The sequence below is a fragment of the Desmodus rotundus genome, chromosome 2 (assembly GCF_022682495.2).
Source record: "Desmodus rotundus isolate HL8 chromosome 2, HLdesRot8A.1, whole genome shotgun sequence".
Taxonomy (NCBI): domain Eukaryota; kingdom Metazoa; phylum Chordata; class Mammalia; order Chiroptera; family Phyllostomidae; genus Desmodus; species Desmodus rotundus.
The window spans coordinates 151,800,230-151,867,388 of NC_071388.1; the positions used below are offsets into that span (position 1 = coordinate 151,800,230).

Below are 67,159 nucleotides of genomic sequence, written 5' to 3' on the forward strand. Positions count from 1 at the left end.
ACATTGTATTCTGTGCTGCACCCAAAATTAATAATATGAGTATTACTTCATTCATTTTCAGCCCATTTACATATTTCCCCCCACTGATGAGCTATCAGAAACAGCAAGTCTAAATGAGAAACCCTGGTGAGTCTAGAGGCACGGAATTGTATGACTCAAATAGAAAGGTAGTGTGTGTGTGTGACACACTACCTTTGTTTATCCTAAGGAATATAGTTATAACAGTTTTGAGGAGGAGGAGTTATTGTGTCCTAAAACCATTGTTCTCCAACTATATCAACAGGTACAATTCTTTGGCACTTTGTAGAAAACAGTATGCACTAAAGTATATTGCAGGGCTAATGTTAAGTGGCAACACACTGTGCAACATGCTGAAACACAGAAACTATCTGCACTGGTGGGATTCCTAGTTCCAGTCCTGATAGTTCTGGAATACAGCCTGCAGCTTCCCTCTGTCCACCCAACATACACACACTCACAGTCCCACACCCCCAATTTCCACAATCTTTTAAAACCAAAGCTGTAGGTCAGGCTAGTTCAGTACCTGCAGCGAGAACTCCGAGTGACATTTAAGTCAACCCTGGAAATAGCCAGTCATCTCCTTGCTTAGAATGAATACTTAAGAATGTCAATTTCACTTATTTTTAAGTAACAGTGCAGGCACTGGAAAGAGAAAGGTTGACAATGTTTTGTTTTGTTTGCTGCTATTGATGTTTCTCTTTTGGAGATTTTTGTTTGGAGTTTTGGTTGTGTGGAGTTTTGGTTCCAAGCTAACATGGAAGTTAAATCTCTAGGACCTGATACTCTTTTTCTTAAAATCCTGCTGACCCCTGAGAGCCTAAAAAGCCCTACATTCTAAGAAGTCAGTTTCTTGAAGTGTCGAAGAAATTGGCCTTTTATTAATTCCTAATTAATTATTTCCACATGCTCGTCTTAGCTGCCCAAATAGTCAATTCTTTGAGGGTAGGGCAAAATCTTATTATTCTGTGTTCCTTTTCCATTTGACATAGATTTGAGCACATATTTACTCCATATATACTTATTGAGAATATAGTATTTTCTGTAAAGAACTAAGATAGTCACTATGGAAAGGGAAATGCATCAAATGAGATACCTACTCAAAAGGAGTTTTGTTAAAAAGAAGCTAATGATTACTGTACAATGTGATGCATCTGTAGCATATAGATAGAAGGCAACAGAGCTGTGCAAAGAAGGCTACCCCACAAGAGCTATGAGCCTGTATCAAGGAATGCAGTCAGCTCACACGGACTCCCTCCTCCACCTCGTGCCCCGCTGTGCTCGCCAAATGCCTGGACTCAACCAGAAGCTGGACAGCAAGGAAGCAGTTACGGTATTTCATGTAGGTCCCCCTTCCAGACAACAAAGCTGGGTGCTCAGGAGTGGTGAGTAGATTTTGAGGTAGAAGTGAAAGGTATCTAACACAGTTATAGACTTGAGGATGTAAGTTTAGATTTACACATAAGTGGCGTGTGTTTGTAGAATATTCAAATGGGGATAGAAATCCAGGGTCTGAAGTTCAGAAGGAATTTCTGTGCTAAACAATCCTATTTGATCTCTATTAAATGATGTGTACTTGAAACCATGAGGGTAGGTGAAATAATGCATGTGGGGTGAAAGAAAGGGCCAAAGAAAAATCCTGCATAACCCCAACATTTTAAGTGTGGTTAAGGAAAGAGAGCACATGAATAACATAAAAGGCAGCATTGACTAGGTACAAAGAGAACCAGAAGAAAAAGTTATCATGAAGTACTGGGGGGAAATGGTCAAAAGGGTTAAATGCAGTGGAGAGTTCAAAGAAAATAGGGACTGAGAAATGGTCCTTCAGTCGAGCAGTAAGGAGAGCACTGGTAGTCTCAGTGACAACAGCGTGAGTGCAGATGAAGGACATAAGCTTTGCAATGGAAGAAAACTAGTGTCTGGGTGACCCACAGGAAAGGAGCCTGAGCTAATGCTGCATGGGGAAGTGCAATCCCGAGGCAGTAACGTGAGGAAAAAGGACCAAGCAGGCCTGAAGACAAGCAAATACACACAGATACACTATGAGCCATCTATAGACTTTTGAGAAAATCCAGCCAGTTGCTTGGCATCTGGACAGGCAATACAGAACCACCCGCACCGTGGAGCAGTCCCACAGACAAAAAAAAGAGCAATGTATCTGCTGGATCTCCTTCTGCCCCACCCTCCATCTCCTGTCTCTCATTGGTTAAAGTTTACCTTATGGGGATTTAACTCCCCCTTACTCCCAAGTTCTTCCAGGCAGCCCTTCAAGGCAGTCATTACCTCACAGCTCTGCATCTGAATCCGTAAGTGGTGGGAGGAGCCCAAGGCTTTGGGGATCCGGTGAGCTCAGACCTTGGCACTGGAACAACTGTCTCTCTTGGAGGAAAGTGTGACTGAGGCCCCACCAAGGCACGGCCTTGTGCTCAGGGAGTCTGCAATAGAGAGTGGGTAAGGAGACAGCTGTGGATGTGGAAGTGCTCTGAGAACCACTCAAGCAGCCAAGGACCTGGGAGACAGCAGGGTCCAAACAGATCTGGAGAATAGTACACACTGGATCTAAAACAGGTAGGAAGAGAAATCTGATACAGCAGACACACCTTCATGAAAAGTGACTGAGAAAGGAAGGGAAGTAGAACAGCTCCAGGAGAGGAGCATGGCAAAGTAAAACACAGACTTCAGAGCCGGGTGGCTTGGATTCAAATGCCTCCTCAACCCTCCACTGTCTGTGTGATCTTGAACAATAATTCATTTATCCTTTCTGTGCCTCAGTGTCCTAATATCTAAAATATAGATATAATATTACCTACCTTATATGGTTGTTATTAGGTACTGTATATAAAACATTTAGAACTGTGTCCCGGAAATACTGGACATTAGTTTAATGTTTGATAAGGATCAAAGGAGGATTCTCTTGTTTCATAGACGCTTGAAATTCTTTTAATGCTTAGGAAAAAAAAGAGAATTTTAAGGGAAAGATTGAATATATAGGAGAGATAAAGAAATACTGATGGAGAAAACTATCAGAGGGGATAGGATATCTTAATCATATAAAGGGATTGTTGCAGAATAGCTACTTTATAATTGCACCCTTGTTGATTGATGAGAAATATATATTACATCAAATATGTGTGCAAATTGTTTACCCAATTTCTTGTAATGTTTACTAAACTAAATTTTAAAATGTTATAAAATAGTGAAATTTAATATACTTGTACACATAAAGGCCTAGAACAAATATTATTTAATACATGAAAAAAGGAAGGAATAATTGAATAAAAGAAAATATTTTCTGCTGTGCCCATTCGGTTGCTACTATTATCTGCACTACAAGATCTTATGTTTTGAACTTGTACATTAATCCAAAGTAGGGAGATAGAGTAGTCCTTGAGCTCAGATGTACCAGCCACTAGATTCTGGACTTAATTTTATGGTAGCTTATGAGCCTACACTGGGCACTCAGCACTCAGAACTCTTTTATCTATCCTCCTACATCCAGCCTTTTCCAGAGGCTGCTGTGTTCCCAACTTGTATGCCTAGGCTTCTGCCTTAAGTTTCCAGTTTAGCCCTCAAATTTTCCTTTAGAATTAGAGTTTGGCCCTACACTTCAGCCCATGTTTTTGAGTCTTTGGTTTCCTTCCTATCTTTTGTCAGAGTAGGAAAGGCTGGATTGTGTCCCTTGACCCTGTCCTATGTATGGCTCTGTTCCCTCTCCCAGTAACTGACAACCCCCGAACATAATGCTGCTCCCAGTTTGGCTGAGCATAGTCATAGCCTCGATTTCTTTCCATCTGGATAATGGATGACACCAGCCTGTATCATCTCGATGTCACCAGGGTCCTTTCCAAACAATAGTGGACTGTTGGCTTCTTCTCTCAAAGGTCAGCACTGAAATTAGATCATTTTTGACCAGCTCGTGTCTTTGCAGCTTCCTCTTCTAGCTTCCTTTTCTCCCCCATTGGCCTATTTTTGCCTTGGAGATTGCAACATCCCTGTTGATCAAGGCCATTGTAGCTAAAGTATGCCCACTCAAAACATGAGTTTGATAGAAAAATATTAATATCAACTCATTCTTCTATACTTTTTGTATAATGTAAGTATGAAGTGTTAATGATCCTAAAAGTAAATAAAGTAAAAAATATATTTAATCTTTAGAAGGCAACATTGCAATTCTTCCTTTAATTCTTCTTTTGAACCCACCAGGTTCTCAAGTTCTTGCTGTGAACCGCCTTCTGATTCCAGAGGCATTTTAATATGTTGGAATGAGCAAGGACTTCGGAGTCAAATAGCCATGGGTTCATATTCTGTGAAAACTACTTCGTGTTATTTAGGGCAAGTCTCTTAGTCTCCCCGAGTCTCAATGTGTTCAACTATAAAAATAGGGTTGATAATACCTGCCATACAGGGTTGTTTGAGGAATAAATGAGATCACAGATCAAAAGCACTCAGTCCAGTGCCTGGCACTCAGGGAAAGGCAATTCCTTCCCTTTTCTTTCCTTTCTTCTGGTAATATGAACTAAAGATCAAACAGACTTCAGAATCACTCACAATCAGCTCTATTCCTGAAGACATTCTACAATTTTTATAAGTCAATCCAATATCAGAAGCTTGACTATCAGAGCTTAATTGTCTGTGTTTTTCTCCACATGTAGACTACACAAATTTGAGCAATTTTGCAAATTGGAAGCATTTTAAGGCATTTTTGAACAGCTTATTTATTTATTTACTTATTTTGTAGCCCCTGGTCATTTTGAGTGTGCAATCAGCCTCATTGTTATGGCACAATTTCACAGCTGTGACTACTAGACATAAAGTGAGATTCCTTTAAAACGGAGAGGTTTTGTATTTGCTTTCCTCAAAATTGGGTTACATTCAACCAGTTTAATCCAAACCCTGAAACTGAATTTTTTTTTTCTCGGATGTATCGAAAGAGTCAGGAGCTTTTCCAGCTACCAGAAAAATCATTTGCATCTCTTTACGTGATCATTGAACAGGTGGATGTGTCCTGCAGCAAGAAAATTGCGCGTGAATTCATCCTCTTTGTGCTTCAAGACAAACTATAGATCATGGCTTTTCTCTTGACTGCTTCAGATATTTCTTTACTAAATCTTGTGTCATCATCCAGACTACCGTATTCATTACTCTGTCTCCAATACTTTGTATTTGCTTCTGCCCGTGTGGCAATGTGGTCCCAAAATTCTTTGACATGCCACTTATTGATAAATGCAGTCTACATTCCCTCCCTTGGGCTCTGTAATTATTTGAGCCATAGAGCACAGTGTAAATGACAGTGGCAGCTTCCACTTCTCAATTCTCTTGGGATTCTTGCTTTTGAAACCCAGACACCATGCTGTGACGAAGCAGAGAGGTCACTTGCAGATGAACCAATGACCACAATCAACTTGCCAGCCATGCACACAAACCATCTGAGAAGCAGATTTCTATCCTTATGTGAGCTGTGCCAGCTCTCCTGCTGAGCCCTGCCAAAATGTTAGATTCATGGGCACAGTAAATGATTGCTATTCTCTTAAGCCACTAAATTTTGGAGTGGTTTGTTATGCTGAAATAGATAACTGGAACAATCCCCCAGAGGTCTGACTTCCCACTGAGAGAAGTTTAAATAATATATGGACATAATTCATGGGCTATAATCATTTGTCTTTAGAAGGGAAAAGCCCCACATTTTCTATCTCCTCACTGCTCCCCTTTGCCATTACCTCTGATTTCCTCCACCAACTTTCTCTTTAATTCTATATTCTTGGTGTTTTGGTCTCCTTATCATTTCTCATATATACACAACATGCACCCAACTCAAGGACTTTACATTACTGTCCTCTGCTTAGAATCCTCTTCACTCAGGTACCCACTCAGATCCTCTCCTTCAAGTCTTTGCTCGAATGTGACTGTCACAGTGAGGACTATTAAATTTAAATGGCACCTTTACTGGAGAACTCATGATCTCTTTCACCTTGTCATAATTTTCTTCATAACAATCATTAACTTACCTGTTGTTTATTTCTCCATCAGTAGAGTGTAAGATCAGTTAAGAACAGAGATTTTTGTTTTTTTTTTCTTTTTGGTTCAAACAAAATAATATTTGGCATTCCATAAGTGTTTGATGACTGAATAGAAAATACATAGGGACCAGCTATCACTAAATGTATATGTAGAAGTATGGTATGCATTATTTTACTAAGTGAGAGTTGAAGTAATCAGAGCTCAATGGGGTGGGATGGGTAGAAAGACAGGAGAGTAGCAGATTCTAAGTTTCTGGAATGTATCTAGAGGCATGGAGCCCAGCAGGCAACCCCTGAAGTTCCCACAGAATAATTTCCTGCCTGCAGTAAAAGACCCAGAACTTCAGGACAGTAGGAGAAGGAGGAGACTATTTCTGAGTAGAAGTGAGTAATGAGGCTGAAGTGAAGTTAAGCCCCTGTTCTGGGAGACCACTTAATTTTGTCAGTTTTTGAACTTTATATAATTGGAATTAATAAGTATGCATTCTTTGATGTCTGGCTTCTCTTGCGCACTATTGTTTTCAGTGCTTTTTTCATGTTGTAGGTAGTTATAGTTCATTCACTTTTCACTGCTAAATTAACATTTCATCATATTACTACATCACAGTTTATTTATTCCTCCATCAATAAACATTTGTATTCTTTCAAGTTTTGCTCCGTTATAAGTGCTGCTGCTAGGAACATTTATATATATCCTGATGCACATAAGCATTTAGCACTTTAAGGAAGATGCCTGAAACAGAACAGCTGCATCATGGGAATGAATGTTGTGAAGTTCACTAGCCATGTCAACTTTTTCTAAAATATCTATACCAATTTACAGCCCCACCAACAGTGTATGAGATTTTTATTGCTCTATGTACTTATCAACTCTTGTTTTGAGTTGATTTTTAAAAATCATGTTCTTTCCCCTTCTTGCCCTTCCTCCCTCCCTCTCTCCTTTATTTTCAGTTTTTGAAAAGAAGTTTTTGATTTTATTATGGTCAAGTTTATAAATCTTTTCCCTCTTTTTTGGTCTTAACTTTTACCTACCCTAGGGTGAAAAAGATCTTATATGGTCTCCTAAAATCTTTTTTGTTTTACCTGTAACATTTAGTCCTATAATCCATACTAACTAATATCTGAGTATGAATTAGAGATCCAGTTTCATTTTTTTTGCCAAAGTGATACCCAAATATTCTAGCTGCATCTCACAGTCTACCCCCACCTTTATCAAGGGACCATATTAGGATTAGTCATTTCGGAATTCCATTCTACTCTTAGAATTTTGAACTGCAATTATTTATTTACTTAAAACCACACTGTCTTAAATCCATTGCTTTCAGTGGCTCTTCACACTTAATAGAATATGTACTCCCACCCAGGATCAGCTACATGGGGGTCACTGAAAAATAAATTGTGGAGCCTCTTATTCAAAAATTATGAAGAATGCCCTGATAACAGCAGGGTGTTAACGTAAGCATGAGGCCCTTCTAAGTGTAGGACCCTGAACAACCTCGCAGGTCATGTGCCCACCAAGCCAGTACTGCTCCCACTTTAAATGTCAGTGTTCGTGAGTGAAGTTTTATCGGAACCGAGCCATGATCATTCCTAAATGTATTATCTATAGCTGCCTTCATGCTACAATCGCCAAGTTGAGTAGTTGCAACAGGGTTTGTTTGGCCTACAAGTCTAAAATATTTAGTATGACCCTTTCAGAAAAGTTTGCCAACCCTTGGTTAAGGTTTCAAACATAGTTTTAGAGGAGTTGGAAAGAGTTTATGGAGAAAGAAGTTAAGTTGTGTCTTGAATGATAAGTTGGATTTGATATGTTAAGATTAAGGGGAAATAGCTCTTAACATGGAGAAATCATAAAAAATTTGTGCAGTCAAGAATAAATGTATTGAAATCAGGCCAGTGAGAAAAACCTACTAACGCAGAGTATGTACTTTGGGAAATAATGGAAGATAAGCTTGTAGAACTAGAAAGCATCCAGAAAACTCTGGAAAATTGGATCTAATTTTTAAAGAACTTTTTCTAAAGCTAGCGGACACATGAGACATTTATAAAAGTCATTATTTTTGTCTTGAAACATAAACTGGAAAATGGTAAAAGCTGAAGATGAAAATGAAATGTTGGTACTCCTGTTTCATATTACAAATCACCATTTTGTCTTAGATGATGCTTTCCCTTAGTGTTACCTGGCATCTAAAATAATCTCGTACATATACATACACACATGTCTATCCAACCTATCATACGACTTTTCTTATTCATATTCATTAATAACTATTTAATAAATAGTAACTACTTAATGTTTTCCTTACCTCAGATCATGTGCCCACCCTCAATTAAATAACTATCATCACCCATGAATCTTCTTGATGGCCCCTTTTGAAGGCCACAAGCTATCACTATTTACCTCTCAACTGTAGGCAGACAGAAGGACAGCGAGCACATCTCAAGTTTATTGAACATTTGCCTGTTCTAGAGGGTGTGAGACCCTCTGATACAAGCTAAGCCACTTGTTTTGTTTATCCACACAGCGGCTCAGTTGGGGTGCTGTTACTATTTTGCACCAAAGACCAAACCATGAAGTAGGAAAATCTGTATTTGGCCCCATCTCAGTATCCTCTATGCTTGTTTTCTCATAACAGATTAACTAGGCTTTTCCCAGCACCCAGAGTCTACATACTCTGCTTAGTAAAATAAATTTATTTTTTACCTCCTCCCCTCCTACCTTTGTTTTCTTAAAGATCTTAAAGAGTGATGGCAAATTAATATGATGGTACTTGGGAAATCCTAAATTGTAAAGGGATTTCTCAAATAGCAAACATTTAAAAACAAAAGCAATGAATTTTAGTAGGGAAATCTCATGCAATGCAGTTGGAATAATACTTACAAGCACAGTTCTTTCTAGCAGCCTTCAAAAACAAATCTGGCCATGTAGCAACTGTCGTCTCCTTTTACCTTTATGAGACTGCCCACCTAGCAGTCAATGTTCATTGTGTATCTAGAGGTATAGCTATTGCCCAAGGAACCCCTCCAGAGCTTAGGGGCTTTGAGGCTGAGTGGGCCCCTGAGACCAATCTGGAAGTCACACTACTTCGGCTATTAAGGTAACCCTCTACCTACTGGAACATATTGTTCACTCAACAAGGAGTACTTACAGGGTTTGCAGAAACCTCGAGGCTCTATAAAATAATAGATTTGCATGCAGTACGAACTTCAACTAAATTCTCTCACAGTTCATATGAGAAATTCCCTTGCTGAAAATCAGTTACTCAGCTTTAGAGTTTAATTATTCATTTGGTTCTGAGCTGCACAAAGAAAGTAGGAAAGGTTCAGCCAAGCAAGCCAGACACAGAGCAAGGGAAGAAGCCCACGCCAGTGTCTCTGAGTCTTTTCGCAGGACCAAATGCCAGCAAAGAACTTGCTTTAACTCATACTGGTTGGTGCAGTGGACTTGGGCAGGGAGGGAGACAGATGTGAAAGGCTTAATATTTTTCTAGTATTTTGTCATTAACAGCTGTTGTCCATGATTTGTTGAAATGGTGGGGAGGAGATAAGGAGGAATTTTAAATTTTTTTTAACTGTGCTTGGTGCTTTAGAAATTTTATGAAGTGCAGCTGTCATCATTTTAAAGATGAGGAGACTCTCAATCAGAGAAGGGAAGCCGCTGGACCAAAAACACATGATAACTTGGCCAAACATTTGGCCAAGTTTCCCAGCTTCTCTTTCCTCATTGAGGGACTGTGTTCATTTCTTTGGGCCTCTGGTTCAGCCTGCCAAATCGTACTGCTTCAGAATACTGTAGCTGAGTAGTAGTTGATGGGTATCATAGAATCAACTCAAAATTACAGAAGAGGGGAAATATCTGGTAATACGATGTTATTTATTCATTTAAGCATTCTATGATGAGACCTGCCATTGCTATAAATTGACCTCAGGACCTAACATGCACCTCTCATTTTTAAAGTTAATGGCTATTATTAAGGTAGTTATCAGGAGACTTCCAGCTGCCAGATGGTACATATCATATACTTGAATCTTTCCAACCACAAATTAGGTAACCCACTTTACAGATGAGGAAACTGGCCAAATTACCTGCCTAAGCTAGTAAATGGGAGAACAGGAATTTGAATCTATGTCTCTCTGTTTCCTCTGCCCAGTATTTGCCATTGCACCTAAGGAATACTGTTACAGCGTCTTTATTTCAAAGCCCATGGTAGTATAGAAGTTAATACTAGCAAAGATTTACCTTCTTCAGGGCGAGTCTAACATTTCTATGCACCCACTCAATGTCATTTTCAGTAGAAATGCACAAGAAAGTTGAACTTTTTCTGTATATGTAAGCAGGCAACCACACTTTGCCTAATCAAAGAAAGCCCACAACTTTAGCCTGAGTATACACCTACCGGCAGTCCAAAGGCCTGCTACCTAAGAATGATTCTGTTAGTTTACTGGAGTTATTAAAAACCAGCTCCCTAATATCTGCTCCTTCATCTTAACCCCTAAATCCTGAGTCCTATTCTGCACTCACCTTGGCTAGGAGCCATGAGGCTGAAAGGGGCATTTTCTTGGGGCTGTTCCATCCAGCGGGCCACACAACGGATGTTTTCTCTTCAACTGCCATCTATATGCTGATGACTTTTAAATGTGTACTTCAACTTCAACCCTCTCTCCTGAGTTCCAGGTTTATATTTTAACTGCTTCCATAATATTTTCACTTGAGCATGTACCAGGTACCTCAACATAATATAGCCAAAACAGAATTTGTGACAGAAGGCCTCCATGTAAATACAATCTCAAGCCCTTTCTAGTCGTTCTATAGCTTAGTAAATGGAGGGTGAGAAAGTACCACCCTCCACCCAGTTGCTCAGGTCAAAAATCTAGAAGCCATTCTTGATTTTTCTCTCTTGCTACCATCCCATACCCAACCCATTAAGATGTTCTACTGTACCTACCATTTATTACCAGCTCTGCTCCTAAAACTAAATTCCAGATCAAATCATCACTACAAACACAGATCTTAATGGGTCCCCTTAACTCCATGCTTGTCCCTTACAATTCATCCCCTACACAGCACTTTCTAAAATGTGAATTAAATGATGTAACTCCCTTGCCTAATGATTTTGGCTTCATCTCCTTCTCCAACCTCATCTCCCTACACTTTCCATTTTCCTTTGCTCTCTGAAAAAATCAAATATGTTCATCTCTCAATGTCTTTTCACATGCTATTTCTCTGTTCAAAGCACCAGTTCCCCTTAAAGATGCCTTCTCTGACTACCCCAAATGAAGCATGCACACCCCTGTCTTTGTCACTCCCTACTACTTCTTTACCTTATTTTATTTGTTTGAAGACACTTATTAGTTAATAAATTTAGCTTAATATTCTTTTACATGTTTATTGTCTGTCTTCCCCATCTGTCCTATTAGAATGTATGTTTTTTGAAAGAAGGGTCATAAATCTTGTTCACTTCACTGAATAGATATTCATCAGATAATGATTTACTGACTCTTGGACTAGCTGATTCCAGAAGAAAAGATATCAGGCTTCACTCCAGAGAAGTAGTTGGAGAAGGACCACAATGATAACAGTCTGCTACCTGCCTTGACTCCCAGAATGCATGCTTCAGCTTCCTCTGGGAGCAAGTCTGAGTTCTCTCTTACAACTAGTGCAAGTCCGATAAGAGTCCGTGACTGCTCTATGTGCATAGTAGTTCCTAAGATTTATCAGCTCCTTAAAATAAATTTGCTGAATTTTCCCCATAGAGTTTGACAGAGTTGTGCTCTGCCATCACTTGATGGGAGAGTAGTCCTTTCAGAAGAAGTCATCTTAATTTTTTTGAAGTAATCAATTATTTATTTAAAGAGCAAATATTATTTTTGCAACAAGGTATTCTTTGTCATTTTGACCTAATAAACCTAATTTCTTTAATAGTTAGGATTAGAATAATTTAGGTTTTAACCAACTTAAAACACTAAAATTTCATTATCCTATTACATAGGATATTACAAAGGTATTCTTAGTAGAGCACCCAAGTGAAGTCCCATAACCAGGTGCCTTATAAGTCACACTAAGAGAAACGATTGAGGTTAGCATAAGAAAATTATTTGGGAGTTAAGCATGTGAATGGTGATGACAGGGAGTTTTAAGAACAACTGCTTTAAAGGTGGGTCTGAGAAGTGGCATTGGAGTTAGAATGGAATTACCTACTGACTAATATTTGGAATATAATTTTTAAGCCATATCCAGTCCCACTACAGAGCTCTAATGAGTTTCTAGGATTGCTGCTGTGGTCAGCAGCCAGTGCTCCTGAATGCCATGTGAGTTCTCCAAATCCTGAAACTTCTGGGTGAGACCTCAGAGACTACACTATGCAGTCCACTAGGATATGAAGCAGTCCGTAGGTCTTTCACGGTCTTTCCTGGAAGCAGCTACCACCATGGAAGTACATGGTTTTGGAAAACCCTCACCTTCTCAGCATCTCTGCCCGATGCTCCACAGCTACCTGTAAGGTCCCCAGAGAGGTGCCCTAACCACAGTGGCTTCCCTGCAAAGGGTCAGCTCTACTACAAATGGTACAAAAGTTATTATACAAGAAACTATTCCAATTGCACAGAGTTAGAAGTAGCGTTGCCTCTAATCTACTCTTAAACATCATTTTATTAATTAAATGATTTACAGTTTTCAATGGAAAGGACAGTTGGAAAAGCTGTCAGATGTCTGCCAGCTATGAGAAGTTGATCAAGTCATGTAACCCTCTCCACATCTTAGCCGTGTAACCAGCTCTGCTGCACGTTTTTAGGGGGGCTTAACATTAGTCCCAGCTTTCTCTAAAAGATGGGCCTCATGCTCGGTAAACACTATTTGATGATGATTATCACCTTGCAGCCACGGGTCTTTATTTCTGTTAGTATGAAGTTATTAATATTTGGTACCAGATGCCACTTTAAAATAGAAATTGCTATTGAAATTCTAATGACTATTTAGTTTATTCTGGAAAACCAACGTATAACATTGTAACTCAGGGTAAAATCAGAAGACAGATGAAACATCATATAAAGAAGAACAAAACATTTATAGCCTGAAGATATAAGTGGACTTTCATTGTTACCATTTATATACAAGTAAGCACCATAATTATCAGGATTTAATATATATTTTAACACCACCAATTCTGTGTTTAATTTTAAAAGTGAATATTCCTGGGAAGAAAAACTAAAAACTACTACAAATGAAGATGTTGTAATATAGTGCCACTTCCAGTTCGATCCTCAGACCACAGCTTGCTATCACCTGGGAGTATGTTAGAAATAGAAATTTTGGGGTCCCCTCCCAGACCTCCCTGATCAGAATACCTGGAGTTGCCAGGGAGTTTTGAATCTAACAAATTCTCCAGATAACTCTATGCACTCTAAAATTTAAGAAGCACTGTTAATGTACCAGCATTGTATGCTTATGAGGTAAAGCCAGTAATAATAAATGAGGGATTCAGGCTGTTTGGAACCTGTATTGAACTGGAAAGCTCATGTCTCCTTTAAAGGAAGAAGCCACTATGCACTTTGGCTGGTATTGCTATCTAGAAATGTGGATCCATCATTGTCAACTTCTTTAATACTTCAAGAAAGGCCATATATCTAAAATTTCAGGTAAAAATGTGCTCTTTGAAATGCTATCAATTAAAAATTTTAAACATAGCTTAGTTATAACAAAAACTCTGTGGTTAGAGTGTGTCTGGGAGAGTTGAGGAATAACTCAAAAATCAGTTTGAGTTTTCACTCTGAGATAAGGAGGAGATGGAGCAGGGAGAAGGGGAAGATATGATGGGAGATGCAAAGGAGGCTGATAGGTGTGGAGCCTTGAAGGCACTGAAAGTAGTATAAATGATAGGTGGAAAATAGACAGGGGGAGGGTAAGAATAGTGTAGGAAATGTAGAAGCCAAAGAACTTATAAATATGACCCATGGGCATGAACTATAGGGGGGGAATGTGGGAGGGAGGGGGTGGGCAGGATGGAGTTGAGTGAAGGGGTGGAAATGGGACAATTGTAATAGAATAATCAATAAATATATCAAAAAAAGGAGAAAGGATTTGGATTTTTCTCTGAATGAAATGAGAAGCCACTAGAGAGCTTTAGCAGAGGAACGATATAATCTAAATCATATTTAAAACAGTCACTCTCACTACTGTTTTTCAGTGGCAAAACCAAGACCAGTGCTAGATTGCTAGTATCTCATCCCACTAAGGCTATATGATATAGTTGTGCTCATGGAAAATTCAATGAGCCACTGTCAGATATAGACCTTGGTATCACTTTTGGACAGAAACCAGTAGTATGATGCATTCCTGGCAAGTGTGTCTCTAGTATATAGTGAGTACCTCTAATAATTAGCTATTTCAGGGCGACCAATTCTATTTTTAGACTCCTCTGATCCTTGGGATTAAACCTCAGTCTCCTTTTGCCTATCCATGGGTCCAGTGTTGCTTTGGAATTTGGATCTAAGGTAAGTCAAATCCATCTTCTACACAATAATGCTCCATTTTTTCACTCAAGTTGATTGAACTTTTTAAATATATTATGGTTTCACGTGTCCTCTCAAAGTTCTTTTTAGAGTGGACGCCCAAATTTAAGGACAAAAGCTCAATGCAGTTAGGACATCATGAAGTGAACTGGAACCGTCACCTCCCTCAGTCAGGACATTGTGCTTCTTGCCGCTTCCTGCTATTTACCCCTATTGTGTTTGTTGATAAACCAAATTCTTCAGTACTTTTCTTTTCCAACACCTGGGAGTTTCTGACCTAAGTGTGTAATTCTACATTTGTTTTGGTTACATTTAATTTTGTCAGAGCAATGCTGCAGGCTATGAATTTGTTTTGATGTGATTGCTGCCCAACATATTTGTACTCTTCTTAGTTTTGCGTTATCTACAATTTAGATAATTGTGCCATTTATATCTTCAAGTCATTCATATAGTGGTGAATAGGATAAGGGCTAATGACAGATTTGGGAAATCCTCTAACCTCATTGAGTCAAAATACCTTCCTGTAACCTTGACAGACATTAATAACTGACGTTGGCAATCTTCTCTACACAACTCGGTTCTGGTTTTAGAGTCCTACTACACACAGCGCTCCTGGTAGCCACCACTAATCAATGATATTTGGCACTTGCAATAGAGATGATTTGACATCCTCAGCTCAGAACAAAGCACAGTGACATGCTTCAGATTCACATCTACCGTTTCCTGCGGCAAGTATTAAACTTACTTTATACTGTGTACTGTTGAGTCTTTTTTTGTCACGCTTAAGAGCACTAAAAATTAATTAATTTTTAAATTTTTATTAAATATGTTTTGTTTGTCTGATTGCTAAAGTTTAAGAAATGGAGTCTTATTAACTCTCACTTGGACCATTTTTCAACTGATGCCATTTCCTCTAGCTTTTTCCTCTCCAATCCATTCTCTGCATCCCCAGCAATTATCTACTTTCACCCTTCCATCCATTGTATTCAATAAATGTATTTTGTGTTTCTCCTGTTCATCAGGTGTAGTGGTGAACTCTTGGATTACAAATGTGAGAAAAACACAAGCCATATATTCATGAGACTCACAATCTAAAGTATGAGAGAAAAATATATGTGCATTTCAATGCAATATGAGACAGACAACATTTTAAAAAATGTTCAACCTGTTAACAAGATAACCTAATCAAACACGGAGGAGATGGAGTTTTAGAAGTGCTTAATGAATTGAGCCGTATGGATACAGAGAGTTTGGGGGATGTGGGGAAATTGAGAAAAGCATAAAGGTAAGATAATATACGAAAACAGTAAGGACTTGTAAGACAACCTGAAGCAGTAACAGGGGATCGAGTTTGATAGACATGGGTCAAAAAATGGAAAGTTTGGTCAAATACATTAAACCATTTCATTAGGAGATGAAAAGTTGAATTTTTAAGCAAGAGAATGACATGATAAAGTCTGAATTTCAAATTAATACCCGAAAACTATGTTGTAAATATATTTAAATGAGGCAAGACTAGAAACGAACAGCAAAACACAAAACTACTGTGAGGATCATTTCAATAGTCCAGGGAAAATATGAGTGTCTGATTTAAGACGTGGAAGTATAACTGTAAAAAAAAATACAGTATTAGAGAAAAATATAAGATAGTAAACTTTTCCATCAATTGGATTTGGAAAGGCAAACACAGAAGCATTTTCATGCTTAAATAGTTCATTTTCTATCTTGAGAAACTGGGTAGGTGGTATGGTCATCAACTGGGAAAGAGAATGTTGGAAGGAGTTAGGAACAAATTGGAGCATGTTTAATTTAAGATATGTGAGGACGTCCAAGTGCATATTCTTGCAAATAATTTTTTTAAGTCTGAAGTGTAAAGGAGAGGTCAGGGCTGGAGATTATGTGCTTAGTTCTTCCCTATGGCCAACAGGATAAAATCAGAGCTAGACTATCATTCTAAGTTGCTCTTAATTGTACATAACTCACAACTTTGTTGACAATCAATTGACCATAAATATAAAGGTTTATCTGTGGTCTTTCAAGTCTATTTCGTTGTTTCGTTGATCTTATAGCAATACTACTCTGCCTTGATTACTGCAGCTCAGCAATTTTCAACCTTTTTCATCTCATGACACACATAAACTAATTAATAAAATTCTGCAGCACACCAAAAATATATTTTTTGCAAATCTGACAAAAATATGTATAATTTTGATTGAGTTACAAAAAAATAATAGTAACTACCTACCCTTTTTGCTCCAAAGTGACTTTTTAATAAATTAGGTGTGTACACTTGTACATAAGGATTTCTAGTACCAAGAATTAACTAATCAGATGAAATCTTATTATGTGATATGACCAATAAGATGCAGCTCTATCATATGACATGCATTTGTGTTTCAAGACAGGGCATTCACACCAGATGGCTGTTCTTGTGTTGGCTGTTATCATTTTTTCATTTGACAACCTAAGGGAAAAGAAGTCAGTGCCCCAAACCACATAATAAGGTATTACATGTTTTAAAAATTCTTATGGCACGCCAGTGTGTTGCTCAAGGCACACGGGTTGAAAATCACTGCTATAGCTTAATAATAAGATTTGAAATGAGAAAATATAAGACCTCCAATTTTGTTTTTCTTTCTCAAAATTGTTTTGCTCTCCTAAGTCCTTTGAATTTCCACATATTCCCTTATAATCTGTTTAATGTCTGTAGGGTTGGTAATTATATCTCACCTTTCTTTCCTGATTCAGCTAATTTGGATCTGTCTTTCTTAGTCAGTCTACCTAAAGTTTTATCAATTTTGTTGAACTTTTAAAAGAACTAACTTTTTTTAAGGTTTTATTTATTTGTTTTTAGAGAGAGGGGAAGGGAAGGAGAAAGAGGGGGAGAGAAATATCCATGTGTAATTGCCTCTTGTGCACCCCCTACTGGGGAGCGGGCCCACAACCCAGGCATGTGCCCTGACTGGTAATTGAACCTGTGACCCTTTGGTTTGCTGGCCAACACTCAATCCACTGAGCTACACCAGCCAGGGATCAAAGAACTAACTTGATTTCACTGATTTTCTTTATTTTTTCATTACTTTTATTCTAATTTTTTTCTAACAATTGTCTAATGTCCAATTTTACTCTTTCTATTTCTGAATGAGGGAGTTTGTGTTATTGATTTGAGACCTTTCTTCTTTATCAATATAGACCTTTAAAATTACACACTTTTCTTTAAGCATTGCTTTAGAGCACTGTGCTCTATCCCATACACTGTGATATGCTATCTTTCCATATTTTGTCAAAATATTTTCTAAATTTTCTTTTGATTTCTTCTTTGACCCATGGATTATTTAAAAATATGTTGCTTAATTTCTAAGTATTTGAAATTTTCTTAAAATTATTTTGTTGCTAATGTCTTTTCTATTTTTTAATTGAATTTATTGGGTTGACATTGGTTAATAAAATTATACAGGTCAAGTGTACAACTCTATAATACATCATCTGTATGTTGTATTATGTGTCCACCACCGAAGTCAAGGCTCCTTCATGTATTGTTTTACATCAAATCAAGAAGGGTTTTGGCCACATTCTTCAGATATGCTTCCTACATTTTCTCTCTCTCCTTTTTTTGTGGGATTCTCAGGCACACTTGGGTCATCCCACTGGACTCTGAGATGTTATTCATTTTTCTTCAATTGCTTTATTTTCTTTAGTTGATTGTTTCTATTAATCTTATCAATTTGGTATTGATCTATCTTCATGTTCACTAATTCTTTTTATTTATTTATTTAAAATTTTATTAAATTTCTTGGGGTGACATTGGTTAATAAGATCATATAGATTTCAAGGGTCCATTTCTATGACACAAGATCTGTGTACTGCACTATGTGCCCACAACCTAAAGTCAAACCATCTTCCATCAGCATATATTAAGCCCCCTCTGCCCCTACTCCCTTCACTCTGGCAAACAACATATTGTTGTCTGTGTCCATAAGTTTCAGTTTTGTATCCCACATATGAGTGAAATCATATGGTTCTTAGCTGTTTCTGATTGACTTGTTTCACTTAGCATAATATTCACAAGGTTCATTCATGTTGTCTCAAGTGGCAGTATTTCATCTTTTCTTATGGCTGGTTAGTAGTCCATTGTGTATCTGTAGCACATCTTCTTTATTCAATCCTCTATCAAAGGACATTTTGGTTGTGCCCATGTCTTGGCCACCATGAATAATGCTGCAATGAACACAGAGGTGCAAATATCACTAATTTTTTCTTTCGTTATCTGCTTTTCTTATATCTGTTATTGATATCATCTAGTGGATTTTCCCCCCTTTTGTTACTGCACTTTTCAACTGGTAAGAATTTCCAGTTGTTTCTTTTTAATAGTTTCTATTTTTTATTAATATTTTCTATATCATGAGTCATTATTATCATACTCTCAGTATTTTCCCTTTAACTATTTAAAATGTTTACAATAGCTGCTCTGAAATCTTTGTGTGCTAAAGATCTAGTCCTTCTCAAAGACAGTTTGTTCTTTCTGGTTGCTTTGTTTTTATTTTTATTTTCCCTGACTGTGGGTTACACTTTCCTGTTTCTCTGCATTTCTCTATTTTCATTTATTTATGTTTGTTAAAAAGTACATGTTTTAGCCCTAGCCAGTGTGGCTCGGTTGATTGTGTGTCATGCCACAAACCAAAAGGCCAGGGGTTCGATTCCTGGTGAGGGTACATGCTGAGGTTGGGAATTCGGTCCTCTGTTGGGGCACCTATGAGAGACAGCCAATCAATGTTTCTCTCTCACATTGTAGTTTCTCCCTCTTTTCCTCCCTCCTTTCCTCCCTCTCTAAAATCAATAAGCATGTGCTTGGATAAGAATTTTTTTTAAAGTTATGTGTTTTAGATTATATATTATAGCAACTGTAGATTATAACATTTTCCTGAGGACTGTTGTTCTAGATTTTCTTTTTAACTTTTGTTTTTTATTAGTTTGTTCATTGTTTATTTTAATATCTTCTCTGGAATTAATCTGTGGAATTCATTTCCCTCATGCTGTATACCTGCTGAAGTCTCTATCAGTAGCATTTTATTCTAATTTTAATTTTTAGTTCAGTAGGTCAACCCCTGTGTGTCTGTATACTTTGAAACACCTTGAGTCAAAAAGGCTTCTATTCTAGGTGTGAGTTTGAGATAAGTTGAGGCAGTTTTCAAGTCAAGGAACTGGGATTTTGACTTATGTCTGGCTCATATTTCCACTTTATGTGCCAGATCTAGTAAATTAATCTTTTTCATGTTGCTCTAGTCCAGTTTCCCTGCCTCAAACATATGTCACATACCAATGTCTAAGTTCTGGTCCTGTTCATGAGCTGAAGGTTCAAGCTTGTACTTGTCCCCAGCTGTAGCCTTACACTGCCTGCTTTACATGGACAATCACCTACTAGCTACCTATCATCAACCTTCTGAAACTGATTCTCTCTCTTAGATCATTTTCTGGTTTGGCCTGTGCCATGAGCACCTAAGCTTCCGACCCAGGTGAAGAAGGTCAACAGAAGAAGCAAATTCCTGAGAGAGGCCATGCTTTACTAATCACGGTATTTCTTATACCTGTCACAGTGCAGTGTTCTGTTTTTCATAATCACCCCCCCAAAAAAATTTTTGTGACATTAAGTAAAATGACTACAGTTTTTTTCCCTTAATTCCCAAAAGTCTTAAGGAAGTTTTATAATTTCTGATATTATTTTATTTGTTGTTCAAGTATAGTTGTCTCCATTTCCTCCCCACTACTCCCCCCTGACCCACCCTTCCCTGCCTCCCACCCTCCATCCTATCCCCTTTGGCTTTGTCCATGGATCCCTTATACATGTTCCTTCATGATCCTTCCCCTTCTTTCCCCTGTTATCTCCCTCACCCTACCCCTCTGATTACTGTCAGTTTGTTCTTTATTTCAATGTCTCTGATTATATTTTGCTGGTTGTTTATTTTGTTGATTAGGTTCCACTTACATGTGAGATCATATGGTATTCATCTTTCACTCTTGGCTTACTTCACTGAGTATAATGCTCCCCAGTTCCATCCATGCTGTCATGAAGGATGGGAGCTCCTTTCTTTCTGCTGTGTAGTATTCCATTGTGTAAATGTACCACAGTTTTTGGATCCACTGATTCCTCGGTGGGCACTTAGGTTGCTTCCAGCACTTGGCTATTGTAAATTATGATGCTATGAACATCGGGGTGCACAGGTATTTCTGAATTGGCATTTCAGGATTCTTAAGATATACTTCCAGAAGTGGAATTGCTGGGTCAAAAGGTAGTTACATCTTTAGTTTTTTGAGGAAATTCCATATTGTTTTACACAGTGTCTGAACTACTCTGCATTCCCACCAACAATATACCAGGATTCCCTTTTCTCCACAACCTCTCCAGGACTTGTTGTCTGTTGATTTGTTTATGATGGCCATTCTGACCAGTGTGAAATGGTATCTCATTGTGGTTTTATACACATCTCTTGGATTGCTAGTGAGGCTGAGAATCCTTTCATATGTCTCTGGGCCCTCTGTATGTCCTACTTGGAGAAGTGTCTGTTCAGGTACTTTGCTCATTTTTTAATTGGGTTGTTTGTCTTTCCAAAGAACCAGCTTCTGGATTTATTGATCCTTTGGATTGTTCTTTTAGTCTCTATGTCATTTAATTGTACTCTAATCTTGGTTATTTCCTTCCTTCTACTGGATCTAGGCTTTATTTGCTGTTGTTCCTCCAGTTCCTGTAGATGTAGGGTTAGGTTGTTTATTTGAAATGTTTCTATCTTTTTTAGGTAGTTCTGTATTGCTATAAGTTCCCTATCAGGACTGCCTTTGTTTTGTTCCATAAGTTTTGGACTGTTGTGAGTTCATTTTCATTTGTTTCCAGAAACTTTTTGATTTCTTCCTTGATCTCATTCTTAACCCATTCATTGTTTAATAGCATGCTATTCAATCTCCATGAATCTGAGTGTTTTTGAGTTTTGTCCTTGAGGTTGGTTTCTAGTTTCAGGCCCTTGTAGTCTGAGAAAATGCTTGATATGATTTCAATTTTTTTAAATTTGTTGAGGCTTGTTTTGTGTCCTATCATGTGGTCTATCTTTGAAAATGTTCCATGTGCATTTGAAAGAATGTGTATCTTGTTTCTTTGGGATGAAAAGTTCTATATATATATCTCTTAAGTCCATTTGATTTAAGACATTGTTTAATGCTGCAATATCCTTGATATTTTGGAAGATCTGTCCAATTTTGACAGTGGGGTGTTAAAATCCCCTATTACAATTGCATTGCTGTCTATATCTTTCTTGAAGTCCTCCAAAATTTTCCTTATATATTTGGGTGCTCCTATGTTGGGTGCATATATGTTTATAATGTTTATATCTTTTTGATGGATTCTTCCCTTGAGTATTATGAAGTGTCCTTCAATGTCTCTTTTTGTAGCCTTTGTTTCGAAGTCTATTTTGTCAGATATAAGTATTGCTACCATGGCTGTTTTTTCCTGTCTGTTTGCATGGAATATTTTTTTCCAGCCTTTCACTTTCAGTGTGTGTATGTCTTTTGTTCTGAGGTGGGTCTCTTTTAGGCAGCATATGTGTAGGTAATGTTTTCTTATCCATTCAGCAATTCTATGTCTTTTGACTGGAGCATTTAATCCATTAACATTAAGGTTATTATTGGTAGGTACTTATTCATTTTTCCCCCTTTGTACATGTGTTCCACTCTCTCTCACTCTTCTTCTTCCTCTTCTTAAAGCAGTCCCTTTAGCATATCTTGCAGTGCTCATTTGGTGGAGGTATATCCTTTCAGTCTACTTTTGTCTGGGAAACTCCTTATTCCGCCTTCCATTTTGAGAGTCTTGCTGGGTAGAGTAGTCTTGGTTGCAGGCCTCTGCTTTTCATTACTTGGAATATGTCTTGCCATTCCTTTCTGTTTCGTAGTGTTTCTGTTGAGAAATTAGCTGCTAGCCTTATTAGAGCTTCCTTGAATGTTACTTCTTTTTTCTCCCTTTGATTTCTCAGCTTTTAAGATTCTCTCTCTGTCTTTAAAACTTGGCATTTTCATTATGGTGTGTCTTGGAGTAGGCCTCTTTGGGTTCATTTTGCTTGTGACCCTCTGTGCTTCTTAAATTTGCAAGGCTTTTCCCCTCCAGGTTCAGGAAGTTTTCTGTCATTATTTTTTCAAACAAGGTTTCCATCCTTGCTCCTTTTCTTCTCTTTCTGGTATTCCTATGATTCAAATGTTGTTGCATTTCATATTGTCCTGCAGTTCCCTTAAGCTATCTTCATGTTTTTTTAGTCTTTTTTCATGCAGCTGCTCTCCCTATTTCTTTCTACCTTGTGTTCCAGCTCACTAATTCAGTTCTCTGCTTCATCTAGCCTGCTTGTAATTCCTTCTAGTATATTTTTTATTTCAGAAATTGTATTCTTCATTTCTCCCTGGTTCTTGTTTATAGTTTCTATTTCCTTTTTCATACTGTTGTAGTTCCACTCAGTTCCTTGTAGTTGTCTGTGAGCTCCTTGAGCATCCTTATAACCATACTTTTGAATTCTACATCTGATAGTTAGCCTGACTCCATTTCATTTAGCTCTTTTACTGCAGAGTCTTCCATTCCTTTCAGTTGCGGGTTCTTTCTTTGTCTCCCATTTTAGGTGACACTTTTTGTTTATTTCTGTGATTCTCTATGCTCTGCTTTGCCAGCTGTCTTCATAGGGTGAACTTCTGTGGTAGGAGTTTTATGGGACTCAGTGGTGCGATCTCTTTGATCTCCTTGTCTGGATGCTCTAGGGTTGCCTTTTCTTCTGTTCATGTGGGGTCCCTTGTTGTATTTGGTCTTTACCTGTTGGTGACTCCCTTGTTGGTGGGTTCTCCCCTCCAGCAGGTTTACTGTTATTCACAACTCCCACCTTGTCTTGTATGTGATCAAGAGCACAGGGAATGCTAAATGGAGTAGGACAGCAGGAGAGTATTCTATGGGATTTAAAGTACAACAAGTAGAGAACAGATAGGAGAGCCTTTGGAAAAGTAGAGCAATAACCATGATATTTCACACAACTAGCCACTTTTTATAAAAGGAGAAAAAGAGATAAGATTCTTATTAGAAGGAAAAGAGAATGTGAGCTGACTTTAGAAAGCAGAGCACTTATGTGAGGTTAGATGGTGAGATATAGTGAGAGTAAGGGATAGAAACTCGGCATAGTGTGTGAGAGAATAAAGTTAACCACAACAGCAATAAAGCTCAGGAAGATGGCAAAATGGATTGAAGCCAGAGAAGGGTGCTGTGTGGGATTTGGAATAACAATAATATGATAAGAGATGTACAATCTGAATAAAAAGAATACAAAGTAAAAGACCAAGAGTAGTGTATTGGAATATGAGTGAAGTGAAAGAAGAAAAAATAAAATGTAATATGAAAGGGAGAATGAAGAAAACCAATCAAACAATAAACTCAAACAAAACAAAAAATAAATGGAAAAAAGATAAAGAAAGGAAATAAAAAATAAAAAAATAAAATGCAAGTTTTGAAGGATAGTAAAGTGAAATTTGTCTCAGCTGCTGGTATTAGCCTTTTGACTTCATTGTGGATATGCATTTGGTCTTCTCACAGCTTCAGGTCTTACACTTGAAAACAAACAAACAAACAAAAAAAGAGCCTTCTGGTGACTTTAAATCTACCAAGTGTGTTTTGCTGGTCTTCCTGAATGCTGCAGACAGAGCGGGCTGGGGTCCATTGTTTTCCTTGCCTGTGGTTCTGTGAGGATGGTTATTTTCCTTTCCTGTGGTTCCATGAGGATGGGGGCTCAGTCTGGGCAGCAACATTCACAGGTGCCCAGTTTCCAGCTCACACGCTCAGAACCCTCTGCAGCCCATACTGTTCACTCTATGCATATGTGCCAGGCCAGCGCCTTTAATCCACCTCATTGTGCAACACTTTGATTAGTCTGTGAAGTGCACCAAGTGGGAGCAACTCACATCCTTCCTTCTCCCTGTTTGTTGCCCTGGGCATTGCGTTCCTGCAAAGTCTCTTCAGGGCAGTTTAGTTCCCCTATTGAATTGAGTCTCTCTGGGCACTGCTACCTCTCTGAGCCCCTGCTGTCCCCCTTTGATCAATCCATGAGGCGCCCTAAGTGGGAACAAATCAGCCTCCCCCCGCCCCCGCTGGGCTGGCCACTGCACGCAAGAGATCTTTATACAGAGGCTGAGGGCCTTTTTTTGAGCAAATCCCCTTGGCTGTGGCCGGCCATTCCTAACAAGCACCTGGCTTTCCACTTAGATCAACTCTCTGACCAGTTCAGAGACCATCTGGATCACAGCCAGTCACAACCCATCTCTTCTCCCATTTCCAGGTGTTACCCGGTTCCCCAATTTCTCTGGTACTGTCCCAGCTGGCGACCACAGTCCCAACCCGGGTATGGCGCCAGCTGTGTGTCTGTGTGGATGAAACTGCGTCTTTATCCCTCCAGTGAATTTAAGTGTCCAGGTCTCTCCTGGCTCAGGTCGGTGATTTCCCCGCTCTGGGAGGGGAGGGAGCCGCTAAGTTACAATCCCTAACCCAGCTGTCCGCCAAAGCTCATCTGATCTTATTTTTGATATATCACTTATCAATCAGAGAAAGGCAATTTAAGAATGGCATAAAAACTTCATATATTCACACTTACACATTCACAAATTTATGTGAAGTATTTTAAGTTATAAAACTAAAATAACATATCTAAATAAAGAATCTGTATTAGCAATGGGTATGGCCTTAGTAATTAACCATCATGGCAGCTATACCCTCTTACAGAGATATCTATGAAATAATGATTCTTTCTTGGAATAATATGCATATTAATTAGTTCCTACAGCACTTGAGAGACTTCTGTTCTATTCCCATCAGCAAGGTCAGGTAATGCATCCACCTTAGTTAGCAGCAAATTTAAAAATCTTGAAGCAAGTTGGGGTCACAGAGAAGACTGGGCACCCCAAGGGAATGGAAAAACCAGAGATAAGAATTTTTCACAGCCCTGAAATACCGTGTGACCTAATCAATGGGCTGTATTTATAAGCACCCTAATCGCCATCACCCACAATTGAAATGGACAGTTCTCTTCAATTAGTACATGGTCAGGGCAGGTTTGAATTTAGTGCTGAAAATGTAGGTGCGCCACATTAAAATTCAAATATTTAAATGAGAAGCCTCAAGAGGATTTAGGTTTAACGACTGATACCAAGTTATGTATAATAACATAAGAAGTTTGACCACTAGAATTTTAAACTTGACTTACGATTTACTCCAACTCTGTCCACAAAGTGCTAACCAGCATTTAGATTTTAGAGTCTAGGGATTCCCTGAATATAGGAATCTACATAGACAGATCAACAAAGGGGTTTTTATTTTTATAACACAGACATGACATCCTGCTGTTCCCCAAAGGATTATGTCTATATTTATTATTGCTTGATTTTTAAAAGTTTAAATTTTACCAAGTGCATTATACATATACATAAACTAATCTGAAGCATTTTAAGTTAATCCCAGATAAATCCCAGAAAAAAAAATTGGAGTACTGTGATATACTAAATTGTCCTAAATTTTCCTAAGGTAATAAAATATCATTAGAAACATAATACTCTCAAGGCATATAATTCCAAAGTATAAATAACTCTGGAGTGTGGTAAGGGTTGGTGGGTAGGTAAATCATATTTGGAGAAACTATACAGATTGATTTTAAAATTAAGGTAATAGTTTCTTGATCAAATTCTCTATACACACATTTCATTTGGGAGATTTAGAAACTTAGAGAACTAGATGAATCTTTAATATAAGGAAAGAATACTGCTACAAAATGTACCTGTTACCTGAAGAAAATAATATACTTCCAAAGCATCATATTTATGTTAAGAGAAATGAAAAAGCAAAATGGCCAAAGGTGGTATTTTTTCTTTCCTTTTTCTGTAGCAGTTTTAAAAAGAATGTTTTTCAATTACAGTTGACATAAAATATTATATTAATTTCATGTGTACAACAGTGATTAGATATGTATATAACTTAAAAAGTGATCGATCACTGTAATATGTCTAGTACTCATCTGACACCATACATAATCATTAAAATATTATTGACTATATTTCCTATGCTGTGCTTTACAGCCCCAAAACAGTTTTATAACTGGCAACTCCTACTTCTAAATCCAAAGGTAGCATTCTTAAACCATGGGTCTGGAGACCTTGGTTATACTTGTTTTCCCTCTACCAACCTTGAGAAGTGAATATGACTCTCTAAGTTTCAATTACTCCATCTGAACACAAGGTTATCAGTATCAGAGGATCCAATAGATTCAAAAATGGCAACCTTTTCTATGGATCTGGCTAGTAGATATAGATTGGTACCTTGGTACTTGATAATTTGTTCTGAAACTTGTGAAGAGTGCCCAAACCAACAAGTACCAAACGATGAAACCTTTTCTCTTGCCAGATGGCGGTATGGCTCATCGAAGTTCTAGCAAGTTTGATGGGTCCCAAGCAAGTGTTAAGTGCTGAAACATCTTTTTCTCATCAAAATTCAACAAGTTCAGGGTTTAATGAGTTTTGAAACCAGTGAATACCAGGTTATGACTATATTTGTTTTAGGCCAGTGTTTTCAAACAACAACATTTTTAATTAAAATATTTTACTAAAATATGGATTTAAGTTTTTTCTTGAAGGAGTCAAAAATCTCAATACAGTGCCAAAATTTTCAGGTGGCACCACTCAGCTTGAGTCGCGTAGTGATTGCCCTCTGCCGACACAGAGTCCCTCTGATCAGTCTCAGTTCTGCTCTTCTGACTTCACAGGCACCCAGCCTGCTTTACTCACTCGCTGTGTCCGCTGAGCCCTTCAGGCCTTGAGTGTGCGATCCCTCATTTAGTACAGCCCTTCAAGACCTAAGATCCTGTGATTTATTAAGATTATAATAGTTCATCAACTTGTTTGTTCCTAGAATAGTAAGCTTCTAATTACAAGGGATGAAAACCAGAGAAAATGGGTAAGAGAACTGTTATGCTCTAGTGAACAGAAACATTTAAGGAATATTGGAGAATGGGGTACTGCTCATTAGGATGAACTTGGACTTATAGGCAAAAGATAAGATATCTGGGAAATGTGGAGATAGGAAAAATAAGGCACTTACAATTTGGGCAAGGAAGTACAAAAAATGAATTTTGAAATCGAATCATGGAAAGTAAGAGTAATTTATTGAATGTCTTTTTGAGGCCAGAAACTGTTAACCTCATGTTATTACCTCCTTTGTTAAACCTCACAGCTTATGAGCTTCTAGGTATCTTTCCATTATAAAGAAGAGAAAATTTAGGCTCATAAAGATTAAATATCTTGTCCAAAGTCATGCAGTTAGTAACTGTCAGAAGCAGAATCTGAACCTAACTCTAAGCCACAGTTCTTTCTACCAAATCACCAATCATTTACTTCCTAGTTAAGCCTATAAGCCAACCAGACTTGAGAGATATTGAAATCGGAGAAAATGAACCTACCTTTGTTTAATTTGAATGACTGTGACTAAGAATGCAGTATCATTAAAGATGCTCTTTCCAACAAGTACAAACATATAAAACTTGGACCCTAAGTCAATTTCCTATTGAAGATTGGAATATCTTCCCCTAACTAATCAGCAGTATTATAATCAGCTAGGTTAGTGGACCTAAGTATCTTAAGATCCTTCATTCACCTTGAAAAGTTTAGATATTGCTATTTTTAAAAGTAAGAAGACACACATTATGGTAATTTTACAATACCAGGAAGAATTTTGTAAACCCTTATTAAGAATTTACCTAATCTAATTTCATTTATTTTATGGATGTTGATATACATGCCCATTCGGTCACATTCTGTTTTCACAAAATTGACAATGATGACGAAATCTTTCTTAAAGCACGCCCTGGTGGAAACACTCATAAACAATAAAAGCCTGAATACCCATCTTTTGTGAATTTTTATAGAGTACTGGGGAAAAATATATTGTATGCCACAGTTTCCTTAACATCTCTTGAACAAAGAGGGGCTTTAATTACACATGAAATTAAAGGAGACAAATATTGTCTGATAATTGTCTTTCAATTTCTGAAATACAGTTGTATTTTGTAAAGGTTCATTATATTCCTTTATGTTCATTACTAACTACAATACAATCTCAGAATAATAATCCAGATTACAATAGGTATTTATTTAAAATCTTTCTTAGTATGTATACTATTTTAGTAGTCTACCTGCTCCTAAAATACTGGGTACATTAAATAATTAGCTGCACAAGTACCTTACACAATTAACGCTTATTCTGTACTTCAAAGATGAAGAGCATAATACACAGTTATTTACGTGATGATCCAAATTAAAATCCTTTGCTTTAAAACGAGGCCAAGTAGCAATGCCTCCCCTACTGTTTGTGCTCTATAGTATAACATCTCTTGATTACTCTGACAGAGTTCCAGTCACAGGTTGTGAGTCAGAAAGAGGATTTTCAATGTCCAGCAGCTAAATGTGTCAGCCATGACATTTCTGAAAGTTCTATTTTTATATACACAGCGAAGGAAAAATCACCTCTTTGTATCTGTCCTTTGCAAAATTCTCAGTTTAACTCTAGTTTTAGATATGTACAATAGTGAATGCATTCTTAGTTAACATGACAAACTACTGACATTTTTAAACTAAAATAACATGTAATAAAAAATAATCTACACAAGTTTGTCCCTTCTACATTCTTATTCCTTTTCAGTCATAAAGCCTATTAAAATGCAGCTGAAATAATACAAAATACAATTCAAATCTCACTATTGTCCTCATCTTTTTTTTCCCTATTTTTATATAGCTTATCTAAAAATGTTAAAATGTAACTTGCTTGAGTTATAATATATGTGAATTAAGAGTCAGTATTGTTTGGAAGCTCCTTTTAATTGGTCTACAGGGAGGTTTTCTGTATATATTTAAATGATTGTATGTCTGAATTATAACAAACCTACCTTTAAACTTCTTTTCTGTTTAAATACATATTAGAGGCAAACCATTTTAATACTGCTTAGAGTAGGCTTTATTGCTAAAATTATTGGTTTGGCAGTCTTGGCATAAATGGAAATTTCTGATTGGCTGTCATATCAATGTCAGTGAAGCCCAAGAAGTGCATGGCTCTGGCTGTTTTCCTTATTTTTATTTATAAATTCTGTTTCATAAAAGCAATAAAATGCTTCAGGCCCTGCAGTTCTGGGGGATTATTGCACTTGTCAGGTGGTAAAAATCCCTGGTCCCTCTGCCTTATGCCAGAAACACCACTAGAGGCATGTAATCACTGAGAAATGCAATTTCTGGAATTTCTTAATGCTTTATTATGACATATCTAACTTCTAAAATAAATGATTTATTTTGAAGGCTGGAGGTGTCATAAAAGTGTACGGTAGGCAGTCAGCAGTCAGAACACAGGCCTGGACTCCAACTGGCTCTACGGGATGTGCAGTGCAGTGTCCTGCAGTGGGAGGTGAGCTGAGGGGCTGCAGCATCTCCCTCCCTATACTATAGACAGGGAGCATGGGGAGTCTCCCCATTGGCTAAAAAGGCATAGGATGAAGTTCTTACACCCAGCTAACTAAAAGCTAGGAAGATGAATGAATAGGACCCCAGCATGCCAAAAGCTAGAAAGAATTGAAAGCTTAAGCAGGAAAATAATTTTTAAAGTATATTTTATTGATTATGCTATTACAGTAGTCCCATTTTTTCTCCCCTTTATCCCCTTCCACCCAATACCCCCATACTCTTCAGCATCTCCCCCACTTAGTTCATGTCCATGGGTCGTACATGTAAGTTCTTTGGCTTCTCCATTTCCCCTACTATTCTTAACCTCCCCCTGTCTATCTTGTACCTACCATTTATGCTTCCTATTCCCTATACCTTTTACCCCCTCCTCCCCACTCCACCTCTGTGGTGATAACCCTCTGTGATCTCCATTTCTGTGATTCTGTTCCTGTTCTAGTTGTTTGCTTAGGGTTTTTTTTGTTTTGTTTTTTTCATAGGTTCAATTGTTGATAGTTGTGAGTTCGTTGTCATTTTCCTTTTCATAGTTTTGACCTTTTTCTTAGATAAGTCCCTTTAACATTTCACATAATAATGGCTTGGTAATGATGGACTCCTTTAAGTTGACCTTGTCTGGGGAGCACTTTATCTGCCCTTCCATTCTAAATGATAACTTTGCTGGACAGAGTAATCTTGGTTGTGGGCCCTTACTTTTCATCACTTTGAATACTTCTTGCCAGTCCCTTCTTGCCTGCAATGTTACTTTTGAGAAATCAGCTGATAGCCTCATGGGAACTCCTCTCTTCTTTTCTCTTGCTGCTTTTAAGGTTCTCTCTTTCTCTTCAATCTTGGGTAATTTAATTATGATGTGTCTTGGTGTGGCCCTCATTTGGTCCAATTGTTTGAGACTCTCTGGGCTTCTTGGATTTCCATGCCTATTTCCTTCACTAGATTGGGGAAGTTCTACTTCATTATTTTTTCAAACAAGTTTTTAATTTCTTGCTCTTCCTCTTCTCCTGACACCCCTATGATTCCAATGTTGGAACGTTTAAAGTTGTCCCAGAGGTTCCTAAGCTTCTCTTCATTTTTTTGAATTCTTGGAAGAAGGATGGTCTTTGAGAGAGGAGTCGACAGTTCTCGCAGGTCAAGGAACCTGAATAAACCTCTTTCTTTATGCACCAGCACCTTTCTCATGAGTCAGACTTCCATTTCGGCAGACAGCCAAACCTGAGGTTTCGGTTACAAGAGTATTCAAGCAGTAGCTAAGGGACGGAGAAGAAAACGTAGTGTGTACATCATGAAGGCAGAGAGAAACAGCCAAGCAGTAGCCATCTTACAATGAGTCTTGAAATATATGAAAACTAGAATAATGTATATTTTATATTAAAGTTGAGAAGCTGTCTATGACTGCCAATATATTTCTATATTACTAGAAATTGTTTTACCATAATATTCTCTTCCTTTTATTCCTAACAAAGGGGCATTAATATATTTACATACCAAAACATACATGGCATATACTGCAATAATACATGCATGCAGGTTACATTTGTAAGAAATGTAATTTACTTAACGCTGAAGAAAAGGCTACACACTATTTGTTTTCTATTAAAATGTCCTATTCGACATAATTAGCATAATACTAAAATTTTAAAATATTGAAAAGTATACTTGTGAAAATTATAAGCAGCATGATTTTTAAAGCAAGAGAAATGTAAAATTTAGACTTAAATTATACGACAGTGGACAGAGGTTTAAACTTGAGGATTAAATTTCTATTTCAAAATAATTGTTTGGAAGTTCCTGTATCTTAACAATTGTTCTCAATAACAATGCAAACCAAAGGAGACCAAATGATCTTTTCATGGAAAGAATACCAAAGTTTTTCTTGGAAAAGGGCCAGTTTTAGGTAGGGGGTGTTTACGGCCTGGGGAGTTACTGTAGCACTAGAAAAAGATTAATAATTTGCACATGTGAGATTCTTGGAAGGCAGGATACAGCTGTAAAGAATTAACCCCTCTTGAGAGATGTAAAAAACACAGAGCAGCTGAGAGGAGACCTGTTGGGAGGTACTAAAACTATTCAGGCTACAGATGTCCTCCAACTGAAGCAGAGAACGTACATTTGGGAACTGACAAGCCTTTGTCTCTGCTGATAAATGGGAAGATTGTTTTTTAAAAGTTTTTTTCAAGACAAAGGAGGCAATTGTGCCCAATTAAAATGTACTATTTAATGTTAAGTAAGCACTATAATTACTACATTACATTGAGTTGTTTAAAGAAATTGAGTACTATAATGCTTTGCTCAAGCAGGACTTAAAATGGAGCCACTCTGTCACAGGAAGGTGAATCCATCCATGTGATAATGCCCTGTACCTCTAACGTTCTGAAATGTCACTTTATTGAGTGACAGAAATTCATTTTTCTGAGTGCATGGACCTAAATAAAAGGGAGGAGGAATTAAATCAAAACATTTTGTCAATGGCTAAACAAACAGGCCAAACTCCATTTTGACTGAAATTGATGGCTGATTTTTGCTTCTTGCTTTTTGGGAGAGAAGAGAGGCTGCTATGCTTCAGTAGAAGAAACCCAAGGTAACTTTTTAAAAAGATCCTAAAACACAGGTTTAAAGAGGAACGATACTACAGAAAACATTTTATGAAATCTCTTTGAAGTAAATCTTTGTCATTATTCCAGCTTCCTTTGAGCCTGAAGCAGAGATGGAAAAATACACAACTGATTTAACGTATAGTTTTGTGTTTCCTTCAAAATAATAGGTCAGTGGTTCTCAAAGTGCAGTCTTAGGTCCCCTGGGTCCCCTTTTTCAAGGGCCTCATGAGGTCAGACTGATTTTCATAATAATACTAAGATATTGTTGTTTATCTCACTTTTATTGTTTCTTGAGTGTTCAATGAGTTTTCCAGAGGCATGTGATGACATCACTCTGGTGCTTGATGGAATATGTGCTTGCGTATTGTTGTGTTCTGGAAGATTTTCTATGTAAAGCTTTTGGGGTCATCAATAAACTTTAAGAGTATAAACTAGTCTTGAGACAAAAGATGTGAAAAGCATTAAAATATTGTCCCCTGGCCCACTTCACAATAGCATCCTTGCCTTTGTCTTTCATGTTTTCGATGCCTTTTACATAGTGTTAAACACATGGCAGTTGATGTTATCACGATAAAAGAGTGTACATATCTGTTGTAAGTATGGTTCAGACTCCTTCCTTAACAGTAGAATATGCAAAGTCATTTAAGTATAATTGTTAAATGTCAACAGCATGTAAAATAGATGAAAGCAGAGCTGCTATCCTGGGGTGGGGAAAGCACAGGTCGCCTATAGCCTGGCTCCAGAGGCTCCTCCAGAACTTCCTTCTACTGAGACGTGATGAAAACCTCCTTGTTAGATTTTCTATTTATATTGTGTATGTGTTCTTTTACACGTATATTTTATTTGGTTTCCATTACACTCCTGTGAGGTATAAAAAAGCGATATTATTTAGTATAAATATAAAGAAGTTGAGAACTTCGGAGATGGGAAATGAATTGCCCAAGGTCACATACTAGTAAGTGATGCAGCCAAGTGTGACACCAATGTCTTCTGGTTCTATATACAGAGGCCTTAACTTTATACTGTTCTGGCCCTGTTTGGCATTTTTAGCTGCTAATTTTCATAATTATTACATATTTAACTCTCATCCTCTCTAGAAATGGAGAGAGGAGAGAAAATTCCCCCTTGACTCATTCTGAGTTTTCCTCAGGAATTCTCTTCTAAAATCTTTCCTTGGCAAGTAGTGAAGATAAAATTCACTGGGGAGTCTTCTATTAACATTGCCCCACTAAGTGGAAATAAGCAAGCAAAGAAGCAAACGAATATGAGAGGGAGAATAGAAGAGGAATAATCATTCAGAAAATGTATGTCCGAAGATGACAGTGATTTTTGCTTAAATTCTCCTTTTCAGCCCCACCCAGTCTATCATTCTTTTAGTGGGCATATTGTAACTTGAAAGAGACAGGCCTCAAGAATTTAAATTCGTCATTATATACAAAGAATTACTGCTTAAGGCTTTTAAGTAATTTGTTTTAATTGAAGAGTATGCCTATTACATCCTTATTTCAGGTAAGTAAATAAAGGCAACAGTGTGAATAGCTCTCTAAGGCTACTGCAGGTAAGAAACAGCTAAACAATTTATAAGGCAAATCTATAGTACATTTGATTTAATCACTTTACTGATTTTTTCCCTCATTGTTACTAGACCATCTTTTCCCTTTCCATAAATTCTTCTTCCTTCCTCAATCTCCAACAGTGATACCTCAACTTTCATCTGCAGCTCAGTTATGTGTTCAGTCGGGGAATAGGACTTCGACAGCAGTATGATCTTTCTGAGGAATAGGTCAGTCTCCTACTGAGTTGGAATTTGCAACCTTCTTGGGGTTGCCTGGCCCAGATATCTTTGTTAGACCAAGAACTGAACGTGGTCATTATTATCAGACTTCAGAGAAACATTCACAAGCAGGTCTGATCCATCTAACGCTACATTAAAAGCTTCTGAATACCATTCCTATTAAACAGAGTATTTCTAATAATTTCTCTTCACTGAAAATAGCACCACAGACAAATCGAGTAATAGAAGCATTTGTCAAGCTGTGTAAGTTAATAGTAACTCTAATACAAAGACTGCAGAATGTACAGGGAAAATTAACTTAATGATTTAACACAATCCTATGTTTAATTAACACAATAATGTTTTGCATACCAACTCTTTCTATTGTCTAAAACAGCATTTTATTACGCAAAATAAAATAATAAAAGTTGACTCATACAAAATTCTTTATCACTACAGTGCTTTACACTATTTTTAAAGTATATTTTATCGATTATGCTATAACAGTTGCCCCAGTTTTTCCCCTTTGCCCCCTCCACCTGGAAATCTCCTTCCATCTAGTGATCCCCCTTAGTTCATGCCCATGGGTCATGTATATAAATTCTTTGGCTTCTACATGTCCTATACTGTTCTTAACATCCCCCTGTCTATTCTGTACTTACCAAATTATGCTTCTAAATCCCTGCACCTTTTTCCCTATTCCGCCCCTTAACCTCCCAGCTGGTAACCCTCCAAATGATCTCCGTAGCTATCATTCTAATCCTCTCCTAGTTGTTTGCTTATTTTGTTTTTATTTCTGTTTTTTAGATTCAGTTGTTGATAGTTATGAGTTTATTGTCATTTTGATGTTCATAGTTTTTATCTTCTTTTTCTTAAATAAGACCCTTTAACATTTCGTGTAATAAGGACTTGGTAATGATGAACTCCTTTCATTTTACCTTGTCTGGGAAGCACTTTATCTGTCCTTCAATTCTAAATGATGGCTTTCCTGGGTAGAATAATCTTGGATGTAGGTCCTTGCTTTTCATCACTTTGAGTACTTTTTGCCTGTCCCTTCTTGTCTGCAATGTTACTTTTGAGAAATCAGCTGATAGTCTTATGGGTAACCCTTTGGAGGTAACTCTGCTTTTCTCTTGCTACTTTTAAGATTCTCTCTTTATCTTTAACCTTTGGCATTCTAATTATGATGTGTCTTGGTGTGGTCCTCTTTGGGTCCAACCTGTTTGGGACTGTGCTTCCTGGATTTCCACATCTATTTCCTTCACCAAATTAGGGAAGTTCTCTTTCATTATTTTTTCAAGTAAGCTTTCAATTTCTTGCTCTTCCTCTTCTCCTTCTGGCATCCCTATGATTCAAGTGTTGGCCCTTTTGGAGATGTTCCAGAGTCTTCTTAAACTCTTTTTATCTTTCTCTCTTTTTTTTTTTATGAATTCTTATTTCTTCATTTTGTTCTGGTTGAATGTTCGTTTCTTCCCTATGTTCCAAATCATTCATTTGAATCCCGTCTTCCTTCCCTTCACTGATGGTTTCCTGTGGATTTTTCTTTATTTCCTTTAGTATAGCCTTCGTTTCTTCCCTTATGCTTTTTCTGTATTCAATGAGATTTTTGAGCATTATGACAACCAGTGTTTTGAACTCTGGGAGATTTGCTATCTCCACATTGCTTAGTTCTTTTTCTGGGGTTTTGTTCTGTTCCTTAATTTGGGACATATTTCTTTGTCTTCTCATTTTGGCAGTGTCCCTGTGTCTGTATACTAGGTAGAGTCACTTAGATTTACTGTTTTAGCACACCTGTTAAGTTGTATGGGGTGGAGCCTTGGGTATTCCCCAGCGTGGGGCAACCTACTTCATCGCTCTGTGTCTCCATGGGTGGGGGAAGGGTCAATGGTGCTGCTGGCTGACTTCGTGGGGTTTGTCTGGCATTTGCCCCTTTTCCAGTCACTTCACTCACTTCTCATATGCTACTGGCACTCCTTCAGCTGCTGTCCTGATTGTGGTTCCTGAGAGTGGGTGGGTTGTGTATGTTCTGGGCTCTCCTGAGAAACCAGCAGTTTCTTCTGTCACCCCAACACCCACTGGATTTACAGCCAGAAGTTATGAGGCTTTCTTTTCCCAGTGCTGGAACCCTGGCTGCACCTACTGGCCTGGGGCTGGGATCACTCTCTCACAAGTTGTCCCCCTGATTTTTACCCACTTATTCCACCGACTACCTGCGCCCCTTGCCATCCCCAGCTCACTGCCACCACACCGTGTCTTCTTCATTTGTACTCCCCATCTCCACCCCTCCTGCCCATCTGTATGAATATACCTTCTTTAAATCCTTGGTTTTACAGCTCTGGGTGTTTTTCTGGGTGATTTTCTGGCCATTCTGCATGTTTTTCATTTTTAAGTTAGTTGTGTTCCTTCTTATGGTTGCGCAATGAGGCGAAGCATGTCTACCTATGTCTCTGACTTGACCAGAAGCCCTATGCTATTTATTTAATGTACTGTTAAAAGATAAACTGAGGCATATTGAAATTTTTAAGAGTTTATTTGAACAAAACTCCATTGAATTTGTGCAGCAGTCAATCTAGCAAGAAGGTAGGTGCTCTGAGGATCTGTATTAAAGGAAAGACTTTTATTATTAGGAGCAGAAATAAGGACATTATAACAGACAAAAAAAAGTTGTTTAGTTATTACAAGGTTACTTTCCTTTAGGGGATACAGGGACCTATCAGGCAGAATCAGTCAATTCCTGATTGACTGATTTAAAGTACAATTTCTGAGACAGCCAAAACTGTAATTAATAAGTTTTGGCTTGGCGATACAAGGCTTATCATAAGTGACTTCATCTGGGGCCTGTTGTCTTACTTTTAACAGCACACAGGAGCCTTTCAAGGTGGGGGAAATGACCCATTTTCCAAATGATGATAATAGACATAGTAGTTAAGTCATCTTCCTGGAGTCATAGCCCAATCCATGATACCGCTGGAGCAGAGGATGTCTGCTCCCTGTTAGGTTCTTAATCTTCTTTGTTACCTTGAAAGTGTTTTACTCTCAGAAATGTTTTCCCTTGCCCAATGCATTGTTTACTGGATATCTACTAAGAGACTGGAACTTTTACAAGTTATCTCATTAAATCCTCATAATCTATCCTGTTAACAAATGATTACAGGTGAGTCCTCTGAGGTTCAGAGATGTTAAGTAATTTGCCAAGCTTAAACATGACTGATTCGAGATTCTAGTCCTAAGATCTAGAATCTTCCACTTACAGCCTAGCTTCAATTTTATCTATAAGTCTAAACAAAAAATGAAACATGCAGGCACACTATCACACATAAATATAACCAACAAAGGCTGATATATTCCTAGACACCCTAGCAATTTTTAAAGAGAAAATAATTACAATTAAAAAAGTAAAAATAAGTTACTAGAAAAAAAAGAGGAGCAATTAAGAAAAATTAATTTCAAAGTAGGGATCAAAATTAAGCAAATATATATTGCCTTTTTCATATGCCAGGCATTATGGTAAGTCTCTGGTCTCGTGGTACATACTTTGTAAGGTATTTTGATATAGAAATAAAAATATATGAGCAAAAGCCCTGGCCTGGTAGCTCAGTTCATTACAGTGTTGACCCAATAGCTCAAGGTTGTGGGTTCCATCCCTGGTTGAGGTTCATATAAGAATCAACCAATGAATGCATGAATAAGTGAAACAACAAATTGGTCTCTCTCTCCCCCTTCTTTCCTCTCTCTAAAAAAATCAATAAACATAGCCTCTGGTGAGGATTAAGAACAGAAAAGACTAAGGAAAAGCTAAATACAAACACGTGCAGGCTCAGTAGAAAAGGAGAGCCAAATGAGTAAGCAGGAATAGCTCTTATTATGTGGTTTTAAGATAATTCTCCGAGTTATTTTAAGTCACTCATAACTGAAAACTTCACCAAACAGGAACACAGCCAACAAAGCCCATTTCCTTAGAAAATTTCTAGTAGTTTCCATTCCCTTCTCTCATTGGTTCCTGTCTAGACAGGAAGTCCCGCCCTCTGCCAGAAAAGATGGAGGCTGAGATCAGATGGAGGAGGAAGCTAGTGAGGTATCGTGTTTTTAAAAGTGGCTTAATTGTGGTTGTATGCTCTTGATAAGTTTAGGTTCTCTATTTTTCAGATAGCTGGTCTGGTTATGATAACTCCTTTACTATCCTGAGGGTACGTATGGCACGATTTTAGAAATGAAGAGGTTAAGAAATGACTGCCTGCTTTATAAGCACCACCAAGGTGCATGGGCCCGCCTGGTGCTGCCGGCCAGGACTGGAACATGGCAGGACTGGGTCTGGGGAAGAACACTACTGTGACTAAATGTGTGAAACACCCTAAGCTGCCATTGAGTCAATACATTATGGAAAGAACTTGATTTGTATATTAAAGCTGCACACCCAGATTTTAGTTGTCTAGTAAGGATAGTCCCAAGGTAAACACATTAGCTTCATGAAAGAAAGATTCTCAAGCATTTGCCTATTATACCCAATTCAGTTAAGCACTTCCTGAGGAAGACCCAGAGGGCTGTTTATTTTTCCAAGAAACAAAGGATGAGGGGAGTTCTAAGAAATTCTTGCTAGGGGAAAGTCTTTGGGACTTGTACACTTTAATTTCTTTTTTTTTTTTAATTGAGGATTGGAGAAGAGCTTAAGCTTAACACAGTAACACCCCTTGTTCGCCTTACTGTCGTAATTACTGCTCAAGGGAGAGGCTAAGTTGCTTACTTCTAGCTCCTAGGCTGCTCAGGGGTGGCTGTTGTTAGAGTCCCCTTGAGATAATGACTCTTCTGGGTCAGTCTGAAGAAACAGTCTGCAACAATGGCAGTCCTCAGGGTGTCACTCTCTAGGGGGCCCAGATTCAGCTGTCAGTCACCTTCAGCCCAGAGCCATCAAATCCATTTACACAAAAGCTGGTTATCACAAACCTTTGAAAAGCTAAGAGGAGATTTACCCATCCTTGAATCTTCATTCTTTTTTCTTTGATTCCCTGATTCTCCTATCTTTCTTTCTTTCTTTCTTTTTTTTCTTTTAACCTAACTACCTCTGGGAACTTCTGAGATTTCTCCCTTCTTTTGTTCCACACTAGAGTTTACACTATTGTTATCTTAAAGCTTGAGCATAAGCTTGAATATAATTCTCATGATATTCAGAAATAAATGGATGTGTGAAAATTTTCATTTCTAATAAGTATTTTATCTCCAAAATGATAGGATTTTCTTGGGGTTGGGAAAGGGTATTTTCATGCTATAATGTTGAAAACTGAAATTCTGTGTAGTATGTTAAGTATTTCTTTAAACATACATTTGTCTATGCATATACATTAATCATCCCTTTTTATTGTCTATATACCTTTTTAATTTTTTTAAATTTTAACACTAGTGAGACTACAAGCCTGAATCAATTTGCAACTGGAACAAACCTCAACAATTTATACATATGTGAAAAATTATTTTGTTGTCTAAATGTTACTGAATTTCAAATATGATAATTCTGTCTGTGAATTCTGTAACTTTGAATTGTAAGGAACTGATTTCCTTTCACACACACACACACACAAAAAGGAGGAATTTTGGCCATTTTCTAGAAATTCTGATCTTTCTGTAATGCCATTACTATAAAACATTTACTTTAACAAATTGAAAGTTTTAGTGAACATTATAAATAAAATACCACATTGAAATGTAAGTTTATTTCATTTATGCTCATAAGGTTGCTGGAATTAGACTAACAAAGCATTGCCTAATATAATGCCTTGAGGGAGCATTTGTAACTTAATTAGTTTGTCAGTTATAAGAAAATTTTGTGTCATAATTAGAGATAAAGGCAGCAGATATTCAAAGCTGGGTAGAAGTACGAAACCTGGTAAAATGAGCAGGCTGAGGAAAATCTATCCTTATAGCCAAAGACACTTTATAAAGAACAAGTTGTTGGCATGACATCAAAGCCAGTACTAACTATACCAGTTGCATATGATAGAGCCCAGACCCTCGCGTGTTCCTCGATTCCCTTCTAGGTATTACCAAAAGAGCACCCACTGTTCCACTGAAAAATAAGTGGGTGTTTCATTTGTTCATTCGACATTATTTCTTCAGCATTTATTACTACTTGCCAGGAAATAATAATACGAGGTTCTTAAGTAACTTACCATGTAGAGGAAAAGAACCAGCACCAACTAGGTTTTTAGGATGCTCAAAAATCGGCTGCTGTCAAGTAAACACTCTGAAATCTTATTTGTAAAATAGATTTGCCTATTCAGACTGTATAACAATGTGAATGGTGTCCCAGGAACACTGTTAGGATTGAAGATATAAAAACCAACAAAAAAATCAACTGTGTCCCTTGATAGCTTACTGCTTCACTAACTTAGTATAGGCCTCTGTTATCTTTTCAGGACCTCAGGCCTTCTTGGTTTGGTTCTTGCCCATTTCTTAGGCCTCTTTTCTAGGTGTTCCATTTCTCTCACACCTCATTCCAAACGAATGAGGTTTTTGGGTTTTGTTATTTGTTTTTCATTGTTGGAACATGTCATCTTCTATTTTTCACCTCAGTGCCTTTGGGATGATTGTGGTCCACTTTATAAAACTATATCATATAATTCACCCCTGCACTTACTTTGAGGAAAGTAGAGGTAAATAATTAACTCTTCTAGTTGGATGTTTCTGGGAGAATTAGCTAACTTAATCCACTGGAGTCTGACAAAATTGTGCAACATGCAGCCCTGGCTGGTGTAGGTCAGCAGATTGAGCATGTGGGTTGGGAACCAGGGGGTTGCTGGTTTGATTCCCAGTGAGGGCGCATGCCTGGGTTGCAGGCCAGGTCCCCAGTGGGGGCCACGTGAGAGGTAACCACACATTGATGTTTCTCTCCCTCTCTTTCTCCCTCCCTTCCCCCTCTCTAAAAATAAATAAATAAAATCTTTACAAAAATTGTATTCCATGCATAAAATAAACTTTTACTACTGTCATTGATCTGTTTGATAGCTTTATTAGCTGATATTTCTTTGTTTTTTTCCTATTCTACTATACCATTAACAGAACAATTGTGTTTTTCAACACAGATTATATAGTATATTCATTTCCTGAGGCTGCCCTGACAAATCACAACAAATTGCGTGGTTTGAAAGAATGGAAATTTAATTCTATCACATATATATAGGCTGGAAGCCTGAAATCAAGGTGTTAGCCATGCTCCTTCAGAGGCTTTGAAAGAGAATCCATTCCATGTCTCCCACCTAATTTTTTGTGGCTTCCTGCAGTCCTTGGCATTCCTTAACTTATAGCCACACTACTCTCATCTCTGTCTCTGTCTTTTTGCCTCTTCCATCTTGTATCTCTCCTTTGTGTGTCTTTTAAGGACACTCGTCATTGGATTTAGGTCCAACCTGTATACTCCAGGATGATCTCTTCTTCTCAAAATCCCTGAATTCTGTAATGACCCCTTCTCCAAATAAGGTAACATTTACAGTTTCTAGGAATTGTATGTAGACAAGTCTTTTAGGGAGCCACCATTCAACCCACCGTTTCTCCTTTACCCTTTCCTTTGTTATGTAGACTCATTTTCATAATTTAAGAGGAAGAAGCTTAGGTAATAACCATCAAAGTCTACCATATGCATTGTTTTATTTGATTGGAAATTAAAAGGCAATTTATATTTTAGAACTCCACTCTGTAGGAAGTGATAGTCATCCCAATATGAAACATTATATCAAAGCCAAAATAGTTTACAATATACACTAATTTTTCATGGATTAGCTAGGAGCTACTTTTCCTAGTAAGAGAGTTTTTGTGTCTTAGATTTTCATTTTTAACAATGAAAGAATATGTGTCATCCATGATTTTTATGTTGATAATGAAAAAACTAAAGTGATTGATTCTCCCGTCTGGTGGCAAACCAAGCACTTAAGGAGGCATATTAACTGTATCACAGCAGTAGCAATTCACTAAATCAGACTTAAGTTGCCTGAAGTAGTTTTTCTTTCCCTTATCTCCAACTCTTCAATATTTGAGTTATTAATTTACTAACAAGAAATGACCAAGTCACTGCAGAACAACCTAGGGAATTCTGGGAAATACTGTTGGTTGTTTGAGGAAGACTTTGTATTCAATAAGGATTACCCATTATAGATTATTCTTAAAAGGAAAAATAGGTGAAAGAGAAGGTTGAAAATTGATGACATCTGAAAAGGAAGGTAGAAGACTGTTTATATGAGTGTGCATGTGCTGCGTGTGTTTGTGTGTGCTAACTTGAGAATCCTTGGCGCTAGCCAGCGTGAGTGAAAACACAGGGATATGTTGGAATCTATTTTGCAGCATCAGCTATATTGTCTCAATCTATTCTTTATAACCATTTCCAACCATCTCTTCTCACTCACCAGCAACAGGATTTACTCAATGTCATTTCCAGAACTAACACCTCAAGAAACACTTTCAGAAACAGTTTCTCAATTCCAGGATACTGATATTTTTAGCAGCCAAAAAAGAATTTCTGCACATCATTTCAAAAACTGAGGTTTCTAAAGATAGCAAGAGCCTTTGCCCACCACAAAATGTTCTATGCAACATTAACACAAATTGAGAAAATTAGTAAAATGAAGCATAAAGGCCAGAAAGCATCAGTGTTTTACCATTTATGTTTAAACACCTCTGAATTTCATGTTAAAATCTTGATTCTCTTTCAGTTATTTTTGGAATAGTCAAGCTGTACTGAGATTCTTTTGTAGATGGCAAGGTTTTATTTGGAAAGCTAGAATAATGGCATTCTTTCATAAAAATTCACTTTATTTTTTTGGCCAGTAAAGAACACTTCCTTCAAGGTTTGCATTTACTTTTTGAAGTATTTGTTTCTAGGTCCTTAAAAATCCAGAGAGAAAAATAAGCTTCTTGAGGAATATAATTTACATAGAACTTTTTGAGCAAAAGAGTGGTACTTTTCTCATTTTAAGAGAATCAAATATATAAAAAATAAAGAAATCTGCCTTTCATTGAATGTAACAGTGTATATAAGTAGTATTTATATAGGTGTACATGTTAGTCTTTATTCACTCATGTTAGGAGGGTTGTGTGTAATGTGGAGTATAATCATTAAGACCTTCATTATAGACCACATGTATGGAGAAATTCTAAAAAATCTAGTGGTTAAAATTGAAAATATAATCCAGGTCTGAGATCTTAACCATTGAAACCTTGAAATCTCATAAATTAAGCATCATTGAGCCTGGTCCCATCTTTCATAACAGCTCTCCAGAGAAAATCTAAAAGCCAGGGCACTCTTAAGATGAGCAGAGGATGATTCAGTAGGTGGCACAATTTTCACTGAGTCAGTACTGAACTGATGCCCCAGCATGGTATGAGGGGGCACTGCACTGCTGGAGGTGTCGTCTAATGGATGAGGGTAAAACCAAGGTCTTGACCACCAGCAGTTTTTAAAAATCCCATGGCACTTTTCAAAAGAGTAAAGATGATGTTAAACCCTGTGTCCTGGCTAATTTCCAAATTGGGCAATTATATTCTGCCTACTTAAAATTTCTCTGTAATTTTAGTTGGATAATATATTCCTCATCTCCTGCCCTGTGCTCTTGCTGTTTCCAGCTTAGAGGTGGGTGCATTTCTGTGGTGAAGGAAGCGATGCTACCCTGAAAAATGTTTTGCAGCATCTGAGATGAGGGGATGAAAGGTACAACATTCATCCATCACAACAGGTGCCATATTTGTTTCTCCTGTGATTAGGCTGACTATAAGAAAATTGCCAAATAAGTATCTTTAAAAATAGCCTCGTCAGGTAGTCAGAGGTGATATGCTTGCAAAGGTTTCCAAGATGGATATTTTAATTTTATTAAGTTGTGACTAAGAAATGAAGCTTCTCTTGAAGTGAATATATTATGTAAATACTAACAATTTAAGCATAAAATTATAGGCATTTAATAAGAATAATTAAATTTGCCAACATTTGCCTAGCAAGGCCTATCATATTCACTGTAAAACATTAGTCACCATATCATTTTCACTTACATTATAATTTTCTCCAAATCAATAACTGTTAAGACAGAAGGTCACTGTTTGGGGACAAATGGAAAGCACTTCTTAAACATAACAATAATAAAATACTTTTTGGTTAGCATGCTCTGGACTCTGGGAAAACTTACAGAAAACATTCCTAAGGAAGAGATCAGGAGTAGGGCTGAGTAAGGCCGGACCCACACTTCCTAACTATGTTCCTAGTTTACACAACACGCTGGGATCAACGTCATAGGGAAAAAAATGTGTGATAGGAATTTAATATCCTAGATAGTAACATTTGCATTTATCTTGATGCTTAGCTAGAAAATTATAAACTATCAACAATTGTCAAGTGCCAAGCATATTTCTACAAAATCTAAAGATCAGTCTAATCTTTCAGAGCAACTTTCACATTATTGCCTTTTTTGTACAGAGTCCCCCCAAGTAGTTGTAAAATGCTGTAACCTCAAAGGTTTCTATTTCTAACAATTAATTAAATTCAATTATATTATGAAGACTTTTCATGCTCACTTCATGCCATTCTGCTTTACAGATATATTAAAATCATATTAATAGTAGAGTTAATACGAGAGAATGCTTCAAAGCAGAAGAAAAGTCTGGCAATATGCAAAGATACTACTAAATATATACTGTGGTAAGTAAATAGTAATTCTGTTTGTGTAAATAAAGAAATCACTTGAAAAGGAAATGCCATCTTTAAAGTTTGCAGTTGACTTGAGCACAAAATGCTATAATGTTTTCAGCCTAGCTTTGGCAAGGAGAGCAGACCGTATTGACTAACAGTAAAAGTTCACTTTGTACTAGAAAAAGTCATTCTGATCACTTTTTCTTTTTAGTATGCAGCCCAGAGGATTCAGAAAAAGATTACATTTACCATAATTAACATATATGTAAATGGAGATCATGGCTATGAATGATAAATTTTCATAGCAATTTAAACCTTGTACAAATTAATCAACCATACAGACACTTGATTAATGAAAGGCAGTGTCACTTTAAAATGCAACATGCTAATATATATTACTGTTATCGCAGATCAAAGAATCTTTAAATGTAAACCAATTAGAACAAAGTTCAATCTACATTTTTTAACAAATTTAATTCCATATAATTATGATGGCAATTTAAAAAAATGTAATTCTGGTTCATAATTATTTACTAATTTTAGTGAAAAGTCATGCAAATGATTTTTGAATGTTTCATCATAGTGATTGGATTCCCCAAATATAGGATTACAGTATCATCGAAGGGTAAAATGTATGCACAAAAACAAGTACAAAATAAACACAAGCTATTTATTCACGTGTCATGCTAGAATTAGCAGTTTTCTTCTAGTTCCCCGTTTTTCTTACTCGAGAGTGTTATAGTAAACAGATAAAGTACTAAAATGACTGATGTTCACTCGAGGACAGTGTTTGAGATGAGATTTAACATGCCACTTTACTAAGAGCTGTTTTTCTTGGTCTTTGAGGAATAAAGCATGAAAACTTGTTTGTCAATGTGAATTTGTTAAGATTAATTTTTATTTTCATAGTGAAAATGAATGCCTAATTTCCAGGAAAAATCTTTCTTAGAAACAAAAATTAAAATTTACAATAATTGTATGTGTTTAAAATTTAAGGTCTGAAATATAGTTTCTCTAAATTCTTGTTTTGTACAAACAGAAATTAGACATAAAAAAGCATTTTGCAAAGTAAATGTCTATGTTATGTGATTTTCATCAATATTGGAAGTTGAAGCTGTTGCCAAATTTTACGTCTTAAACCAGTTCATCATGGAATGCACTACTGATAAAGAATTGATAAAACAACAAACCAAGAAAAACAGCAGCCTGTACTAGGAAGATGAAATAAATGTGTCATCGGTTCTATGTCAAACACCTACTTGCAAACTATACTTAATATGGCTAAAATTATTGAACATCTTTTATGTGCCGTATTAATAACTTGGAATTGTTATAATATATTGCATCTGTTTGTGATTGAATTATTAAATTGTTTAATCCTAATAACACCTCTCTAAAAATAGGACTATTAATTCACTGAGATGCTATGTAGTGAAACTGGAACTTTGGTCTTAGGTCTTCTCATTTCAAAATTTGTATTCTTAAATACTATGTCATACTATCTCCTCGTGACTATATAATATCACTTATCTTCATCATTATATCTAATTCCTTACGCAGTTCCATTAGCATTGTAATTCTGCTGATGTTGTTACATGACCACACTTTGAGAACCACTGCTAATGCACTACAAATTCTGTAGGAAATTTAAATAGCACTACAGTATCAAGAATAAGGTTCAACTTAGTCTGTTGGAATTATAATAATCCACTCTCTTGGAACAGATATGTGGGGAGAATACATGAATAGGTAAAATATTAGCCAGCCTATTTAGTCTTTAAATGAACATTTAGCACTTGGCCAGGATCTACACAAAGGGCTAGGGATACAACAGTTAACAAAACTATCCCCAAGGAAAACATAGTGTAGTGAGTCAGGCAGGAGAGTTAACTCTTATTGCGTTACCAATTATTGGGTTGGCCAGAGAGCCCATTTAGCTTTTTCCATAAAATAAAAGACACATTTTTCATTTTCACCAATAACTTTATCGATTAGGATATTTCGAATATGTTGGCTATCTCCCACATGATATAACGTTGATTGTTCTCAATGTCTCAGTTTGATGGCTATCAACTTCAATTGGTCTACACAACTGTGGAGCCTCATCCGGCGAGAAATCTGCAGCATGAAATTTCACAGACCACTTTTGACATGTCTGATCAGTCACAGCACCTCTAGACACTGCACAGTTTCTTTTGTGTGTGCGCGTTTCAGTTGTGTTTTTACCTTTCTTGAAATAATAAAGCATAATATGCCAAAAATGTTGCATATATTCTTCCATCTTCAATATTAAAGTGGCTACACAAAAATTCACCAATTTTGATAAGTTTTTAAAAAATTGACGCTGACATGACAGCTGTCACAATACAATCTAACAAAATTGTTTTGAATGATGTTAAAGACAACTAAGCACTCCTAGAGCCTTCTTACAGAACAACAAACAAATGAACTTTTTGGCATACCCAATATAATACATTATGATAATACTATTTTAAGGGTTAGTTCATGATGCTGTGAGTGTGCATCGGAGTCTTAAGGACAAAAAATAAAAGTAAACTCTGAACTTAAGTAGTTTTGTACAGTGTGGTATATCCAGGAATTCTAGGAAAGTCTATGCTGCAATGTTATAGTATTAAAGGGGTGGCTTTAAGAAAAATCCTTCAGGCAAGGCAAGAATTACAAAGCTCATAGACAGTAAGTACCTAGTTGCATATTCTACATTTGTTTGATGATGAATATTATAGAAAGGAATGGTGATCATTATATTAGTTAAAATAACAGAAAATCCCCAAGTAATAGTAGTTAAAACAATTTCTCTCACATGTTTTTAATGTAAAACTAAAAGATCCAGTGGTGCTATAGCAACTCCATAGGATCATAAAGGATGAAGGCTCTCCTTCCCACTGACTACTTCACTACACCTAGGATGTGGTCCAAGGTGGATATTAGAATCTAGAGTTCAAATTCATCTTACAGCAAGAAAGGAGGAAGAACTCAATCCTTTTTTGTTTTTTAAGACTTTTCTCATGTATCACCAAACATTTTCCCTTTTATTTACCGGCCAAAACTAAATCAAATGGCCATAAATTCAGAAGCAAATGAGGCTGAGAAATGTAGTCATTTAGACAGATGACCAATGTACTCACCTAAAACATGGGATTCTGTTCATAAAAAGGAATGGGAAAGTAGGTATTAAGAAACAACTAGCAGCCTCTGTCACTATCATGGGTTAGTTTTCTTAGCTTACAGAGGTGGTCATCACTATTAGTAGAGAAAAATAATTATTTTATTTTTTTTTGCCTCAACTTTCCCCAGGACACTCACTCATTTTGAGCACAGTGAAATCTTTGCCACATCATGTGTGTCTTAAAATTTGTAGCAGATATATCTACTTACTGCTTTCCAAGATATAACTAGTAAACGTAAGACATCTTTTCGTTATAAGAGTCTTGGTTGCATATGGAAAATAACTTCTACTTAGAACCCTTTGATTAAAAAATCGAAGCTTTTTTTTCATGGCTCAAATATCAAATTACTGAAATTATAGTAATAGTATAGATATGAAAGATTTTATAATTAGGTGCTTTTATCATGCACTTACCTGTTGGTTCATTCTACAAATACATACTGAGCGGCCACCACGTGCCAGGCTCTTATCTAAGTGCTGAGGACACAGAAGTGAGCAGTGCAGATCAGTTAGTTACATTGTACAGCTTACATTCTAATGAGAGAGGAAAGACAGTAAGTATATACATCATAATTTTAAGTTCTGTTGTGGGCTGAGTTGTGCCCCCCCCAATATTCACATGTTGATACTCTAAGCCCAATACCTCAAAATGTGATTGTACCTCAGAATTTAGAGATGGAACCATTCAAGTGGTAACTAAGTTAAAATAAGGCCCTTAAAGTAGACCCTAATCCAATCTAGTGTGCTTAATAAAAAATTGGACACACAGTTGGACACCATGCTTGTGCCCAAAGGGATGACTACAAAGAAGCAGCAAGAGAGTGACTATCTGCAAGCCAAGGAGAGAGACCTTAGAGGAAATCAACTCTCATTGTCACCTTGGACTTCCAATCTCTACAAATGTGAAAAAATAAATTTCTGTTGCTTAGCCACCCAATCAATTGTATTTTGTTATGTCAGCCCTAGTAAACTAATACATGTGCTAAAATGGAGATAAAATAGTAATAAAAAATAAAGTGAAAATAAAATAAAATAGGAGACTGCAATGATTAGTAGTTAAAGAAAGCAACTTTTTAGCTGATTCCCAAGTGATGCAAAGGAGTCAGCCATGTAAAATATCTGACACAAAGATCTATTCTGATGCAAAGACATTTTGTTACATAAGAAATAAACAAAAAGCCAATCAGGCATGGGATCATTTTCAGCACTTCAAATTTCTTATTCAGTGACTATCTGCTTTTTCATTGTATTGTGGAGGACATTGTAGAGCATAAATATAAAGTGATCTCACAGACCATTAATAACGCCACAATAGCCATTTCTTAACTATTTCTTTGTGAATTATGCTATGACTATGCTTGTCATTGACTATCTAGTGTCAAAATGACTTTATAATTTTAATTATAATTTAAGGAAAGTATTAGCCATTAGCCAAGTAATCATTTTGTTCTCCAACCACTGGTACACGAACCTTATACAAATACTTTCTGACTATAGAAAGAAGCTCTTTGGGGAACAATAAAAACAAAATTAGAGCATGTTTTCTTTTTTTAAATTTATTCACTTATTATTTATTTTTATTGAATTTATTGGGGTGGCATTGGTTAATAAAATTATATAGGTTTCGGGTATATAATTCTATAATATTGTACATCATCTGTATATTGTATTGTGAGTTCACCACCCCAAGTCAAGTCTCCTTCCATCACCATTTATCCAGCCTTTACCCTGTTCTACCTCCCCCCACCACCCTCTTTCTTTCTGGTAATCACATACTATTGTCTGGGTCTAGGAGTCCCCTCCCCTCTGAAAACTGTCAGTTTGTTTTCTGTATCTATGCGTCTGTTTCTATTTTGTTTGTTAGGTTTTTTTTCATTAGATTCTACATATGAGTAAATCATATGGTACTTGTCTTTCTTTGGCTGCTTTACTTCATTTAGCATAATACTCTCGTGGTCCATTCATTCTGTCACAAAGGGTAAGATTGCCTTCTTCTTTATAGCCAAGTAGTATTCCGTTGTGTAAATGTACCACAGCTTTTTTAGCTACTCATTAACTAATGGAGACTTGGGCTGCATCCAAATCTTGGCTATTGTGAATATTGCTGCAGTGAATATAGGGGCCATATATTCTGAATTAGTGTTTTGAGTTTCTTTTAACATATTTCCAGCAGTGGAATTGTTGGGTCATAAGGCAGTTCCATTTTTAATTTTTTGAGGTACCTCCATACTGCTTTCCACAGTGGCTGCACCAATCTGCATTCCCACTAACAGAGTACAAATGTTCTCTTTGCTCCACATTCTTACCAACACTTGTTTTTTGATGTATTAATAATAGTCATTCTGACAGGTGTGAGGTGAAATCTCATTGTGGTTTTAGTTTGCCTTTCTCTGATGATTAGTGACATTGAGACCCGGAGCGTCTTTTCATGCCTATTGGCCATCTGTATGTCCTTTTTGGAGAAGTGACTATTCAGGTCCTTTGCCCATTTTTTAATTGGATTGCTTTTTTGGTGTTGAGTTTTATAAGTTCTTTGTAAATTTTGGATATTAACCCCTTATCAGATATATCATTGGTGAAGATGTTCCTTCATTTGATGGGTTGTCTTTTCATTTTGTTGATGGTTTCCTTTGCTATGCAAAAAAAAAAAAAAAGTTTGATGTGGTCCCATTTGTTTATTTTTTTTCTTTTGTTTCCCTTGCCCAAGGCACTATATTAGAAAAAAATATTTCTACCAGAGATGTCCAAGACTTTACTTCCTTTGTTTTCTTCTAAGATTTTTATGTCTTTGAGTCTAACATTTAATTCTTTACTATCTTTACCCCATTGTATGTTCTTGCTTTCTTTGTCAAATATTAATTGACCATGGGTGTGGGTTTATTTCTGGGCTCGCTATTCTGTCCCATTGTTCTATATATCCATTTTTCTGCCAGTACCATGCTGCTTTGATTACTGTGGTCTTGTAGTATAGTTTGATATCAGGTAGCATGATTTCTCCAACTTTGTTCTTCATTCTCAATTTCAGGCTGTCTTCTTAAATGAGCTTTTTACAGAAAAGTTTTTGATACCTAAAAACGTATGATATTAAATGGTTTTATTTTTTTAATGCAAGTGAAAATTATTATCATTGTGCTTATGTCTTTTTTGCCAAGTATTATCAACTTGAATTTCATACCATGACTTTTTTAAAGGCTATTTGCTACATGAAATCATCTCTCTCAATACTTACTATCATTTTTGTGACTATTGCTTCCTCTGAAATTCTGGAATTCTTTACAGACATAAAATAATAAGATAGCACTTTATACATTACTGGAATTGGCAAGCCTTTTATAGTGACAGACTTGAGCAAAAGAAAGCAAGCTGTACTTTAGTCAGTATTAATGTAAATAAACATTTTATTTAGAAAGAAATAAAAGCAACCATAATCAAATACATTTGTTAATATGAGAAAAAAGTTGCAAGGGCCAAAATCAGAGTACCTGAATATGCCCTACAAGTAATAAAATTCCTGAATGGGAAAAAAAAAAGACCTATTTTAGATGACTTGGGCACAGCTCTTTAATGGTTAAGCAATTTTGTAAATGTAACATATAGGCTAGATAATTCTATACATATTTTATGCATTATTAATGTCATTATGTTATGTGTTTTTATGTTTTTCTTTATATGTTGAAGGGAAAATTTCTAACTTACACCTCACATTTAAAAAATATATAAAATAACTTGAAGCAGCACTAGCTCAATTTAAATCCCATTTGGTGGTCCCAGTATAGTTTTTATATCACACACAAAAAAACCCATCATAATTTGCATCCCATCAACTATTCCCTTAACTCTAAAGAGCTATCATCCCACTCCTAGAGTAGGTCTCTCGGGTTGAAGCCTGTTCTATCACTCCCACGCTGGATCTATTTGGTAGTAAAATCAGGGTTACTAGCCTGGTGCCCCTCACCTGAAAAAAAAACACAACAAAAACCTCTTTATTAACCCTGTCTTCACTCTCCTCAGACAACTGGTAATAACTTTTGTCTTTTTACTCTGCACTCTTTTTAATTCCTGGCATTCCAAACATTGTTCGACTTGCCTTTTCAGCTCTTTCCTGGCAATGCTAGAATTGACATTCTGTTCTAATATTCTACATTACTTGCAATTTATCTATTTTGTTCTGTTTTTTTCTTTTTCATGGTACCGGTGTATTTTGTTATTATTTTTTAAAATTACCAATAGCTATCTCTTCAACACATTCCTATAAAATTTCATGTCTGGTTTTTTTCGAACTTTTCTCTTTTCCTCTATTTTCTTCATCTCTTTACCTGCTCACCTATTTTACCTGTAAATAGACTCTTGAACTCTTAATAACTGCTCTGTTTTGTTTTGGAGATTTTTTGTTTGATTTTTAGAATTCTGTTCTGATTTTTAGAATTCTGTTCTAAGAAGTTTCCACATCTATAACTTGCATCAGAGTAGCTTTGCTGACCTAACCAAAATTATGCTGGAAAGCATAACCTTAGCAAAACATCAACAATATTAGTGAATTATAGAAGTTTTACGAGATCAAGACTGAATTATCTAATAATATTGGACTTCTGGTAACCTTAGCATAAACCATTATTTTTAGTTCTCTCTGTTCAGTATCTACTCATACGCATTAAATTCACTTTAAAACATTAAAAACGCATTGAAGCGAAAATAGAATAATTAAATATTTACAATATTTCCATGAGATCCTAATCATCTAGAAGAAGTGAATTATAGGTATATTGAATCCCTATTTGTTAGCTAATTGCTTATGGCATCAAGAAAATATGGCTGCTATCTTGCACTAATGGAAAAATAGCATCCATTGCCTGGCTCCGCCACTTGAATATCCATCAGCTGATGTAATTGTATTTTCTGACTGTCTTACTGCCATTGTTGTAAGGCAGGGGTGTCAAACTCATTTTCACTGGGGGCCACATCAGTCTCGCCGGTGCCTTAAAAGGGCCGAATGTAACTTTAGGACTGCATAAATGTATCTAATCCTTAACAGTTAAGCGAGAGCTCAGCACTGCCACTGGGTAGAAAAAATGTGCCAGGCCGGATAAAACAAGGTGGCCCATGGGCCTTGTGTTTACCACCTGTGTTGTCATGGCTCTTAAAAAAGGTGTTTTCCCAACCAAAACATTGATGTGTTGTGGAGACTACCTCCAACCACATTGACAACAACCTCTCTTTCTGAGCACTCTAGGAGAGGACTTTTAAAATGCATTTTAATGTATCCTTACAAGTGGACTACAATCTCAAGAAATTGTGATGGTCAAAACTTGAAATATAAGTATAGATTTCCTGATATCCACCTTTTCTAAATAAAGAATGATACTATGGTCACCTATGATCCAAACTTGACTTCATTAACTTGGTTATATTTCAAAACATAATGGGGAGGCATGAAATCCCCTGTATAGTCACTTTTGTTTTCAACTGAGGAAACCTAAAATGTCTTAGTGCTCTTAGGATAAATACAGCTGAAAAAATATAAAGATTCGTCACTTTACACCAAATGAATTGACAGTATATAGAGAGGTATAAGTACTAATTGTGCTATAAATAGCAAAGTTTGATGATTAATAAAAAAAGTCTTCTAATGAATATTGCATTTAATAAAAATTTATTATGTCATTTGGATTCTGTTTCTTTAAGGATCTAGTGAAAAGCTAGCATAATACTAATGCAGAAGTGTAAGCTTTGACTGTTAAATCAGATGGGCAAATGATTCTCTTAAATTATCTATCGCATCAAAATTTCCATAAAACTCATATAAACTATAGATTCCTTACTTGTATTGATTATTAATATTTTTGAGCCAGTTCATACGATTTTGTTTGTTTTTGAGAAATAATATAACTTACTAAGATTCTCAAATATAGCAGAGATGATCTGACACCAAATTATACCTATTGATTTTTTAAGATTTGATTGTTACCATTTCTGACAACTTTTTGTCAAAATTGACATGTCTATATGCCCAAGCATTAGGGAGAGTCTTGGTAGACACAAATACTCAGAAGAGTTAATCGAGTAACTTTGACAATGGAATGGGATTCAGCCATGAAAAAGAAGGAAAATTGCATTTTGGGACAACATGGATAGAACTTGACGGCATTATGCTAAGTGAAATCAGTCAGAGAAAGACAATTATTGCATGATATCACTTATATGTAGAATCTTAAAAAGCCAAACTCATAGAACCAAAATAGAAATGTGGCAACCAAGGGCTGGGGGTGAGGGGATCGTGGGGTGGGGAAATGGGAAGGTGTGGGTCAAGGGCCCAGACTTCCAGTTACAAGATGAGTACATCCTGGGGATCTAATGTGCAACATACAGATTATAGTTAACAATACTATATTATTTATTTGAAAGAGCTAAAAGAGATTTTAAGTGTTTTCAACATAAAAAGAAATGCTAATTATGTGAAGTAATGGAGTTATTAACTAAACTATACTATTGTGGTATATGTCTATCAAATCAACACATTGTACACCTTAAACTTACACAATGGTATATGTCAATTATATCTTAATAAAGCTGGAAAAATCTAGTAACTAACTTTGAAAAATTGAGAACAATGACAATACAGTTGAGGAGTTTTTGTAGATCTTTGGTGAGTACTTTTGAAAACATTTTAAAACATATGAAGCTACTTTGGAGGTTTGAGGTCATTGTTTCATCTTTGGAGGTAGTGGAAAAAGTTGTAAAAAATAATCTGAATTTGTCAGTAAAAATCATCCTTAATAACATAAAGCAAAATTGCTAATCCTTATTTGTAATTTTATTTAAACAAATGTATACAGCACACTTATTATGTAGGTGGGCAAAAAGAGGCTTATAGTTGTGAGTATGCAAACCACAGTTTATTCATGTATTATTATTTATTTATTATTGTACTCATATTATTTATTATTATTGACCTACTTTTGCCCACCCCTGTATATATATTGCTCGGGGTTATGCTAAGAATCTAAGGAAATCAAGGACTAAATAAGACATAGTCCTTGCTTTCAATATAATTTCAAGGTAGTAACAAAGATGGGCATATTGATAACTGTAATTCAAAGGAGAATGGAGGCATAATCAATGTGCGTTAAAAAGGAGCAGATAAATCTGACTAGGGCAATTATGGAATATTTCATAAAGGAATACTACTTAAATTTGTCTTTGAAGGATGAACGAAAAATTAAATTGGAAAGAAGGAAGGCAGATAATTTCAAGATGGAGGATGTAAAGCAATATGGAGATAAGAATGTCCATGGTAAATTTAAGATATAAGGTTATGAATAGTAAAGATCTGGATGATGAAGTCTTGAGACACATAATGTTGACTGATCCAGACTTTAGGAAAATACTGCAATGACATTTGCAACAGGTAAGATAAGGTTATTAACAAATCATTCAAGGAATCCTGAGGCAGGGAAGTATCACAGAATATGAACAGGAAGAACCAGGTTTGAGTCATATTGACATTGAATTTACTTGACTGGTGGAACTTAAAAGTTTATAAGACTTCTAACCTTGATGACTGAGTGACTGTTATACCATTATCAAAGTAAGAAATACGTAGAGGGAATGTGACATGCTTGTCAATGGAGGGGAGATGACAAATTTCTATGTGGATATGTTGAATACAAGTGTTTTAGCATGGTGATGTGAAAACACTAAACTGATTCCATTCATGTATTTATGTACTTATGTTTTCAAGATACACAGTAAAACCCAATAATATACTCCACAACAAAATGAAATCAGATATAATGCAAATGACAACTGAGGTCTGGGTCCGGGAACTCCTTATCAGCAAGTTACCAGGCTTATCTTGGTCATTTCCTTAACCTTACAGTAAGTATTCATTATATGATATTGAACTTTTTGTTCCAGTTAGTGTTGTGAAATGTTTGACTCTATTTATTGAGCATCTATTATGTACTGGAGACTGTTCTATGCACTGAGGATGGAGAAATTGACAAGACAGACACATTCCTTATACTTACAGAACTTAATATTCTAGTGGGTGAGATGGAGAATAAAACAAGTAATATAGCCTCAGATAACAGAAAATAAATAAGATATGTGGATAGAACTTAGTACCCTAGTAGGGAAATAGAGAATAAATAAAACAACTAGGAATATAATTTCAGGTGATGGAAAAGAATGAAATAAGGCAAGTGGACAGAGAAAAGGTATGTGCTACTTAAGATTTGGTGGTTAAAGAATGCCTTCTGAGGATGACATGACAAGACATGACATGACATAACATGATGAAATAGAATGATATAAGATAATCAGTTGAAGATCTGAGGGATAAACATTCTAAGGAGCAGCAACAGTAAATACAAAAGACCCTAATATGGTAATAAAGTTAGAGTATTTTTTTAAAAACAATAAGAAATCCAGTGTTAGGAAATGAGTCTAGAGAGGTATACAGGGGCCTAATGATATATTCTAGGCCATGATAAGGAGTTTACATTTTACTCATAAGTTTAATGAGATGCTTTTGAGCAGGGTAATAATAATGAGCTAATTTATATTTTAAAAAAGATCATTCTGGTTCCTACATGGATAATAGAGTGTAGAAGGGCAAGAGCAGAACTAGAGTAAAGTTGAGAGGTTACTATCATAGTCTAGGTGAATGATAATGATTACTTGTAATAGGGTTATAGTGGTTGAGATAATAAGAAGTGTTCTGATTTGGGATGTATTTTTAGACTCAAAAATGACAAGATTTTATGATGGATTGGGTGTGAGAAACAAAGAAATAAATACATAATTATCCCTAGATTTTTGAACTGAATAAGTAGGGAAACTGACATTTATTAAGATGGAGAAGACAGAAGAGTGAGAGGTGTAGGTGAGTGCAGGAGGACAAAACCATGACTTCCATTTTGAATATGCTAATTTGAGACATTTAGTAGATATCCAAGTGGATATGTCAAGTAGGCAGTTGGGTATGAAAGTCTGACTCTTATCAGAGAGATTAAGGCTGGAGATACTGAGTTGGAAGTAATCAGTGCTGTGCTGGATAGCTTCTGTGCCTTCTCCAGTCCCCTTGATGTATGCCCCAAGAGACAACAATGGATTGTCTTGCCATCTGGTTTCTGATTAGTTTCTGCCAGTGGAAAATTTCTGCAGTGGAGAGGAAGGAGTAAGAAGCTGAGGTATTTATTATACTGGCTCCCTCTCTAAGGCATTATAATGGGCTGTCTGACTCCCTTAATCAAATGTCATAGCTCTTGTCAAGTAGCCCTATTTACCCAACTTTCTCTCTCCCACCGCAAGTATATACCCTTCTCCATCTTCTCCGTATTACCCTTTCAGACCTAGTGGTGGTAACACCATGCTATCACATATCTCAGGGTATTTCTTTATCCTTTATGGGTTCTCTACACCTTTTTCACACTTGTGTGAAAGTCTATTTATTAAATTCTCTGATTACTCTAATCTTAGTATGCCATCTGTTTGTTGCTAGGACAAAATCATACATGTTCCCCTGGCTCCTTAACCTATGGTCTACTGAGAAAAATACAGTGATTATTACTAAGAGTGGCCTGCAGTGGACTCTTTAATGGGATTCTGGGATTGTTTTTTTCTCATATTTGAAGAATGCATTGATAACCCCCTTGCTGGGTGGGGGACTGGGGTATGTGTAATCCACAGCATGCAGTGGTATTGGGATTACTTTAATTGTCACCAGTGGAGCAGTAAGGTGTTGTGCAGTGGGGTGGCTATGGCACTTGTCACCATAGCAATAATGATAATTATAAAGATGGTGGAGTTAACTGGCTCCTTTTAATGAACTTAGAGAGGATAGAAAAAGAGAAATTGAATAGGCAACTGAGATTAGGCATACAAAAATAGAGTCTCTAGGAGCACTGAAGGAGACCCTCCTCTCCTGACATTGGTAAGATATGACTGGGGTTCAAGGCCACAACTTCAGTGTAATGGGTGAAGATTTGATGACAAGTTAAACCCGTCAAGTCTTTCATACCCAGGTAAAGGGACTGGAAAGAAGAAGGATCTCATGTGTTACAGTAGTGACAAAAAAAAAAAAAAGCTGAAAACTTTGAATCCTTATATCCCTTGACATTCTCTTTCCAGCAGAGGCAGCTTCTTTCCCAATATTTGAGGGAACCAGCCTTTCAGTGACTGGGTTTAGGATACTAGCTTCACAAGCTTATGCTTATTCCTAGGACCAACCTCTATCACCCCTAATTGCCTCTAGGCTGATAATGAGCTTTAGACTCTAATATAGCTGGAAGGAGAAGTACAGACTGGGTCTGGGAGAAAGCAATATTGTAACAAGGAAGATTTGTAGAATGTACTGATTTCTATTGGCAGGAGTCTGAAGAATATACGAGGTTTGTCTGGAGAAGTCCAGCCATCGTTAATATAATGAGAATGGTTTGTGTGACATCAATGTAACCTGGCAGCCGAGGAGAGTGGACCAGAATGCGCATGTGTGAACAATGATGACTTCATTCTACTAGTCAGAGGGAGTGGTAAATGCCTTTGAGTGAGCATGTGTACTGTTTGGCCATCGTATTCAAAATGACTGAGTGAGTAAAGCAATGAATCTGCATCAAACTTTGCATTAAGCTGGAACGTTCCTCTGTGGAAACTCTTTGGATGTTCCAAAGGCTGCAGCTATGGGCAACTAGTGATTGGCAGCTTCATCACAACAACCTGCCCCCTCACGCATCATGTCTCGTGCAGAGTTTTTGGCAAAACATCAAATCATCCAGGTGACTTAGCCACCCTAGAGCCCAGAATCAGTGCCCTGCCATTCCTCCTTTTCCCAAAACTAGTATCACCTTTGAAAGGGAAGAGATTTCAGACTATCGATGAGATTCAGAAAAATACGACGGGGCAGCTGATGACAATGGGAGAACTGTGTGAGGTCCCAAGATGACTACTTTGAAGGAGAAGGAAACATCATTGTCCTGTGTATAATGTTTCTTGTGTCTTGTATCTTCTTCAATAAATATTTCTATTTCTCATATTACAGGGCTGGACACCTTCTGGACAGACCTCTTACATAGGAGAAAATTATATGGGTGTTAGACCAAGAAAGGAAAAATACAAAGCTGGATTAGGTTGACAGGGTTAATTCACTCAGGATTTGGAATTTAATGTGGTATTTTGAACACCTAGGAGTGGCATTAATAGTCTATAAGGTTGGCTATGTGAAGCCCAAACTCTATCAATTGTGGCCTATATTCATTGAGGTTGAGTAATATAACTTCCCTTGCACAATATGGAGGAAGGTACCAAGTCTTGGGAAAATGGGAATACCAGAATGGGTTTATTATGTAACCTGACCAGCTAATCTTTATTTATATTACCCAAAGGGGCACTGAAGGCATACTCTTTACCAAGACCTTAAGGAATCCATTGATCAGGAGAGGTACCATTATCCTTGAAAACTTAAGTAATGTTATATGATGGCTGCTTTCTCCGTGCCAGACGTGATGGCAGGGCATGGAACAGTGGGAATAATAGGATGCCAGAGAGTAGGAAGCCAGGGAGGAGTGCTTAGTCATTATAGACCTCGTAGACACAATAAGCTTAATAAGACACAGAAATAGAGTAATACTCAAAATGTTTTGACATTTATGGATTTTTGGCATCAGCTAATTGATCATAGAATCCTTAGAAACAAAATAAAAGAGCAGCCAGCTAAGAAGCTACTTGGTATGTATAGGGATAAGAACACTAGGCTTGTTAATCATAAAATGAACAAGTTCAAACAATAAGAATTTACTTCTTAGCTTGTTCCCAGACTTAAGCTACTCTACAGGCCACACATGTACCAAAGATTTGGAGACAGATCCTACCAAAAATGCAGGAGTCTTCTTCAGTGAAATGCTAGGAGTCCAGTAGGTCTGGGTCATGTCAGGAGATTTTCTTTAAAGTGGAGTTGTTTGCCACACTGCCCTCCATAATGAAAGGAACACAGTGCTTGGCAGGCCTTTTTGGATTTTGGAGGAAACATAACACATTTGGGTATGCCACCCTCATGTATTTAGTGGGTAACCTTAAAGTTGCAAGACTGGAGTGGGCCTTGGAACAAGAAAAAGCTCTACAAGTTGGGCTTATGACCTAGCAAACCCAGTGGTGTTAGAAGTGTCTGTCGCAGACTGACACATCTACTCAGTTGTCCACTTTGTTCTGTGCCTCAGGAGGCTAAGCTACATGGACTGAATAACAAGCTTCTTTGCCCTGAGTAGGAGCCTCTGGCAATTTCCAACAGGAGAATCAGTGTAGACACATAGAATTTTGGAGTAAAGCCATGCCCTGTTCTGCTAACAAACTAATCCCAGAAGAAAAAGCAGTCACTCACTTGCTACCTGGTAGAAACTAAACACCTTACCATAGATACCATAGATACCAAACAGTACTTTGGTATCTACTACTACTACTACTGCTACAAAGTGCTACTACTATACCAAAGCAACCCAGTTGCCCATCTTTAACTGGTGTTATCTAATTTATGGAACCATAAAATTGGAAATGCAAAAACAATTCTGTCATAGAACAGAAATGGTATAGGTGATACCATGCAAGTCCAGAAGGCATAAGTAAACTGCAGAAGCAGGTGGCTCAGATTCCTACTGTACTGGCTTCAACCGCTTTTACCTCACACCTGTGATCTCATGCAAAGTTATTTATGACATGTTCAACATGGTTCTCAGCTGCAGCTACAGCAGGGAAAATGTAGTGATGATGTTTTATGTTAATTAACTCTTTCACACACCCCTGATGCTTTACATGAGTAATATTGGTGATGGCTAATGTTTTAGTTTATAGGTGGGAATATGACCAAACTGATATCACCCAGTTGACAACATGGCACCTGACAGGACTTTGTGCATTGTACTACCTTCCTGTAATACAGTACAGGAAGGTTGTCAAAACAAATCACCAAAAACTGAGTGGCTTAAAATAAACTTATTCTCTCACAGTTCTTGGGGACAGATTACCAAAATAAGTATGACTGGGCCAAAATCACGGTGTTAGAAAGGCTGTACTTTCTTTAGAGGCTCTAGAGGAAAGTCTGTTCCTTGCCTCTTCCAGTTTCTGGTGGCTGCCAACATTCCTTGGCTTATGGCTGCATCACTCCAATCTCTGTGTTTGTCTTCACATCACTTTCTCCTCTGTGTATGTATCAATTTCCTCTGCCTCTCTTGTAAGGACACTTGTGATGGCATTTGGACCTATCCAGATAATCCAGGATAGGAGTCTTAATCACAGCTGCATAGACCCCTTTTCTAAGTAAGGTAACATTTACACTTTACAGGAATTAGGGCCTGGTATCTTTGGAGACTATTATACAGCCTACTACTTGTGACCTCTGTCTCAGGGATGAAAATTTTCCACTTGGTGATGCACAACTATGTATGTTGAGATGCGAAAGTGGTAGGCTGTCCTGGATAAGTTCCATCTGTGTTTCTACAACCACTCTACCATTCTCCATCTCATTCTATGCTCTAGGAGGCTAACCTATATAGAATAAATAACAAGATCTTTTGCCCTGTGGCTTATACTTAAGTTCAGTCCAATTGAAGAATCGGGCTGAGAGATGGAAGAGAGAAAGAAGAACGAAGCCGAGGTATTTATTTACCTTTTTCTCTCCTATGTTAACCCCCTTACCAATGACCTCCTGCACCCCTTTCCTGAAGTTATAGCTCCTGTTAGATGATCTTCCCTATTAAGTTCTTTTTTCTTGAGTTTCCTTTAAGTACTTGCTCTTCTTACTCCTTCAGGTTTCGGAGAGGTGACAGAACAGTGGTATGCTGGTAAATATTTAATTGCTGGATCCCTAAAAACATTATGTACACATAACTAGATAGACAGATGGGTAAGTGTATGTTTGTTTTAAAGTTTTCTTATATAAAGGATCTGTAGACCACACCTTATAAATAAAAATAAAATATACAGTACTATTCAATTCATTCCTCATAGCAATTGATTTTCACAGAATGCTGTTGTTGATTTTTGCTGAAGACTTAACAATTAACATGCAAGTATAGTTCTAACATGAATTTGGGTTGGTATTTTCATTTGTTAGTGCTTATGATGAAAGAAAAAAAAAGGGTTTTAATAAGGAAGCAATGATCCACTCTACCAAATACTCAGAAGTCAAGTACCACAAGGACTGCAGTACAAGTGACCATCGGTTTTGGCAAGACAGTGATTGTTGGTTACCTGGATAAGTGAGCTGTCAATGGAGAGTTGGGAATGAAAGTCTTATAGTGAGTTAAGAATAGGAAATGATTAAGTGGCAAGAACAAGCATAGAATACTTTTATAATGAGTTATGATACTAAGGGAAGTAGAAAAAGAGGGCTTTAGCTTGTGGGAGATATGGAACTGGCCAACCACTTGAATATGAAGGAAGACAAATACATGGGGACAAATACAAATACAAATACAAATACATATATAATTGTTAGAATATGATGTTGTTCTGCTCTAACTGCTTCTGTTTTCTCAGAAAAATATTAAGCAGTGTCATTGGTTGAAAGTGAAAAAGAAAGGGGTTTTTGAGGTTTAAGGAATGAGGAGATGTGAGGTAGTTTTCCCTATTTTTCTTTTTCTGTCACTTTACTTGGGGAGAAAAATTGAACAGGAAAAAGGAGGAGGATTGCAAGGATACTGCAGAGAGAACAAAACCTCTGCATGCGCAGGGCCTTGCTCACATTTGGTACATATTAGGAGATCGATTTACTTATTCACAAACGTATTTTCAATGTTTACTATATGCTAAGCACTGGTCTAGGCACCTCATATATTGCAATGGCCAAAACAAAAATAAGCAATGAACAAAACAAATAAGTAAATAAACCTACCTGTTCTTTGATATCTTAAAATAGGAGTTAGTGAACTTTTTCTGTTAAGGGGCAGACAGTGTATATTTAGGCTTTGTGAGCCTGTAGTCTTTGTTGTAGTTACTCAACTCTATAATTGTAGCACAAAACAAGCCATAGACAAAGATAAAAGAATAGGCTAGTCTTTATTCCAATAAAATCTCACACATGCACACAAAAGTGGCAGGCTGAGTTTAGCCCATGGGCCATTCTTTGCCAGCCTTTATGCTGGATCATGATGGGTGCAGTGAAGACGAAGATAACAGAAGGGGCTTGAGGAGTACTGAGTCAGGGGTTTCATTTTTAAATGTGATGAACAGGTGAAATGCTAAGAAGGAAACATTAAGCCAAGGCTAGGAGAAGATGAAGGACTAAGCCACGTACCTAAGTGTTCCAAGGATGCTGAGCTTGGTAACCTGACAGTGTAGAAGTTCTCAATCAGGAGTGTAACCTGTGTTTGGACAACATCACGGTGTCTAAGCAGAATGAGTGAAGAGAAGTTATCCTAGATGAGATCAATGATTTAAGAGGGAGGAGGACAGCATGGGGCCTTGTCGACTACTTTCTATAAGTGATACACAGTGTCATCAGAGGGCTTTCACAGGTGGCTGACATGATTTGGCTTGCAGTGCTACTTTGGCTACTTTTTGAGATAGATCTGGGCAAGGCTGGAGACAAATTATTGAAAGAATAAATTAGTGAATTATTGAGTGAACAAACAAGCAGACAGATGAATTAGGATGCATATTACTCATTTGAATATTTTAGATTGGAAATATCAACTGTAGTCAGTGGAAGGGATCACAGAAGCTAGAAGCAGATGGAGAATAAGAGGAAAATTGTGGCTAGAACCTCAGCGAATAATCATCAGAACAGGGATTGGTGAAAGAGGAATTGGTGAAAGTGATAAAAAAGGAGTAATTAGAAAGATCTGTGTTTGGTATTCACTATATTTTTCATGTCTGTAAAGAGTTAAGTTCAGTAGAAGATGAACTACTTATAACATTTTCCTACAGGAGAAAGCTTAATTTTTAAAATAAAAATAAAGAAAAAGATAGGAGGGTAACTTGATTGGAAAGCTGTAGACCTCAGAGGAGCTAACATTTTTCCACAACTTGCTTCAGATGGGTAAGCCAACCAATTAATTTCCCTATGAACATAATGACTACTTAAACAATTCATTTATTCATTAATATATATATTAGCCACTGATATTTGCTAAACACCTCTAGGAACTGATCCCTTTATTATAATCTAAAACATGCTACTGGAAATCAGTGATGGCACTAACATACAATGCTATTCACCCATCTATAGTAAATTCTGGAAGACTTTAAGAAAATAAGTCAATATATTTGTGTAACTAAAAAAAGTAAAAAGGCTAAACAAAATATCAGGGACTTCTTGGATATCTATTATACTTTATCTCTTTGAGCACCTAGTCTTTCCAAATATTAACTGAATAGTTTGTAGGTAAAAGAAAAGTATGATGAAGCCAAAAAGTCGAGAGCAGAGGCAAAACAAAAAGTCACATAAGAACGATTTTTAGAGTAGAAAAATACAGTTCAGGCACATAATATCTGAGTTACATTTATCTAGCATTCAAATTTTCTAGAAAGTGTCTTATTTATAAATATTCATATAAGAACTTACACTTTTTGATAAGACATTGAATATGTTTGAGTTCCTTGATTTTAGCCTCTAAACATAGCTTTTTATTCTTACCAACTGTCTAGAGGTATGCTGGCCCACTTGGTCTTCTACTGGAAGTTACGTATATAGTCAGTAGTCCCAGGTTTCAAAATTTTCCATTGTAATGTGCATTGAAGTCTTTGAACTCTAATGTTGAGTAAACTCTGGAATGACTTTGAGCTCTGGATGCTGAGCTTGGTAACCTTGAACCTCCCTTAAATTGGAGAAAACCTCTAAAGCAACCAAAACAAAGCTCTTAACTTTCTAAATATAACGTTTGCTTGACTCTTTGACTTAATTGTGACCTCTGTTGTTTTTCCTTGACTGGTTTGCCGCTATCATTTGAAGTTAACCTTATATCTACTTAGTTGAAAATCATGCTTCAGTGGATTAAAAGACAAAATTGCATTCCTTCTAATTAACTCTCAGAAAGTCTCTAAGATGTGTCTTGAAAAAACAAAGCAAAACAAAAAAAAATGCATGTTAATTCTAAACTGTAATCAAGGAAAATGAGTCACCCTTTAACGTTTTGTCCTTCCTTTTCAGTGTTTCACAATAAATTTACTGTTATTTGAATTCTGATTTTAGTGCTTTAACTTAGTTTTATCTCATTAATCTTCATGTTCACTTAAGGCACTCTTAAAATAATCTTTCAAATCTATTTTTCATTCTGTGAATTTGACTTTGAAATATTAAAAAAGTTACACATCCTTTTTGTAACAAAATCAATTGATATAGACTTGTGTAAAAAAAAAAAGCACTTCAGCACTTCCTTTAATCTCCAACCACTTCCTAGAGGTAATTATTACAAAGCTTCATAATGGAATGGCGTTCATGTTTCTGGACAGTCCTCCCTGCATATAAGCCTACACATGTTCACATTCACACTCACACGTGCTCTACAACGTGGAGTTTTCAATTATTACATTGTGTGTGGCACAAATGAGCACTATTATTATTAAGTGAATGAATTGTTAAGTAAGTGAATGAATAAATGGATAACTATATAAATACATATATAAATAAATATGAAATACTTAAATATTTTTAAATATAGCTACTGCATTAGAAAACTTACTTTCCTCTTTCCTACATTATAATGATTAAGTAAAATGCCTTTTGGAACTTTTAGAAAAATATTTAATTTCCCCATTAGTATTTTTTCAAACAAATAGGTAACAACTGTTAATTTGTATTATATTTTGTTTTCAGAAGATTGCTGTTCATTATGTTGTGCTTAATATGTATAAACTAATGAACTAGATTAAAAATGGAAGTTAAAAAATACAGCAGTATTAAGAGGTACAGATAACAGTTTCATTAAATCTTTTTAGCATTTCAAACATGAGATTTACTGCCTCTTTCTAAATAGACCATTCTGATGTTATATGATTTTGAATATAGATTCGGTGTATTCTACTGCAGTATAAGGAAATACAGAAAAAATGTGGACTCTGATACTGTGTTTTTTTGTCAATTATGAACAAATTACATCCATTTGCTTTATAACATATGGGTAATATCTCTTCAGGATCGATTTTATATATATATACATACACACACACACACACACTAATTTTGAAACTGTAAGCTTTGTAAGTGCCTGTGAATTCATAATGCACAGGGTGCCTTGCAACCAAATATATATTCAGTTCCCAGCATTATTGGTGTTTCCAGTTTCAATAACTATTATATTATCATCACCTTTGGACTTTTATGGAATCTTTCTTCCATAGATCTTAAAGGGCTTTACAAACATTAATTCGCACAACATTCTTGTGAGGTATAAAAATACCATTAACCCCATATTACAGATGAGGAAACAAGCAAGAAAGGTTAATAATATGTGCACCACTTTCTACTTGTACGATGCTTTGGTTCGGGGATCTCTAAGTACATTGGACCCTTTAGGATGCTGGTACAGGAAGACAGAACTGATACAGACTTCCAGATTAACTCATGGTAGATGTATTGCATACATGTAGTTTGAGAAGTTGTCCTCACAGTATAGATTAATAATGTAATATTGAGTTATATTCAAAGAGTTTTCAATTATAATTAGGAATCATGAATTCAAATTTATACTTACCTTTTTCTCTAGTTTGAAAGTATGAGTTGATGATTATATAACCTGACAATAGATTATAAAATTGTGTATTGTATGAAAAAATAACACCTCAAAATTAATTAACACAGGTGATCCTGGGTTTGTTGCTGTATGCTTTTTAGGCATTAATGATTAGTAAATTATAATAATAATAGTAAGTAAACAA

General features: G+C 36.6%; 1 long non-coding RNA gene across 1 annotated transcript; it reads left to right on the plus strand.

Annotated features, from left to right (window-relative positions):
* Nucleotides 1–38,422: 38,422 nt before the first annotated feature.
* LOC128780333 (uncharacterized) lies at nucleotides 38,423–56,119 on the plus strand. The gene is made up of 3 exons (XR_008426257.1): nucleotides 38,423–38,526; nucleotides 45,016–45,117; nucleotides 56,034–56,119. It is a non-coding gene; the product is annotated as an uncharacterized lncRNA (long non-coding RNA).
* Nucleotides 56,120–67,159: the final 11,040 nt, after the last annotated feature.